Source organism: Coregonus lavaretus (genome assembly GCF_964263955.1).
Source record: "Coregonus lavaretus genome assembly, chromosome: 13".
NCBI classification, from domain to species: Eukaryota; Metazoa; Chordata; class Actinopteri; order Salmoniformes; family Salmonidae; genus Coregonus; species Coregonus lavaretus.
Genome location: NC_140000.1, coordinates 50,140,496 through 50,212,584, shown reverse-complemented (window position 1 = coordinate 50,212,584; position 72,089 = coordinate 50,140,496). Strand labels below are relative to the sequence as shown.

Below are 72,089 nucleotides of genomic sequence, written 5' to 3'. Positions count from 1 at the left end.
TCACTCAGTCAGTCTCAGCTGTAAGACCAGCAGTGCTGTATACAGTGACAGCAATGGACAGTGGTTGGCCTGGTATCAACAGAAACCTGGAGGAGCTCCTAAACTCCTAATATACTTGGCTAAAACTCTTCAGTCTGGGACTCCATCTAGATTCAGTGGCAGTGGATCTGGGAGTGACTTCACTCTGACCATCAGTGGAGTCCAGGCTGAAGATGCAGGAGATTACTACTGTCAGAGTTTCCACTATCCCAATAGTAAAGATGTGTTCACACAGTGATACAGAGCCATACAAAAACCTCCCTCAGTCAGACTGCACAGTGACTGTACTGCTACAGCTGGGACCTACTGCAGGTGCTGAGGGGGAAGAGACAGTGACATGGAACACTGGACCTGTGGGTGTTGTCAGTTCAGGAATGATTTAACACGAGGGTGGATAAGTTGACATTATAGTCAGCATCACTGATATATTAAGATCAGTTTATTTTAGTTCAGTCAGACCACATAAATATGCCTTCCCTGTTGCTATGGCAAACTAACCTTTTATTAACATGTCAGACAATAAGTTGAACGGACTCCATCTTTGTTAAATATTGTCTCACATGATTTCAGAATAAATATCCCAGTCTCTGCAATGTCCCCCAGTCAGGTAGTGAGTTTCAAGCAAAGATTCAACCATATTTACTAAGATCATTTAATATGATTATAACCCACTAAAACAACCTGAGGTTCTGTCATACACGAGACAGTGACATGGAACACTGGTTAGTGAAGTCAACTTTGAATATGTTTAGAAAGCATCATTCAGATTACATTTACATTTAAGTCATTTAGCAGACACTCTTATCCAGAGCGACTTACAGTTAGTGAGTGCATACATATATATATTTTTATATGTATATATATATATATGTATATATATATTTATTTATTTTCATACTGGCCCCCCATGGGAATCGAACCCACAACCCTGGGGTTAAAAACACCATGCTCTACCAACTGAGCTACATCCCTACCGGCCATTCCCTTTCCTTCCCTGGACGACGCTGGGCCAATTGTGCGCCGCCCCATGGGTCTCCCGGTCGCGGCCGGCAACGACAGACCTCTGTCACATGTTCCCCATCATCATCATTGTAGTGCACCTCCAAAAGTTATTTGAAGTTCTGAAATACCCACAATACCAGTCCAATATGCAAAAGAATATGTAGAGAAGTAAAGAAGAAGAAGGTGATGTTATATCAGCATCAGCCCCCCTAGATACAATTCCCATAATGCACCTCACAACCAAATATTGATGTGATCATCTAGCATCATATTAACTATTTTGGTGAGCAGGTTACTGACTGTTACATCTGTGAATGAGACATGATGATGGATCTGTGAATGTGACATGATGCTGGGCTCAAACATATGTCATGAATTACATGATGGCATATCTGTTATGTCTCCCTCCCTGAATCAACCATAGAGGTTAAAACCAGTTCACTCCCTCACATCTGGCCAAGTCCAGGGTATTTCAGGCAGTGAAACTGGTCAACTGCTAGACTGGGAGCTGTGTGAGTGAAACTAATATTTGCATAGACAGGGCTGGGTGGTTCTGCTTGTCCCAGAATAGAACAGTACTGTCACCAGATGTTCACTCTGTCCCCAGAGGGTTGGAGGTAGAGAAGACTATATGACTATCTTGAAGATGTGATACTTCTAATATTATGTGGACAACTTAAAAATAAATGTAGGTTAATGTAGGTGTGAGCACATTGGTAATCATCGAAGATATCGATGAAATGTTCAATAGCATCAGATTACTGTCTTTATAAGTCTATAAGCCAAGCAGTTCAAAAACTTCCAAGAAATATGAATAAAGAGTACCTACTACATGTGGCTAAACCTCTCCTGTTAATCTGTGTAAATAGTAGTAGATTGTGTTAGTATGAAATACTGGTTGATAACGATGTGGTTAGAACATAAATAACTAATCAATGAGGTTTAGGTCGGATAGTTTTCATAGAAACTGTGAATCAGGTTATATGCATATATTTCTATATCACTCAACAACATTTAAGATTAACGTCTATTTGGATTTATTGAAATAGACAATGAAAATATTTGTTCTTATGGGAAATCTTTATTTTCATCTATTAATCAAAGCATCAAAGCAAACATTCCTACAGTATCTAATAGTAATAAAACAGAACACATCACATCTAACACTGATACAACCTCAGTCTACAGAGAGGATTGACACATGAACTCAAGCAAAGCCTTCTGTTAGTCTACATGTCAGTGATCAATAAGACAGAGAACATCTGATCTCAGAACAGAGTCAAAGCAGAGGAACCAGCAGCCTCTCTCCACAGGGGTGTGTGACTGAGGGGTCCTACCCAGAACAGTCAGCCCTCCTCATGGTCTTGGTGACTGTACTCTGGGATTTCTGCTGGGCTTCACAGGTCACCTCTCCTGCCTTGGTCCACTCCTGGGCAGTGAGAGTCAGGGTGCTGCTCCAGCTGTACAGACCGTCCTTCTCCAGGACCCCGGGACTGGCCTCCTGCTTCTTGCTGGTCCCGTCCACTTTCCAGCTCATGGTCCAGTCTGAGGGGAAGCCCTTGTTGGCCAGACACGTCAGTGTGGCTGTTGTTGTACTGGACAGCTCCTCCCTAGAGGGGGGCAGGATGGTGAGGGTGGGGGCTCTGTTACCTGGAACAAACAGAACACATCAACTAAGTAACTACATCAAGTACAGCTACAGTAAGATATTATCTTCAGCAAAGGACACATCAAAATAAAGTGACCTCTAAATATGAATGTAGAAGTTAGATAGTTTAAAAGATGTGGAGAAAACACTAAAGTAATATGATACAAAGCAGATTTATGAACCAAACAAGTATAAAGTGGTTAAATAACTAGAGTTACTAGTCATACGGTGTCAGTTATACATGTCATACAGATATTGTTTAGGAATGGATCTGATCAGAATAGCCTACTCATATTCATAGTATTTTCATCACATATCAGCCTTGTTAGATCATGAAGTCTGTTACAAACATAACTGAGACCCTTTGTCTTCACACTAACAGTGAAATCTACCATGAACACAATTCAACAATGATGATACTATACTATTAAATAGTTGTTATATCAGAATTAGGAAATATACAAATCAGACATACAAATAATCCTACAATTTATCATTTTGATTCCATAAATATCTATTTGAAAGAAGGCTCATTCAAAAGCCCAATTTAACCAAAAATATTTGAGAGTTAAAGATCAACAATCGCACAAGAACTGTAATACACAAAGCAACAACTATATTCAATATTATTAAGTAGTTATCATTCTAGAATTATACTCTGCAATCTATCAAATCAGACATACATAAACACCTACATTTTAACATTTTGGTTAAACAAAATGTTATTTGAAAGAAGGCTTCGTAATTTTTTTTTGAAATAACTATATTTTTTAGAAAGTAAAATATGTAAGACAGAGTTTAAGAAAGTAAAATACCAAAAAAAATTAGCTGAAATTAATATCAAAAGAGCTTGTTACTTACTTCCAACATCTAGTCTGGTGCCGCTACCAAAAGTGTACCACAGTGATACAATCCCTATTGCTTATCGTACAAAAACCTCCTGACCATTTGGCAAGCTGAATTTCTTTAGACTGTGGTTCAAATAATTAACTCTACTATGGTATGAATACTGTTAAGAAAAGATTTCATCTACTCAATTTGAAATAAAGTGATTTTTATTTAGTTTTCCTTAACATTGAGCAAAACCTACTATTTCTTGTACATTTCCTACTAGGTGCAGTATGTTTATTCATACAACCAATCTAAAATGTAGGCTAATCACTCCCATCTTTCAAAAATGCAGGTCAAATGTGATTAGATGGCCTTATATATTATTCAAAAAATCTCCTAAAAAAGTAATTTAAAAAATCCTCAATATTGAGGCACAATTAATAGAGATATTGACTCACGACATCAAAAGGGGAATAAAACAGTTCATTTTCTGTTTACTTACTTCCAACATCAAGTCTGGTGCCGCTACCAAAAGTCCACCACAGTGATACAATCCCTATTACTGCTGGTACAAAAACCTCTCTGTGTTGTGATGCTGCAGCTGTTACAGTGAAGATCACTCATACAGAATCATCATCAACACAAATACACTTTAACATCTTCCAGGTAGAACAAACACTTCATATAAGCTGTTTCTAGATAATACAAATATGAATTGTATCTTAAATCCAGATATGAGTATTTTTTCCTTCTTCTGTGTATCAGGTGTTCTCCTAGTCTGTAGGTACAGTCCAGTATTAGATCCAGTGTTGCTAGTATTCCTCCATATTGTCCATATGAAAGACAACAGCAGCAGCAGTAGTGATAGTGATCCATGTTGTATATTCCTTTATTAAAGATGTTGATCTCAGATTTAACAGTGGTGGTAAAGTCACAGAGGACAGACAACACTACCAGAGGAATCCTACCAGCTTTAGTTTAGAGAAGTGTTCACTAACTGATTAGAGGAACTTACATGAGAGACCAAGCATGAGTGAACAGACAGTTCATTATATCTGATCATCATCAGAATAAAAATATAATAGTGGTGTGACATAAAAGTTACCATGCATCAGTTATCAGAGTAAACAGTTACGGTTTGATTTTATGTGCAAGATAAAACACATTCTAATTATGGGAGCCTATTTGGAAACTGAAATAGATTTGAAACATTCATTTGCATAATGCATCTGCCCAGCTGCTCTGGGAGTGTTTATAGCACTGTGAGTTTAACACTTCATGACTGAGAGCTGTCCTTCATGACAACAGAACCCACAACAACCATGACTTTTATCACCATCTTCATCTGGACACTTGCCCTCTGTCTCCAAGGTAATATATTTTACTGAAAATTAACCAAACCATTGCAATAGTAGGCTATATAACCTTATTACAGTTTAAGTTAATATGCTATATGGGCATATGAATGAACAATTTAATGCTAATGATACATGCCATCTCTGTTTCAGAGTCCAGAGGCCAGTACACTGTGACTCAGACTCCTGCAGTGGAAACTGTTTCAGTGGGTCACTCAGTCAGTCTCAGCTGTAAGACCAGCAGTGCTGTATACAGTGACAGCAATGGACAGTGGTTGGCCTGGTACCAACAGAAACCTGGAGGAGCTCCTAAACCCCTAATATACTGGGCTAAAACTCTTCAGTCTGGGACTCCATCTAGATTCAGTGGCAGTGGATCTGGGAGTGACTTTACTCTGACCATCAGTGGAGTCCAGGCTGAAGATGCAGGAGATTACTACTGTCAGAGTTTCCACTATCCCAATAGTAAACCTGTGTTCACACAGTGATACAGAGCCGTACAAAAACCTCCCTCAGTCAGACTGCACAGTGACTGTACTGCTACAGCTGGGACCTACTGCAGGTGCTGAGGGGAGGAGACACAGTGACATGGAACACTGGTCACTAGATGAGGTCAACTGTGACATGTGACAATATGGTTAGAAAGCAATCATTCAGATCAAATAACCATCATCATCATCTTCATGGTTATGACTAATTATATTTGTCATCATGGTCTGAAAGTGTATATAACAGTTATTTGAAGTTTTGAGACACAATACCTGTTCATATGCAAAGCAAGATCTACAGGAGTAAAACAAAAGTGTTATGACATCAACATTACTTCAACGTTACAATCACTTCAGCCCACAAAACAAGTCCTAATATGTACCTCACAACCAAATGTCTGATTTAAATGGATGTGATCTTCTAGCATTATATTAACTGTTTTGTTGAGCAGGTTACTGACTGTTTGTCACGCCCTGGCTCTGGGGACTCTTAAATGTTGAGCCAGGGTGTGGACTTGTTATATTTAGTTTTCTATGGGTTTTGTTCTAGATCATTTATTTCTATGTTGGCCAGGGTAGTTCCCAATCAGAGACAGCTGTAGCTCGTTGTCTTTGATTGGGGACCATACTTAGGCAGCCTTTTGGCATTTTAGTTTTGTGGGATCTTGTTCCGTATTGTTTTGTTGTATTACCTAGGACTTCACGTATCGTTTTGTTGTTTTTGTTCGTGTTGTGTACACTTAGTATGTACGCCTATCACGCTGCACCTTGGTCCGCTTCTCATAACGATCGTGACAGAAGATCCCACCATAAAAGGACCAAGCAGCGTGCCAAACAGGAGAAGTTGGCGATGTCCCAGGTGGGCGAATGGTGGTCTTGGGAGGACATATTCGCGGGCAGAGGGCCATGGGCAAAAATAAATGCCCAGGCAGGAGAGGAGAAACGGCGCCAACCGTGCCGACGACGGACACACGAGAGGAAACCCCAAGTAATTTTTTTGGGGGGGCACACGGCGTGGACGACGGGGCTGCTGGAGGCAGCTACAGGGCGCATCGGCGATCTAGGAGAGGAGGCCACCAGGTTTGGGGAGGTGGAAGGGTGGTTGGCGGAGCCTAGAGGTAGAGCAGAGCCAACTCCCCGTACTCAGGCTAGGCAGCGTGAGACTGGGCAGGCTCCGGGTTATGCGGAGCCACGTACTGTGCCGCGAGTGTTCCGGCACAGTCCTGTACGTCCTGTGCTAGCACCACGCACGTGTCGTGCTAAGGTGGGCATGCAGCCAGGACGGAGTGTGCCGGCTCAATGCTCATGGCCTCCAGTACCCCTCCTCGGTCCCGGATATCCTGCGCCAGTGCCACGTGCTGTAGCGCCAGTACGAGTGCACAGCCCTGTACGTCCTGTGCTGATGCCTCACACACAGGGTGTGGAGATAGGCATTCAGCCAGGACGGGTTGTGTCAGCTCTCCGCTCCAGACCTCCAGTCCGTCTCCACAGCCCGGTCCGGCCTGTTCCTGTCCCTCGCACCAAGCCTGTGGTGCGCGTCGTCAGCCCGGTCCGGCCCGTTCCTGCTCCCCGCACCAAGCCAGTGGTGCGCGTCGCCAGCCCGGTCCGGCCCGTTCCTGCTCCCTGCACCAAGCCAGTGGTGCGCGTCGTCAGTCCGGCACGGTCCGTGCCTGTTCCACCGGTGCCTGGTCCGGCAACGGTCAGCTGCTCCACTCCGGAGCCAGAGCAATCCGCTCCACCGGTGTCCAGTCCAGCTCCGGCCAGCGGGACCAGACCAGGGGCGCTACGGGGGGGGTAGAGGGAGAGTGGTGGTCACGCCCGGAGCCGGATCCGCCTCCGAGGCTGAATGCCCACCCGGCCCCTCCCCTGTTGTGTTTGGTTGGCTCGGTCGCAGTCCGCGCCTTTGGGGGGGGGGGGGGGGGGGTACTGTCACACCCTGGCTCTGGGGACTCTTAAGTATTGAGCCAGGGTGTGGACTTGTTATGTTTAGTTTTCTATGGGTTTTGTTCTAGATCGTTTATTTCTATGTTGGCCAGGGTGGTTCCCAATCAGAGACAGCTGCAGCTCGTTGTCTCTGATTGGGGACCATACTTAGGCAGCCTTTTGGCATTTTAGTTTTGTGGGATCTTGTTCCGTATGGTTTTGTTGTATTACCTAGGACTTCACGTATCGTTTTGTTGTTTTTGTTCGTGTTGTGTACACTTAATAAAAGTATGTACACCTATCACGCTGCGCCTTGGTCCGCTTCTCATAACGATCGTGACACTGTTATATCTGTGAATGAGACAAGATGCTGGGATCAAACATGAGACAAAATAAACTATCTACCAGGGTGCGGGTCAATTCCATTTCAATTCCAGTCAATTCATAAAGTACACTAAAACTAAAATTCCAATTCTCTTCAATACTTTTCAATTAGGATTTATTTTTATTTTAAATTGGAGTTTGGTTCACTTTTTGAGTTTAAATGGAATTGACACCAACCCTGCTTTCTACACTATCCACACAATATAAATTTACTATCTACACTATCTACATCAAATATCTACACTACAATATATGCACTACAATATCTACACTCCAATTTCTACACTACACTATGTATCTACACTACATACACTATCATAGTACATAAAGTATAATATCCATTGTATCCATCATTAATTACATGCTGGCATATCAATTGTGTCTCCCTCCCTGAATCCACCATAGAGGTTAAAATCAGTCCATTCCCTAACACTGACCCAGTCCATGGTATTTCAGGCAGTGAAACTGTTCAACTGCTAGACTGGTAGCTGTGGGAGTGAAACTGAGATTTCCATAGACAGGGCTGGGTGGTTCTGCTTGTCCCAGAATAGAGCAGCACTGTCACCAGATGTTCACTCTGTTCCCAGGGGGTTGGAGGTAGATAAGACTATATGACTATCTTGAAGCTGTGATACTGGTAATATTATGAGTAACTTTTTTATTTATTTGAGCTAAATGCGGGTGTGATCACAATGGTGAGAGTCAAGATATCGATCAAATGTTCAATAACATTAGCTTACTGTCTTTATAAATCTATAAGTCAAGCAGGTAAAAAACTGTTAATAGAAAGATAAATAAATAGCACCATCTACTACATCTACTCCTGTTAATCTATTAACAATGTAGTATCTAGACCTCTCCTGTTAATATGTTAACTTTGTAGTATCTAGACTTCTCCTTTTTATTTATTTATCATTTTTTGATTCTTTTTTTTTTATTGTTTTTTTTTATTTATTTTCTTTCATTTTTTTTTTTCATTTTTTTATTTTTTTGGGGGGGAAGGATCAGCTTAATATTGCAGATAGATTGTATCTTCTATCAATGTAATTGTCTGCATCACTTCCAATCCCCCATATTTTTTTTATTTTTTATATATATATATTCCCCTTTATTACTTTTCAACCCCACCATCCTTTCCCTACTTGGAGTAAATTAGTGAACAACAACGCCCAGGCCTCCACCTCCGGTCCATACTCACTATCTACACCTTACGGACAGAGTTAATTTTACAATAATTCTATATCTATATATATATATATATACATACATACACATACACACACATATACATATATATATATATATATATATATATATATATATATATATATATACATACATATACACATACACATCTATTTATTTTTTTTCTCCTGAACTTCTTCTACTCTCAACCTCTCCGATCATCTTCATGATGTCCATCCGGTTTGCCTCTAAATGCCATATCTTTCTAACTGTGCTCCTTCCCAAAAGCTCCCAACATACAACCTATATACTTATTATGGACACAGTATGCTTACATTATTAGCTATCTTTGTTATTATTTGTTGTTATTTGTTATTAGTCCCATCCTTCAACTCTATTCAATACCTCCCATCTATCTCTTAACACCATCCATATAGGATTTCTATTTGCCATATATATTTCAACCATACTGTGATGTTTTACAAAAGTTCTGAACCTTTCTATTCTCATTGCTTCTACAGATTGTGAATTAAAAATAAACATTTTTGCTAAAAGTATTATTATATTATTGATTGATTGACTATGACTTTTCAGATCACCCAGTAATGCTATCTGCAAGGTTAGTTCCATGTAAATATTGCAATCCTTTAGCCATTCCTGGACCTGTGTCCAAAAACAAGCTACAAATGGACAGAACCAAAACAAATGATCTAATGATTCTATCTCTTCACAGCAAAATCTGCAGAGCTGGGAAGATTGTATCCCCCATATAAATAACATTCTATTGGTAGCAAGAATTTTATATAATAATTTAAATTGAAAGATTCTAATTTTTGAATCCGGTGTCGTTTTGCGTGTCAGTTCATAAACACTATGCCATGGGATCGGTACGTCAAAGATCTCTTCCCAACTATTTTGCAATCTATATGGGACTGCTGTCAATCCTTTGGTCCTTAAGTGAAACTGATATACTTTTTTATTTATCACAGTTTTCCTTAACCAATTATGTTCTTTAATGCAAGGCCGACAGACAAGTTCCTTACTTTCTCCCCCTTCAACTTTCCTCTTCCACTTTTGCGGTATGGCTGCAATTATTTGGTTGTAATTTTGGGTAGAGCAGACATTTCCATATGTTTTTATTAGCTGCATGTGCGACATAACTCCACCAGTCCTACCGATGATATCATTTACGAAGATTATACCTTTTTTAAACATTCTGTCAATAAATATAGGTTTTTTGTCAATTAGTATATTTGAATTTAACCACAATATTTGTTGCATTATTTGTTCTGTCGTTTCTGGAGGATTAAATTGAAATTGTAACCAACTTTCTATGGCTTGTTTTAGAAATAGTGACATTTGGGAGATTATTTCCTTTTCAAATAACTGAAAGTGAGAGGTTGTAATCTGAATAAAGGGAAAAAGGCCTTTCTTGAACAGTGGGTGAGACAATCTTACTAATTTGCTTGAGAACCAGTTCGGATTTAAGTATAACTTTTGGATGACTGAAGATTTTAGTGATAGGTCTAATGCTTTAATATTTAATAATTTCTGTCCTCCGAATTCATATTCATTATATAAATATGCTCTTTTAATTTTGTCTGGCTTGCCGTTCCAAATAAAATTGAATATTTTTTTCTCATATAATTTAAAAAACTGTTTGCTAGGCGTAGGCAAGACCATAAGCAAATAGGTAAACTGGGATAATACTAAAGAGTTTATCAGGGTGATTTTTCCACAAATTGACAGGTATTTTCCTTTCCATGGTAGTAGGATCTTATCTATTTTTGCTAACTTTCTATTAAAATTTATTGAAGTGAGATCATTTATTTCCTTTGGGATATGTATTCCGAGTATATCCACATCACCATCAGACCATTTTATTGGTAAACTACATGGTAATGTAAAAATTGTATTTTTTAGTGATCCAATACGTAATATAGTACATTTGTCATAATTTGGTTTTAATCCAGAGAGGTTAGAAAATGTATCAAGATCCTCTATGAGGCTGTGGAGGGATTCTAGTTGTGGATCTAAAAGAAAACATGAATCATCTGCGTACAATGACACCTTTGTTTTTAAGCCCTGTATTTCTAATCCTCTGATATTATTATTGGATCTGATTTTAATAGCTAACATCTCGATGGCCACAATAAATAGATATGCCGATAGTGGACAACCTTGTTTCACTCCTCTTGACAGTTTGAAACTTTCTGAGAAATAGCCATTATTTACTATTTTACACCTAGGGTTACTATACATGATTTTGACCCATTTTATAAGAGATTCTCCAAAATTGAAATGCTCCAGGCATTTATATATGAATTCCAGTCGAACTTTATCAAATGCCTTTTCGAAGTCTGCTATGAATAGCAGGCCTGGTTTCCCATATTTTCCATAGTGTTCTATTGTTTCCAATACTTGCCTTATATTGTCTCCAATGTATCTTCCATGTAAAAAACCTGTCTGATTAGAATGAATAATATCCGACAATACCTTTTTAATTCTATGCGCTATACATTTTGCTAGGATTTTTGCATCACAACACTGAAGTGTAAGGGGCCTCCAATTTTGTAAATGGACTGGATCTTTATATTTTCCACTTGTATCCTGTTTCAGTAATAATGAGATCAGACCTTCTTCTTGAGTGTCAGATAATCTACCATTTACATAGGAGTGGTTAAAACATGCTAATAACGGTCCTCTTAGTATTTCAAAAAAGGTTTGGTATACCTCGATTGGTATGCCATCCAACCCTGGAGTTTTCCCGGACTTAAAGTCTTTAATTGCATCCAGAAGTTCCTCCTCTGTAATTTCACCTTCACATGAGTCTTTCTGTGTGGCTGTTAATTTGATATTATCAATAGGAAAAAAATCTCTACAATTAGCTTCAGTTAGAGGAGATGGAGGCGACTGAAAAGAAAACATATGCTTAAAATACTTTGTTTCTTCCTTCAAAATATCATTAGGTGAATTATGGGTGACTCCGTCAATTGTAACCAGTTTCATTAAGTTCTTTTTGGTAGCATTCCTATGTTGAAGATTAAAAAAGAATTTTGTGCATTTTTCCCCATATTCCATCCAGTTTGCTTTATTTTTATAATATATTACACTTGATCTTTCTTGAATAAGTTTTTCCATTTCTTTTTGTTTTTCCTCTAATTTATTCTGAGCCTCTATGTTACAGTTTTTATTGCCATCTATCTGTTCTGTTAGACTTTCTATTTCCTTTCTTAGTATAAACTCTTTTGACCTAAATTGCTTTTGTTTTCGAGATGAGTACTGAATTGCATGGCCTCTAAAGGCACATTTAAAGGTGTCCCATACAATAAGGGGATTCGCTGTACCTAAGTTATGTTGGAAAAAGTCAGTTATAAATTCCTTTGTTCTAATTATAAATAAATTATCATCTAATAGGCTTTGATTAAATTTCCAATATCCTCGCCCACGTGGAAATTCAGTCAGAGTAATGTATATGCCTATTATATGATGGTCCGACCGCATTCTGTCCCCTATCAACACTTTTTTTACTTTTGGTGCCAGCGAGAATGAGATAAGAAAGAAGTCAAGACGACTAGCTTGATTCAGTCTCCGCCATGTATATCTCACTAGATCAGCATATTTAAGCCTCCATATATCTACTAGTTCTAATGTATCCATGACATTCACAATTTCCTTAAGAGCATGTGGGTGATTGTTTGTGGTGTGATTTCCTTTTCGGTCCATTGAGCTATTTAAAACAGTATTATAATCCCCCACCATAATAATATTGTCTTGAGTTGCTTGCAGGCTTGATAATTTATTATATATATTGTCAAAGAATTGTGGATCATCATTATTTGGTCCGTAAAGGTTAATGAGCCATATCTGTTTATTGTCCAATACCATATTTAAAATAATCCATCTACCTTGCGTATCTATTTGGACAATTTGCACATTCGGATCGAAATTACTATTAATTAATATCATCACCCCTTTTGAATTTCTTTGCCCATGGGAGAAGTATATTTCCCCCCCCCATTCTTTTTTCCACGCTACTTCATCTCGAATTGTTGAATGAGTTTCCTGTATACAATAGATATTATATTCCTTCTCTTTGAGCCATGTAAATATTGTTCTTCTTTTGTTATTATCAGCTAAGCCATTACAATTATAACTGGCTATACTTATTTCACCATACACTATAATGAGATACAAGTTTCAAGTCTATTTATCATTATATATGTTTGTAAATTTACCAATAAAAAATAGCGTAATGATTGAGTGTCCATATAGCTGTACCGTGATATTTGCATTGCTACGGAGTAACCCTTCAATTGTTCTCCACTAATTCCCCCGCTAAAGCCCCTCCCCATCCCAAGTTGAGCCGTCATCCCAGTGATCAGCATCCCCCCCACGTCCCTCCGTATCCCTAAGGCCCTGAGAGGCCAGGACCCATCCATCGAAAACAGCACACAGTGCCACCCACAAAACAGAAGCAGGTTAACCGCCAAAAGCATTTCCAATGCTTTCACCTCTATATATATATATATATATATCTATATAACTATTATTTATTTATTTTATTATGCATATCCTATTTTCCATCATTATCAATTAATATGCGTAATAATGTCGGCAGTTCACGCATAGGATTCTAACATATAACCAGGATTGCCATTATATTACATTTAATTCATTGACAAGCAATTATTATCCTAGCAAATAATTCCCGCGGTCCATCCCATACCCCCCCCCCCCCCAACATCCCCACCCCCCCCACAACAGATGCCAGACCAGCACACACGCACATACTCACATACTCTAACACACTCAACCCCCCTCCTCCACAATCCACCATAAAATCCAATACTCAACGGCTGTTATATCCCAGAGCCCAACCCGAGAAATAACTTGATCTACGAGTGCACATACAGTTAAAGCTGATTGAGAAAGCATGCAAATTGAGCAGAAATTGACAACAATGTGAGATTTGATTATTCTACTTAATCTATGTCAAGTCCTAGGTGATGGAGATCAGATCCACCCTCTTCACCTGAGACACAAACACTCTGATCCCCTGTTGTAACCATTTTCCCAAGCATCTCCATGCGGTCAGACCTTTGATTATTTTGTGCCACCTGGGCCACAATGATAAACCCCCTCTCTGATTGTCCGAGTGTGACCCCCTCCCCATGGGTTACTGCAGCCAGTGTTGCCAGCACTGCCACTACCTGGGTGGGCGTACCCCACCGGAATCCCCACCGGCTAGGTAAAAGGTCGTCAAGGTTCTCATTAGCAGCTTTGAGAATTTCCTTGTATATTATGCTCTCCCATCAGGGGGCTCTGGCTTTGTAGGACCAACCCTGCCAGGCAGGCTCAGAATCTTGAGGGGGCGGTGCTGCTCAAGTAGGTCTCTGACCGCATTTATTTCTCTATTTAGGCTGCATATTCACAGCAGGTCCATAAAATAGATGGGAACTTCTCTTTGGTGTATGGGTCGCTCAGGTGGGTGTCCAGGTTATAGGGTTAGGGATCTTTCCATCATGATAGGACAATGAATAATTAGATTAGATGTTTACTATATTTAAAAATGTATATCCTTCATCTACACAAAATTGAAAGCTCTCTCTCTCACTACCCCTGTTCATAGACCCCCGGTCGGCTCTGGGATATGCAACCATTTCCCCTCTCACTCACTTAACGCCGTACCTTTTCAAACACAAAAATGCACACCAAATGGCTGACTGCGGAATAAATGGGCCGAGCGTGCAAACGCACCCGCATCCACATCTGCTGCAAGGGGGAAAGGACGCCAGAGAGAACACAGGACCAACCACAACAACCATCCGCCAAAACAACAACCTCCCGCCAAAAAATCCATGTTCTAATTATTTGTATATAAAGATGTATTATTCTGCTTGTTATATCGTTTTATCCATTTATAAAATACTATACTTACTATAAATATTATTTAATATTACAATCCCTATCATTGCTAGTATCAGGTGCTCCAATATTTGACTCCTCCATTACAACTTTTAGAATAGCCATGGAGTAGTCTTTGTGTCTCTGAACATTTGGTTGTCAATATATAATTTATCCACCACTAGTGCAACACGTTTCCCTTTTAATCTGTTTTCCTTGAAGATTGGATACAGAACTTTGCGCCTTTCTACAATCTCCTTCGGGAACTGATCATTCATGCCTATTTTCGTGCCAGCAAGTCTCCTTCCCAGGCCTTTCACCATAGCTTTGTCCTTAAAAAAAGCAAATTTGGCAACGATTGGGCGCTCATATTTCTGTCCTCTTTTTCCGAAACGATGTACACGTTCGAGTTGGATTTTATCGACAGCCTCGAGTGGGATTTGCAGCGCTGTATGCAGGAAGTCCTTCATAATATTCTCTGTTATTTCTCCCTCCTTTTCCTGAATACCCGTAAGTACTAGATTTTCCCTCATCGATCTAGTTTGGATGTCTAGTAAGGCTTCTCTCAGAAGGTTGTTCTCCTTTTTTAATTCCCTAACGTCCGTTTCCATTTTAGAGACTGTCACTTTTATTTATTTGGTTTCTTTCTCCATTACCAAAGCTTTTTCGTCACTCATTTGAAGACTCGCTTTCAACTCTTTTACGTCTTTACTGACCAGTTCTAGTATGCCCAATTTGTCATTTATCGACTTCAACAGGTCGCTTTCCACACTTACCATACCTAGTGGTGAAAAGCATATATCATCTGTATCTGTCGATGAGTCGCGTTTTCTTTTGGGGATCGGCTCTCCACGCTTGTCTTCAGTCATGTTTGGGTGTTGCTTGTTGTAGTAATATTTGTCGATATATTTCTCTAGCCTTATGATCTTATTTCTGTTATTATCCAGATTGAATTATATTAACTGCGAATATATGAAATGCTAATATTTAGTCTAACTTACTGATTTTGAATATTATGTTTTTATCTTGAGGTGTTTTATACCGATTTCTATTCAATACGCCATCTTGTTTACGCGCCTCTAGACTTCTCCTGTTAATCTGTTAACATTGTAGTATCTAGACCTCTCCTGTTAATCTGTTAACATTGTAGTATCTAGACCTCTCCTGTTAATCTGTTAACATTGTAGTATCTAGACCTCTCTTGTTAATCTGTTAACAATGTAGTATCTAGACCTCTCCTGTTAATCTGTTAACATTGTAGTATCTAGACCTCTCCTGTTAATCTGTTAACATTGTAGTATCTAGACTTCTCCTGTTAATCTTTTAACATTGTAGTATCTAAACCTCTCTTGTTAATCTTTTAACATTATAGTATCTTGTGTTAGTATGAACTACTGGTTGATGACAATGTGGTTTCAAGTGAGAACATAAATAACTAAGCAATGACATTTAGGTCTTAGTTTTTAAAGAAACTGTGAATCAACAACATTTGTTGTCATTGTCCAGTCTGAGGGGAAGCCCTTGTTGGCCAGACACATCAGTGTGACTGTTGTTGTCCTGGACAGCTCCTCACTAGAGGGGGGCAGGACGGTGAGGGTGGGGACACTGTTACCTGGAACAAACAGAACACACCAACTAAGTAACTACATCAAGTACAGCTACAGTAAGAGATTATCTTCAGCAAAGGACACATCAAAATAAAGTGAATTGGAAATGCCTTCTACATTTTTAATGTAAAAGTTAGATTGGTAAAAGATGTGGATAAAACACAAACTGCAATATGATCAAGCAGATTAATGAACCGAACAAGTATTAAATAAGTACAGTTACAAGTCATACAAGTCAGTTATACATGTGATACAGATATTATTTAGGAATGGATCTGATCAGAATAGACTTTTCATATTCATAGTATTTGCAGAATTTGAGCATAAATTAGTTTTAATCACATATCAACCACGTTAGTTCATGAAGTTGGTTACAAACATAACTGAGACCCTTTGTCTTCACACTAACAGTGAAGGCTACCATGAACTCAATGCAACAATAATGACTACTATATCCAATACTATTAAATAGTAATCATTCCAGAATTAAGAGTTATATTCTCCAATCATACAAATCAGACATACAAATAAACCTACAATTTAACATTTAGATTATTTATTTTTTATTTGAAAGGCTCAGTCAAAAGCAATTAAAACCTTTTGAAAATCTAAAATCGCAATATTTTCATAGAGACAGAGTGTAAGAATAACATACACTGCTCAAAAAAATTAAGGGAACACTTAAACAACACAATGTAACTCCAAGTCAATCACACTTCTGTGAAATCAAACTGTCCACTTAGGAAGCAACACTGATTGACAATACATTTCACATGCTGTTGTGCAAATGGAATAGACAACAGGTGAAAATTATTGGCAATTAGCAAGACACCCCAAATAAAGGACTGGTTTTGCAGGTGGTGACCACAGACCACTTCTCAGTTCCTATGCTTCCTGGCTGATGTTTTGGTCACTTTTGAATGCTGGCGGTATACAACCCACACAAGTGGCTCAGGTAGTGCAGCTCATCCAGGATGGCACATCAATGCGAGCTGTGGCAAGAAGGTTTGCTGTGTCTGTCAGCGTAGTGTCCAGAGCATGGAGGCGCTACCAGGAGACAAGCCAGTACATCAGGAGACGTGGAGGAGGCCGTAGGAGGGCAACAACCCAGCAGCAGGACTGCTACCTCCGCCTTTGTGCAAGGAGGAGCAGGAGGAGCACTGCCAGAGCCCTGCAAAATGACCTCCAGCAGGCCACAAATGTGCATGTGTCTGCTCAAACGGTCAGAAACAGACTCCATGAGGGTGGTATGAGGGCCCGACGTCCACAGGTGGGGGTTGTGCTTACAGCCCAACACCATGCAGGACGTTTGGCATTTGCCAGAGAACACCAAGATTGGCAAATTCGCCACTGGTGCCCTGTGCTCTTCACAGATTAAAGCAGGTTCACACTGAGCACGTGACAGACGTGACAGAGTCTGGAGACGTCATGGAGAACGTTCTGCTGCCTGCAACATCCTCCAGCATGACCGGTTTGGCGGTGGGTCAGTCATGGTGTCGGGTGGCATTTCTTTGGGGGGCCGCACAGCCCTCCATGTGCTCGCCAGAGGTAGCCTGACTGCCATTAGGTACCGAGATGAGATCCTCAGACCCCTTGTGAGACCATATGCTGGTGCGGTTGGCCCTGGGTGCTATGGACTGGCCCGCCCGTTCCCCACACCTGAATCCAATTGAGCACATCTGGGACATCATGTCTCGCTCCATCCACCAACGCCACATTGCACCACAGACCGTCCAGGAGTTGGCGGATGCTTTAGTCCAGGTCTGGGAGGAGATCCCTCAGGAGACCATCCGCCACCTCATCAGGAGCATGCCCAGGTGTTGTAGGGAGGTCATACAGGCACGTGGAGGCCACACACACTACTGAACCTCATTTTGACTTGTTTTAAGGACATTACATCAAAGTTGGATCAGCCTGTAGTGTGGTTTTCGACTTTAATTTTGAGTGTGACTCCAAATCCAGACCTCCATGGGTTGATACATTTGATTTCCATTGATAATTTTTGTGTGATTTTGTTGTCAGCACATTCAACTATGTAAAGAAAAAAGTATTTAATAAGATTATTTAAATTCATTCAGATCTAGGATGTGTTATTTTAGTGTTCCCTTAATTTTTTTGAGCAGTGTATGTATATTATATATTTATGTGTATATGTATGTATATATATATATATATATATATATATATATATATATATATATATATATATATATATATATATATATATATATACAGTGAGGGAAAAAAGTATTTGAACCCCTGCTGATTTTGTAAGTTTGCCCACTGACAAATAAATTATCAGTCTATAATTTTAATGGTAGGTTTATTTGAACAGTGAGAGACAGAATAACAACAAAAAATCCAGACAAACGCATGTCAAAAATGTTATAAATTGATTTGCATTTTAATGAGGAATATAAGTATTTGACCCCATCTCAATCAGAAAGGTTTCTGGCTCCCAGGTGTCTTTTATACAGGTAACGAGCTGAGATTAGGAGCACACTCTTAAAGGGAGTGCTCCTAATCTCAGCTTGTTACCTGTATAAAATAAACCGTCCACAGAAGCAATCAATCAATCAGATTCCAAACTCTCCACCATGGCCAAGACCAAAGAGCTCTCCAAGGATGTCAGGGACAAGATTGTACACACAAGCCTGGAATGGGCTACAAGACCATTGCCAAGCAGCTTGGTGAGAAGGTGACAACAGTTGGTGTGATTATTCGCAAATGGAAGAAACACAAAATAACTGTCAATCTCCCTCGGCCTGGGGCTTCATGCAAGATCTCACCTCGTGGAGTTGCAATGATCATGAGAATGGTGAGAAATCAGCCCAGAACTACACGGGAGGATTTTGCAATGATCTCAAGGCAGCTGGGACCATAGTCACCAAGAAAACAATTGGTAACACATTACGCTGTGAAGGACTGAAATCCTGCAGCGCCCACAAGGTTCCCCTGCTCAATAAAGCAGATATACAGGGCCGTCTGAAGTTTGCCAATGAACATCTGAATGATTCAGAGGAGAACTGGGTGAAAGTGTTGTGGTCAGATGAGACCAAAATCGAGCTCTTTGGCATCAACTCTACTCGCCATGTTTGGAGGAGGAGGAATGCTGCCTATGACCCCGAGAACACCATCCCCACCGTCAAACATGGAGGTGGAAACATTATGCTTTGGGGGTGTTTTTCTGCTAAGGGGACAGGACAACTTCACCACATCAAAGGGACGATGGACGGGGCCATGTTCCTTTCAAATCTTGTGTGAGAACCTCCTTCCCTCAGCCAGGGCATTGAAAATGGGTCGTGGATGAGTATTCCAGTATGACAATGACCCAAAACACACGGCCAAGGCAACAAAGGAGTGGCTCAAGAAGAAGCGCATTAAGGTCCTGGAGTGGCCTAGCCAGTCTCCAGACCTTAATCCCATATAAAATCTGTGGAGGGAGCTGAAGGTTTGAGTTGCCAAACGTCAGGCTCGAAACCTTAATGACTTGGAGAAGATCTGCAAAGAGGAGTGGAACAAAATCCCTCCTGAGATGTGTGCAAACCTGGTGGCCGACTACAAGAAACGTCTGACCTCTATGATAAACAACAAGGGTTTTGCCACCAAGTACTAAGTCATGTTTTGCAGAGGAGTCAAATACTTATTTCCCTCATTAAAATGCAAATCAATTTATAACATTTTTGACATGCGTTTTTCTGGATTTTTTTGTTGTTATTCTGTCTCTCACTGTTCAAATAAACCTACCATTAAAATTATAGACTGATCATGTCTTTGTCAGTGGGCAAACGTACAAAATCAGCAGGGGATCAAATACTTTTTTCCCTCACTGTATATATATATATATATATATAAACATGGGGGATTGGAAGTGATGCAGACAAGTACATTGATGGAAGTTACAATCTATCTGCAATATTAAGCTGATCTACCCCCTAAAAAAATATATATACAGTATATATATATATATATATATGCTCCATTTGTAGATGTCTATAATCAATATATAAGTCCCCTTTCAGCACTTGTATCAGAAACCATGTAAGTGATTACATAGCTATCTTTTTTCTACATCACATCACACAACATTTATTAATGAGTCTGATTGTCCAGGAAGACTATTTAGGTAATAAAGCCAGAGGATGTGCGGTATATGGTCAATATACCACGGCTAAGGGCTGTTCTTAAGCACGACGCAATATGGAGTGCCTGGACACAGCCCTTAGCCTGTTATATTGGCCATATATCACAAACCCCTGAGGTGCCTTATTTCTATTGTAAACTGGTTACCAACATAATTAGTGCAGTAAAAATAAATGTTACTTTCATACCCATGGTATACGGTCTCATATATCACGGCTGTCAGCCAATCAGCATTCATGGCTCGAACCACTCAGTTTATAATTACATATAAGACACTTTGCTTTGAGATAATATAACATGATTATAACCCACTTAAACGACCAAAGGTTCTGTCAAGGCATAACCTCTCTCCTGCCACACCCAACTAGAACCTTCCAGAAACTTCCCAGCCTTTGATTGAGCCCAGATGAGGCTCATTTACCAATCAAGGCCATGGTTGGCTGGACAATCAGCCTCACCCTTTAAAATGCTGCTGTTCACACAGATCCCTTCAACTACAGTTTCCCTTAGGATAAAAAAAAGTTAGCTGTAAGACCAGCAGTGCTGTGTACAGTGACAGAGGTTGGCCTGGTATCAACAGAAACCTGGAGGACCTCCTAAACTCCTAATATCAGTGGTAGTAGATCTGGGAGTGACTTCACTCTGACCATCAGTGGAGTCCAGGTTGAAGATGCAGGAGATTACTGCGTCAGAGTTACCACAATGGTTATGTGTTCTAACCGTAAAAGAGAGCAGTACAAAAACCTCACTCAGATTTCACAGTGACTGCACTAGTCGGCTTGACTGCAGTTGCTGAGGGGGAAGAGACAGTGACATGGAACACTAACTGAACTAAAATACACTGAGGTAAATATGTCAGTGATGCTGGCATTAAGTCAACTTATCCACCCTCATGTCAAAGCCTTCCTGAAGTGATAACACCCATAAGTCTCTAGACTGAATAAGTATTACTTCCGTTTTGCTATGGCAAACCTCTATTAATTAAAATGCATATGTTGCCGAATATGTCAAACAAGATTTTGAAAGGACACAATCTGTGGGCATTAATAAGGTTTCACATAATTTCAGAATGAAATCACCCAGTCACATAATTTCTGAATAAATACCCCAATCTCTGTAAGGTCCCTCTATCAAGAGCGAAATTCAAGCAAAGATTCAACCATATTTTTGAGATGGTATAACATGATTATAACCCCCTAAAAAGTCCTGTGGTTCTGTCAAGAGCAACACCTCTGTCCTGCCACTCCCGGCTAAAACCTTCCAGCACCTTACCAGCTTAAAAATATCATGTTTGCGTAGAGAGGACACTTTACATTGTCAGCACATGCTTCAGTGGCCTGGGAGTGTTTATATCTCAGTGAGTTTAACACTTCAAGACTGAGAGCTGTCCTTCATGACAACAGAACCCACAACAACCATGACTTTTAGCACCATCTTCATCTGGATATTTGCCCTCTATCTCCAAGGTAATATATTTTACAGAAAATTATCCAGACAATTGCAATATTAGGCTATATAACCTCATTACAGTTTAAGTTAATATGCTATATGGACAAATGAATGAACAATTTAATGTTAATGATACATGCCATCTCTGTTTCAGAGTCCAGAGGCCAGTACACTGTGACTCAGACTCCTGCAGTGAAAACTGTTTCAGTGGGTCACTCAGTCAGTTTCAGCTGAAGACCAGCAGTGCTGTGTACAGTGACGGCTATGGACAGAGGTTGGCCTGGTATCAACAGAAACCTGGAGGACCTTCTAAACTCCTAATATACTGGGCTAAAAGCTGTCAGTTTGGAACTCCGTCTAGATTCAGTGGCAGTGGATCTGGGAGTAACTTCACTCTGACCATCAGTGGAGTCCAGGCTGAAGATGCAGGAGATTACTACTGTCAGAGTGTACACACAAACTGGCTTGGTACACCATGGCTCACAGAGTGATTTAGCGCCGTACAAAAACCTCCCTCAGTCAGACTGCACAGTGACTGTACTGCTACAGCTGGGACCTACTGCAGGTGCTGAGGGGGAGGAGACAGTGACATGGAACACTGGTTAGTGAAGTCAACTTTGAATATGTTTAGAAAGCATCATTCAGATCACATGCTCCCCATAATCATCATCATGCTTGTGAATAATTATTGTCATGGTCGGAAAGTAAACTTATAAACGTTATATGAAGTTTTAAAACACACAACACCTGCCATATGCCGAGTCAGATTTACAGAAGTTAAAAGTTAATAATGGTGATTTTACATCATCATCAGCCCCCTAAATCAAATCCCCATTTGCACCTCACAACCAAATATTAATGTGATAATCTAGCATTATATTAACTATTTTGATGAGCAGGTTACTCACTGTTACATCTGTGAATGAGACATGATGATGGATCTGTGAATGAGACATGATGCTGGGCTCAAACATGAAACGTGTTAATAAAATATGTTTTATATGTCAATAATTACATGGGGACATATCTGTTTTGTCTCCTGCCCTGAATCACCAATGATGTTAAAACCAGTCCACTCCCTCACATCTGGCCCAGTCCCGGGTATTTCAGGCAGTGAAACTGTTCAACTGCTAAACTGGTAGCTGTGGGAGTGAAACTGAGATTTACATAGACAGGGCTGGGTGGTTCTGCTTGTCCCAGAATAGAGAAGTACTGTCACCAGATGTTCACTCTGTCCCCAAGGGGTTGGAGGTAGAGAAGACTTGGTGAAATATAATGGAAAAGTGTAGACTACACATTATTACAAATTATTACTAAAACATCTATTTAATAACATCATATTAGGAAATAAACATGACAAATATATATGTTATGGAAAGTAACTATTTAGAGGTGTGAGTTCTGAGAGCAGATCTTAGAGGTTTATTATCAAATATCACTAATTATTATCACTGTTATTGATGCTACAGTTTAACAGGATAATTCAGTTGTAGAAATGATTGCAGAGTGTTTGTTGGATCAGATGCCCTTTTAATTCTGTTTGAAAACTTGAGAGTAGCAATATGCTACAATGCTAAATTATGAAAGAAGCTGATTGACCTAAATTAGTACGAAATGTGCCTATTCATGAGATAGTGATCACTGGAATCATGATTAAATCAACTCTTGGGGTTATAGTTCAATCAAAACAAGCTTTATTTGAACTCAAAGGCAAGATGACATGTACAACTTAATCTTAAAATAGTTCATTTTGCACACAACTACTGATATTATTCACTATTATACCATAACATTCAGCTCTAAAACACTAATGTTTCCAGAACTAGCACCATGTGGGGACTCTCTAGCCTCCTACAATGGCTTCTAGACACTACAGTGACTTCTCCAGAAGGCGGCTGAATCACTGGTGTCGTCGTGGGTAACCCTGCAGGTGTACACCTCTCCCTCTTCCCAGAGTGCCTTGCTCAGGGTCAAGGTGCTGCTGCGACTGTAGTGGCCGCCCTACTCTTCCTCTGGTGTGGTCAGGACCCCCTCCGTCACCTCCTCCCCGTCCACCTCCTAGCTCACCATCGCCCCCTGGGGGGAGTAGCCGCTCAGCAGGCAGGCCAGTGTGGCCGAGCCCCCTGAGAGCTGCTCAGAGGACGGGGGGAGCAAAGACACTGTGGGCCTGACAGAGGACCCAGCTGGAAGAGTGGAGAGAGGAGGGTCAGCTACTACTACTCTATAATGGAATATATTAGGAGAGGAGAGGAGAGGAGAGGAGAGGAGAGGAGAGGAGAGGAGAGGAGAGGAGAGGAGAGGAGAGGAGAGGAGAGGAGAGGAGAGGAGAGGAGAGGAGAGGAGAGGAGAGGAGAGGAGAGGAGAGGAGAGGAGAGGAGAGGAGAGGGTCAGCTACTAATACTACTACTACTACTACTACTACTACTAACTACTACTAATACTACTACTACTACTAGTACTCTATAACATTAGGAGAGGAGATGGTAATTTACTCCTGCTACTCTATAATGGAATAGATTAGGAGGAGAGGGGACTGTGTAACACTGTGTTATTAGTTAACAAAACAATTTCAGATCGACATTATACACAGGTTAAACAACTAACTACAGTACAGAGGACAACGAAACACTTAATCTTTCAAGATCAATGCAATAAAACTACAGAGGTGGTTTCCCGGACATAAGCCTGGTCCTAGACTAAAAATATATTTTTATGTAGATTCTCCATTGAGCTTGCTTTTTAGTCCTGGACTAGGCTTGATCAGTGTCTGGGAAACCGCCCCTGAATCTAGAAAGACATGCAGTAAACAGATATCACATATAGTTTGTATACAGTATCATTTCATATTCACATTGTAAAATCAGACATGAAATCTCCATATCAATTTTGCGAAATCTACTCTGAGACAAAAGCCAAAATGACCTCAAAATACTATTCAAATCAAATCAAATCAAATCAAATTTTATTGGTCACATGCGCCGAATACAACAGGTGCAGACATTACAGTGAAATGCTTACTTACAGCCCTTAACCAACAGTGCATTTATTTAAAAAAAAAAAAGTAAGAATAAAACAACAACAAAAAAAGTGTTGAGAAAAAAAGAGCAGAAGTAAAATAAAGTGACAGTAGGGAGGCTATATATACAGGGGGGTACCGTTGCAGAGTCAATGTGCGGGGGCATCGGCTAGTTGAGGTAGTTGAGGTAATATGTACATGTGGGTAGAGTTAAAGTGACTATGCATAAATACTTAACAGAGTAGCAGCAGCGTAAAAAGGATGGGGTGGGGGGGCAGTGCAAATAGTCCAGGTAGCCATGATTAGCTGTTCAGGAGTCTTATGGCTTGGGGGTAGAAGCTGTTGAGAAGTATTTTGGACCTAGACTTGGCACTCCGGTACCGCTTGCCGTGCGGTAGCAGAGAGAACAGTCTATGACTAGGGTGGCTGGAGTCTTTGACAATTTTGAGGGCCTTCCTCTGACACCGCCTGGTATAGAGGTCCTGGATGGCAGGAAGCTTTGCCCCAGTGATGTACTGGGCCGTACGCACTACCCTCTGTAGTGCCTTGCGGTCAGAGGCCAAGCAGTTGCCATACCAGGCGGTGATGCAACCAGTCAGAATGCTCTCGATGGTGCAGCTGTAGAATTTTTTGAGGATCTGAGGACCCATGCCAAATCTTTTTAGTCTCCTGAGGGGGAATAGGCTTTGTCGTGCCCTCTTCATGACTGTCTTGGTGTGTTTGGACCATGATAGTTCGTTGGTGATGTGGACACCAAGGAACTTGAAGCTCTCAACCTGTTCCACTACAGCCCCGTCGATGAGAATGGGGGCGTGCTCAGTCCTCTTTGTTTTCCTGTAGTCCACAATCATCTCCTTTGTCTTGGTCACGTTGAGGGAGAGGTTGTTGTCCTGGCACCACACGGCCAGATCTCTGACCTCCTCCCTATAGGCTGTCTCATCGTTGTCGGTGATCAGGCCTACCACTGTTGTGTCGTCGGCAAACTTAATGATGGTGTTGGAGTCGTGCCTGGCCATGCAGTCATGGGTGAACAGAGAATACAGGAGGGGACTGAGCACGCACCCCTGAGGGGCCCCCGTGTTGAGGATCAGTGTGGCAGATGTGTTGTTACCTACCCTTACCACCTGGGGGCGGCCCGTCAGGAAGTCCAGGATCCAGTTGCAGAGGGAGGTGTTTAGTCCCAGGATCCTTAGCTTAGTGATGAGCTATTCAAAACTATAGATGAGGTTTCCTTTTAAACCATGTCAGTGTTAACATCTACAATGAATACAATACAAAGTGTTGCTTATATTATAAAAATAATAGTTGCTACATCTCGACAGAACAATGAGCTGACATGCAATACTGTATATCAAAATGTGCTCTTTTTAAATCACGTTAGAATACTTATGGTTTTATTACCAAATAAACATGGTGGTATGTGAACAATTCTCTCACTTCGTTGACTCTACCCTCTGCCAATCTACCAATCTGTCCACAGAAATCTTTAAATAGATATAGCCTAAAAGTCTTTCCTCTGGAGAAGATGATAACATCTCATAACGTTGTTCAATAGCATGATTACATTTAGTTTAATGAGAGAAATACAAAATATTACTTACTTTTCAGCACCAGTTTTGTGCCGCTTCCAAAAGTCCACCACAGTGATTCATTCTGGTGAAGTCGCCGTTCAAAAACCACCTTCACACAAGAGTGAGAACCTTCATGCACAGAGCACTCTCAGTACCACCCTGATAGTACTGAAGTACTAGTATAATACAATAGGGACTGATAGTCCTGAAGTACTAGTATAATAAAATAGGGACTGATAGTACTGAAGTAGTAGTATAATACAATAGGGACTGTTAGTACTGAAGTACAAGTATAATACAATAGGGACTGATAGTACTGAAGTACTAGTATAATACAATAGGGACTGATAGTACTGAAGTACTGGTATAATACAATAGGGACTGATAGTACTGAAGTACAAGTATAATACAATAGGGACTAATAGTACTGAAGTACTAGTATAATACAATAGGGACTGATAGTCCTGAAGTACTAGTATAATACAATAGGGACTGATAGTACTGAAGTAGTAGTATAATACAATAGGGGCTGATAGTACTGAAGTACTAGTATAATACAATAGGGACTGATAGTCCTGGGTTATGAGTAAACCCGTTGAAGAATACAGATAATTAAGTTTAATCTTGGATCACTGATTTACATTATAAGGTATTTAAAATTAATACACCCGTTTGCATAGATTGGGCACTTTGCATAGGCAGCACATGCTTCAGTGGTCTGGGAGTGTTTATATCCCTGTGAGTTTAACACTTCATGACTGAGAGCTGTCCTTCATGACAACAGAACCCACAACAACCATGACTTTTATCACCATCTTCATCTGGACACTTGTCTTCTACATACAAGGTATAAGAATGATTAATATCTAAGTAATGATAATTGAGTAAGTAATCATGCTTATCTCAGGATAATGTATTCATTACATATTTCAGATATTAAAAAGTGTTCTGTTTGTTTCACTCACCATTTAACATTCAGAATCCAGAGGACAGTACACTCTGACTCAAACACCTGCAGTGAAAGCTGTTCACACTGGAGAGATGGTCAACATTGGCTGTAAACTCAGCAGTGGTATATACGGGAGTTCCCTGCACTGGTACCTACAGAGACCTGGAGAAGCTCCTAAACTCCTCATTTATAATATTAACAGCAAGTTCACTGGGACTCCGTCTAGATTCAGTGGTAGTGGATCTGGGAGTGACTTCACTCTGACCATCAGTGGAGTCCAGGCTGAAGATGCAGGAGATTACTACTGTCAGAGTTTCCACTATCCCAATAGTAAATATGTGTTCACACAGTGATATAGAGCCGTACAAAAACCTCCCTCAGTCAGACTGCACAGTGACTGTACTGCTACAGCTGGGACCTACTGCAGGTGCTGAGGGAGAAGAGACAGTGACATGGAACACTGGTTAGTGAAGTCAACTTTGAACATGTTTAGAAAGCATCATCATGTTCCCCATCATCATCATCATCATCATCATCATCGTTATCATGGTTGTAATTCATTATATTTGTCATGACCTGAAAGTTCACTTAAAAAAGTTTGACATTTTGAAACCAAATATTCATGTATTTATTTTATCTTTATTTTACCTTTATTTTCCCAGGCTAGTCTCATTGAGATTAAACATCTATTTTATAAGAGAGGCCCGGACAAAATAGCAGCACACAAAGCTTTACACACAATTTACAACATAAAACACAAAGCACTACAGTTTAAAACCATACATTTACACATTGAGACGGCAATAATTATTTGGGGAAATGTGCTGCATCTAGGGGTCAAAACATTGACAGCCCCCCACTTCATTGTCCACCATAGTTTTTACTTTAGCTACAGTAGTCAGTCAAAGAGATGAGCTCCTGCAATTTCATGTCCCTTTGAAGCTCCTTCCAAGTGGAAGGGCCAGAGAACTGGAACACTTTTTTTACCCAGCTCTGTACAGGACTTAGACACAGTCAACAAGACACCGTCATGTGTAGACGATTGTTGTCATTTGTCTGCTGGACAATGAAGGTTCACAGGTCAAATGGGAGCTATTACCAGTCCACATGAGATGCCAAACAAAAGGTGTAATGACCTTTACATTACTTAAACGTTACAATCACTTCAGCCCCCCCAAAACAAGTTCCCAAATTGACCTCACAACCAAATGTCTGATTTTAATGGATGTATTCATATACAGCAAAATATTAACTTTTTTCCCCGAGTAGATTACTGACTGCTAGACCTGTGAATGAGACCTGATGCTGGACTCAACCATGAGACACATGTACACTATTTACATACACTATCTACACTACACTATCTACACTATTTACATACACTATCTACACTATTTACATACACTATCTACACTATATACACTATCTACATAAAGTATAATACTCATTTTATATGTCATTAATTACATTATGCCATATCTGTTATGTCTCCCATCCTGCATCCACCATAGAGGTTAAAACCAGTTACTCCCTCACATCTGGCACAGTCCAGGTTATGTCAGGCAGTTAAACTGTTCAACTGCTAGACTGATAGCTGTGGAAGTGAAACTGAGATTTACATAGACAGGGCTGGGTGGTTCTGCTTGTCCCAGAATAGAGCAGCACTGTCACCTGACGTTCACTCTGTCCCCAGGGGATTGATAGGTAGAGAAGATCTGGGGAAATATAATGGAGAAGTTTAGACTACACATTGTTGAAAACCATTGCTAAAACATTTATTTTAATAAAATCATATTAGGCATTAAACACCATAAATGTACATATTTTATGGAAAGTAACTATTTAGAGGTGTGAGTTCTGAGAGCAGATCTTATAGGTTTATTATCAAATATCACTAATTATAATCACTGTTATTGGTACTACAGTATAACAGGATAATTCAGTTGTAGAAAGGATTGCAGAGTATTTGTTGTATCAGATGCCCTTTTAATTATGTTTGAAAACATGAGAGTAGCTATCTGCTACAATGCTAAATTATGAAAGAAGCTGATTAATCTAAATTGGAATGAAATGTGCTACCTATTCATGAGATAGTGATCACTGGAATCATGATTAAATCAACTAAATGGCATATTATTATTATTATTATTATTATTATTATTATTATTATTATATTTAAATCAAAACAAGCTTTATTTGAACTCAGAGGCAAGATGACATGCACAGTGGGGAAAAAAAGTATTTAGTCAGCCACCAATTGTGCAAGTTCTCCCACTTAAAAAGATGAGAGAGGCCTGTAACTTTCATCATAGGTACACGTCAACTATGACAGACAAATTGAGGAAAAAAAATCCAGAAAATCACATTGTAGGATTTTTAATGGATTTATTTGCAAATTATGGTGGAAAATAAGTATTTGGTCGCCTACAAACAAGCAAGATTTCTGGCTCTCACAGACCTGTAACTTCTTCTTTAAGAGGCTCCTCTGTCCTCCACTCGTTACATGTATTAATGGCACCTGTTTGAACTTGTTATCAGTATAAAAGACACCTGTCCACAACCTCAAACAGTCACACTCCAAACTCCACTATGGCCAAGACCAAAGAGCGGTCAAAGGACACCAGAAACAAAATTGTAGACCTGCACCTGGCTGGGAAGACTGAATCTGCAATAGGTAAGCAGCTTGGTTTGAAGAAATCAACTGTGGGAGCAATTATTAGGAAATGGAAGACATACAAGACCACTGATAATCTCCCTCGATCTGGGGCTCCACACAAGATCTCACCCCGTGGGGTCAAAATGATCACAAGAACGGTGAGCAAAAATCCCAGAACCACACAGGGGAACCTAGTGAATGACCTGCAGAGAGCTTGGACCAAAGTAACAAAGCCTACCATCAGTAACACACTACGCCGCCAGGGTCTCAAATCCTGCAGTGCCAGACGTGTCCCCCTGCTTAAGCAAGTACATGTCCAGGCCCATCTGAAATTTGCTAGAGTGCATTTGGATGATCCAGAAGAGGATTGGGAGATTTTTTTTTTGATTTTCTGGATTTTTTTTCTCAATTTGTCTGTCATAGTTGACGTGTACCTATGATGAAAATTACAGGCCTCTCTCATCTTTTAAGTGGGAGAACTTCCACAATTGGTGGCTGACTAAATACTTTTTTTTCCCCACTGTACATGTGATACAGATATTATTTAGGAATGGATCTGATCAGAATAGCCTTTTCATATTCATAGTATTTGTAGAATTTGAGCATAAATTAGTTTTAATCACATATAAACCACGTTAGTTCATGAAGTTGGTTACAAACATAACTGAGACCCTTTGTCTTCACACTAACAGTGAAGGCTACCATGAACTCAATGCAACAATAATGACTACTATATCCAGTACTATTAAATAGTCATCATTCCAGAATTAAGAGTTATATTCTGCAATCATACAAATCAGACATACAAATTAACCTACAATTTAAATTTTAGATTTTATTTATTTTTATTGAAAGGCTCAGTCAAAAGCAATTAAAACCTTTTCAAAATCTAAAATCGCAATATTTTCATAGAGACAGAGTGTAAGAATAAGATTTGAAATAAATAAATAAATAAAGTATTTTTTTGTTTTGTTTTGTTTTTCCCTCAAAATTGCAAAACCTGTTTATTGAACATTTCCTACAAGGTGCAGTATATTTTATTCATACACCTAATAAAATGTAGGCTAATCACTCTCATCGTTTAAAGGCAGGTCAAATTTAATTAGATGTAATGACGTACTTATTAAAATTGGCCATATTATGTGTAGGCTTTGTATATTTTTTCCCAAATTCATGTAAAAGAAAGTAAGTAAAACAATTCTCTATATCGAGGCTAACTTCGTATAGTTTAATTAATTTTTTTGTTTCCTTACTTCCAACATCAAGTCTGGTGCCGCTACCAAAAGTCCACCACAGTGATACAATCCCTATTACTGCTGGTACAAAAACCTCTCTGTGTTGTGATGCTGCAGCTGTTACAGTGAATATCTGTCACGAATACAGCTGAGGCTGCCCCTCCTCCTTGCTCGGGCAGGCTTCGGCGTTTGTCGTCACCGGAGTACTAGCTACCACCGATCGATGTTTCTGTGTTACACTAGTCTTGTCTTTATTATTCACACCTGTTACCCATTATGCTTATTTGTTTCCCTATAATTATCTCTGTTTTCCCTCCTGGGTTTGTGCGTGATTGTCGTTGTTTTACGTCATTTGGTGAACTGTTGTTCTGGTTTACTTTTGTTTTAGTAAATCCATTCATTTCTCAGTTCTGTGTCCTGCGCCTGATTCCGTTTCACCACTTCACCCAGACATTGACAGAATCACGCACCATCTATGGAGTCAGAGGGCACGTCCTATCCCAGCGCCTCGGTAGAGGAACGCATCCAGCAGCACTCAACCATGCTGCAGACTCTAGGTTTGGCTATGGATCGAGTGGTGAACACCATGGATCGATGGGAGAGAGGTGGGTTTCCTACACTTCCTCCTCCTCCGATTTCTCCCCCATCAAGACCATCAAACCCTGGATCCAGTGGAATTCGGCTCTGGCTCCCGAGGGAATATGATGGGACAGCTGCCGGGTGTAAGGGTTTCCTGCTCCATGTGTGGCTCTACCTGGCAACCATCCACCCGGCTCCCTCGGGATACGAGAGAGTGTCCGCCCTCATCTCCTGTCTGTCTGGCAGAGCGCTGGAATGGGCCAACGCGGAGTGGGGTGGAAAAGACGTTGAGTCCGTACGTTACGAGGATTTTACCCACTGTTTCCGGGCAGTATTCGATCATCCGCCGGAGGGGAGAGTGGCGGGGGTGCGTTTGTTTCACCTCAGACAGGGAAGGAGGAGCGCACAGGACTTCGCCCTGGATTTCAGGACACTGGCAGCCAGCGCGGGATGGAATGAGAGGGCCCTGATTGACCACTACCGATGCAGTCTACGGGAGGATGTTTGTAGGGAGCTGGCATGCAGGGACACGAATCTAAACCTGGACCAGCTGGTAGATTTATCGATCCGGCTGGATAACCTGTTGGCCACCTGCGGACGTCCGGATCAGGGTCCGTCCAGTCCATCCCCCAGCACTTCCGACTCCACTCCTATGGAGCTTGGAGGTGCTGATGTGGAGAGACCCGGCAAGGGGGTGGTCTCCTGCACCAACTGTGGCCGCAGAGGACACACTGCGGGCCGGTGCAGGAGAGGACCCTCATGGAATCGAGGCAGCAGGCAGGGCCCTGGTGGACCATCCCATGTGAGTAGGCACCCAACTCACCCAGAGCTCCCTGTTGCTCACATGATGATCAATGTAAATTTCCCTGGGTTTTTCCCACATTCCCAGCATAAGGCGCTCATAAATTCCAGCGCAGCTGGGAATTTTATGGATAGGCTGGTTGCGCATAAATTAAGAATTCCTATATTGCCTGTAGATGTGCCCTTCCCCATACGTGCCCTAGATAGTTGCCCTTTAGGGTTGGGTATGGTTAGGGAGGTCACAGTTCCACTCCGGATGGAGACGCAGGGGGGGTCATGAGGAGAGAATTAGTCTCTTCCTTATCGATTCTCCTGCGTTTCCCGTGGTGCTGGGGCTTCCCTGGCTAGCCACCCATGACCCCAGGATTTCGTGGCAACAGAGGGCTCTTAAGGGATGGTCACCTCAGTGCTCGGGAAGGTGTGTAGGTGTTTCCGTAGTTGCAACTACGGTGGAGAGTCCAAAACATGTCTCCACAATGCACATTCCCTTAGAATATGCCGATTTGGCTTTCACCTTCTGTAAAAAGAAGGAGAGTCAATTACCACCCCATCGACGAGGGGATTGTGCGATAGTTCTCCGGGAGGGCGCTGCACTTCCCAGGAGTCACGTGTATCCTCTGTCACAGGAGGAGACGTTGGCTATGGAGACATTTGTCACCGAATCTCTGTGACAGGGATACATTCGGCCCTCCACTTCCCCTGCCTCCTCAAGTTTCTTTTTTTGTGAAGAAGAAGGCTGGAGGTTTACGCCCGTCCATTGACTATCGAGGTCTGAATCAGATAACTGTAAAATACAGCTATCCTCTACCTCTCATAGCTAGTATGACGAAGTCATTGCACGGGGCGCGCTTCTTCACAAAATTGGACCTCAGGAGCGTGTACAATCTGGTCCGTATCCGGCAAGGGGACGAGTGGAAGACAGCATTTAGTAGTACCTCGCCATGCCGTACGGGTTGATGAATGCTCCCTCAGTCTTTCAATCCTTTGTTGATGAGATTTTCAGGGATCTGCACGGACAGGGTGTAGTGGTGTATATAGATGATATTCTCATCTACTCCGCTACACGCAATGAGCATGTGTCCCTGGTGCGCAAGGTGCTTGGTAGACGGTTGGAGCATGACCTGTACGTTAAGGCTGAGAAATGTCTGTTCTTCAAACAGTCTGTCTCTTTCTTAGGATACTGCCTGTCAGAGTCAGGGGTCGAGATGGAGTGTGACCGCATTTCAGCCGTGCGTAATTGGCCGACTCCTACCACGGTAAAGGAGGTGCTGCGATTTTTGGAGTTTGCCAACTACTACCGGAGATTTATCCGGGCTTTGGCCAGGTAGCAGCTCCCATAACCTCTTTGCTGAAGGGCGGACCGGTGCGCCTGCAGTGGTCAGCTGAGGCGGACAGGGCTTTTGGTAAGCTGAAGGCGCTGTTCACCTCGGCTCCCGTGCTGCCTCATCCGGATCCTTCCTTGCAATTCACAGTCGAGGTGGACGCGTCAGAGGCTGGGATAGGAGGTGTACTGTCTCAGCACTCGGGTATGCCTCCCAAACTCCGCCCCTGTGCTTTCTTTTCGAAGAAGCTTTGCCCGGCGGAGCAAAATTATGATGTGGGGGATCGGGAGCTGTTAGCTGTTGTGAAAGCTCTTAAGGTGTGGAGACATTGGCTTGAGGGGGTAAAAAAACTATTTTCTCATTTTGAATGACCACCGCAATCTGGAGTACATAGGGGCAGCGAGGAGACTGAACCCTCGTCAGGCAAGGTGGGCCACGTTTTTCACGCGTTTTGTGTTCACCCTATCGTACAGACCAGGTTCCCAGAATGCTAAGGCAGACGCTCTGTCCCGGCTGTATGACTCAGAGAAGCGGACCAGGGAGCCCAATCTCATACTTCCGGCTTTTTGTCTGGTGGCACCGGTGGTATGGGAGGTTGACGCGGACATCGAGCGAGCATTACGCACGGAGCCCACTCCCCCCCAGTGTCCAGTGGGTCGTGTGTACGTTCCGTCTGAGGTTCGCAATCGTTTGATCTATTGGGCTCACACGTCACCCTCTTCTGGCCATCCTGGCATCGGTCGGACAGTGCGCTGTCTTAGTGGGAAGTACTGGTGGCCTACTTTAGCTCAGGACGTGAGGGTTTATGTTTCTTCCTGTTCGGTGTGCGCCCAGTGCAAGGCACCTAGACACCTGCCCAGAGGGAAATTACAACCTCTCCCCGTTCCACAACGGCCGTGGTCACACCTATCGGTGGACTTTGTTACAGATCTTCCTCCGTCACAAGGTAACACCACGATACTGGTCGTTGTGGATCGATTTTCTAAGTCCTGTCATCTCATTCCTTTGCCCGGTTTCCCTACTGCCCTACAGACCGCGGAGGCCCTGTTTACATACGTCTTCCGGCACTACGGGGTACCTGAGGATATAGTGTCTGATCGGGGTCCCAGGTTTACATCAAGGGTCTGGAAGGCGTTCATGGACCATCTGGGGGTCTCGGTCAGCCTGACCTCAGGTTTTCACCCCGAGAGTAATGGGCAGGTGGAGAGAGTAAACCAGGATGTGGGAGGTCATATTGCCAGGACCGGCAGTGGGATTGGTCAGTTTACATCCCCTGGGCAGAGATGGCACAAACTTCCCTCCGCCACTCCCCCAGTGACCTGTCTCCCTTTCAGTGTGTACTAGGTTATCAGCCTGTCCTGGCGCCATGGCATCAGAGCCAGATCGAGGCACCTGCGGTGGATGAATGGTTTCGGCGCTCGGAGGAGACATGGAACGCTGCCCATGTACGCCTGCAAAGGGCTATCAAGAGACAGAAGGCGAGTGCCGACTGCCACCGCAGTGTATGCACCGGAGGACCGGGTCTGGCTCTCGACCCGAAACCTGCCCCTTCGCCTACCCTGCTGGAAGCTTGGTAAGCGGTTTGTGGGGCCCTTTAACGTCCTGAGGAGGTTGAACGAGGTTTGTTATAGGTTACAAGTCCCCCCTGATTACCGTATTAACCCCTCGTTCCATGTGTCTCTCCTCAGGCCGGTGGTAGCTGGTCCGCTCCAGGAGTCTGAGGTGCGGGAGGTTCCTCCGCCCTCATTTGACATCGAGGGTGCACCGGCGTACTCGGTCTGTTCCATTCTGGATTCGAGGGGTTGGGTTGGAGGCCTGCAGTATCTCGTGGAGTGAGAGATGTACGGTCCGGAGGAACGGAGCTGGGTTCCCAGGAGGGACATCCTCGACCCCTCCTTGTTAAGGGAGTTACATCGTCGCCATTCGACTCGCCCTGCTCCGCGTCCTCCTGGCCGTACCCGAGGCCGGTGTCGACGCACGGCTGGAGCCAAAAGGGCCTACCGTTGGCCTAGCAACCAAAAGGTTGCGAGTTCAAATCCCCAGGACGACACGGTGAAACATCTGTCGATGTGCCCTTTAGCAAGGCACTTAACCCTAATTGCTCCCTGGTGGCCGTTTATAATGGCAGATGCTGGCCATGACCCCACTCTCCTAGGATGTCTCAGGGGGAGTTGGGATATCCCCCCCCCAAAAAAATCATTTCCAATTCCTGTATAATACACGTGTGAATAGGACAAATATAAGCACCCACCTAATTACTATTATTAGAAAAGCAAACTCATGCAGGACAAATATATTCTAATGATGGGAACCTAGATTTGAAACACTGATTTGCATAATGCATCTGCCCCACTGCTCTGGGAGTGTTTATATCCCTGTGAGTTGAACACTTCATGACTGAGAGCTGTCCTTCATGACAACAGAACCCACAACAACCATGACTTTTATCACCATCTTCATCTGGATTTTTGCCCTCTGTCTCCAAGGTAATATATTTTACAGAAAAGGACCTGGATCATAGCAATAAATATATAACCTCATTACAGTTTTAGTGAATATGCTAAATGGACAAATGAATGAACAATTTAATGCTAATGATACATGCCATCTCTGTTTCAGAGTCCAGAGGCCAGTACACTGTGACTCAGACTCCTGCAGTGAAAACTGTTTCAGTGGGTCACTCAGTCAGTCTCAGCTGTAAGACCAGCAGTGCTGTATACAGTAACAGCAATGGACAGTGGTTGGCCTGGTACCAACAGAAACCTGGAGGAGCTCCTAAACTCCTAATATACTGGGCTAAAACTCTTCAGTCTGGGACTCCATCTAGATTCAGTGGCAGTGGATCTGGGAGTGACTTCACTCTGACCATCAGTCCAGGCTGAAGATGCAGGAGATTACTACTGTCAGAGTTTACACTACCCCAACAGTGTCTGGGTGTTCACACAGTGATACAGAGCCGTACAAAAACCTCCCTCAGTCAGACTGCACAGTGACTGTACTGCTACAGCTGGGACCTACTGCAGGTGCTGAGGGGGAAGAGACAGTGACATGGAACACTGGTCACTAGATGAGATCACCTGTGACGTGACGATGCGGTTAGAAAGGAATCATTCAGATCACATTACCATCATCATCATTAACATCATCATTGTTATGACTGATAGTATTTGTCATGGGCTCAAAGTGTATATAAAAGTGATTTGATCAGTGACGAAACTTTGAGTAAAGTTAGAAACCATCGGTCAGATCATATGTTCTCCATCATCATCATCAACAGTATCATCATCATCATCATCATATAATCATCATCACCACCATCATCATCATCATCATCATCATCATCATCATCATCATCATCATCATCATCATCATCACCATCATCATCATCATCATCATAACCATCATCATCACCATCATCATCACCATCATCATCATCATCACCATCATCATCATCATCATCATCATCATCACCATCATCATCATCATGTCAAGGTTGTGACTCATTACATTTGTCATAGCCTGAAAGTGCACCTATAAATGTTATTTGGTGCTATGAAACATACACAATACCAGTCCATATTCAAGTGAGGTGATGTTACAGTACATAAGCCCCCCTAGATAAAATCCCCATATTTAACTCTCAACCAAATATTGATGTGATCATCTAACATTATATTTTGATGAGCAGGTTACTGACTGTTAGATCTGTGAATGACACATGAAGCTGGGCTTGAATATGAGCCATATTTATGCACATATCCAATTTAAGTATGATATCCATTTATTACTGATTACTTATTTATCTGTTATGTCTCCCTCCCTGAATCCACTATAGAGGTAAAACCAGTCCACTCCCTAACATCTGGCCCAGTCCAGGGTATTTCAGACAGTGAAACTGTTCATCTGCTAGACTGGAAACTATGGGAGTGAAACTGAGATTTACATGGACAGGGCTGGGTGGTTCTGCTTGTCCCAAAATAGAACAGTACTGTCACCAGATGTTCACTCTGTCCCCAGGGGGTTGGAGGTAGATAACTAAGCAATGAGGTTTAGGTCAGATAGTTTTCAAAGAAACTGTGAATCAGGTTATATGCATATATTTCTATATCACTCAACAACATTTAAGATTAACATCTATTTGGATTTATTGAAATAGACAATGAAAATATTTGTTCTTAAGGGAAATCTTTATTTTCCTCCATTAATCAAAGCATCAAAGCAAACATTCCTACAGTATCTAATAGTAATAAAACAGAACATATCACATCTAACACTGATACAACCTCAGTCTACAGAGAGGATTGGAACATGAACTCAAGCAAAGCCCTCTGTTAGTCTACATGTCAGTGATCAATAAGACAGATAACATCTGATCTCAGAACAGAGTGAAAGCAGAGGAACCAGCAGCCTCTCCCCACAGGGGTGTGTGACTGAGGGGTCCTACCCAGAACAGTCAGCCCTCCTCAGGGTCTTGGTGACTGTACTCTGGGATTTCTGCTGGGCTTCACAGGTCACCTCTCCTGCCTTGGTCCACTCCTGGGCAGTGAGAGTCAGTGTGCTGCTCCAGCTGTACAGGCCGTCCTTCTCCTGGACCCCGGGACTGGTCTCCTGCTTCTTGCTGGTCCCGTCCACTTTCCAGCTCATGGTCCAGTCTGAGGGGAAGCCCTTGTTGGCCAGACACGTCAGTGTGGCTGTTGTTGTACTGGACAGCTCCTCACTAGAGGGGGGCAGGACGGTGAGGGTGGGGGCACTGTTACCTGGAACAAACAGAACACATCAACTATGTAACTTCATCAAGTACAGCTACAGTAAGAAAGTATCTACAGCAAAGGACACATCAAAATAAAGTGAATTGGAAATGCCTTTTAAATATGAATGTAGAAGTTAGATTGTTTAAAAGATGTGGAGAAAACACTAAAGTAATATGATACAAAACAGATTTATGAACCAAACAAGTATAAAGTGGTTAAATAACTAGAGTTACTAGTCATATGGTATCAGTTACACGTCATACAGATATTGTTTAGGAATGGATCTGATCAGAATAGCCAACTCATATTCATAGTATATTCATCACATATCAACCATGTTAGATCATGAAGTCGGTTACAAACATAACTCAGACCCTTTGTCTTCACACAAACAGTGAAGGCTACCATGAACACAATGCAACAACGATGAATACTATATCAAATACTATAAAATAGTTATCATACCAGAATTTAGAGTTATAGTCTGCAATTTTACAAATCAGACAGACAAATAAACCTACAATTTATCGTTTTGATTCAATAACATTTTATTTGACAGAAGGCGCAGTCAAAAGCAATTTAAAAAACATTATAAATATCTAGAATCGCAATGTTTTAATAGAGACACAATTTAAGAAAGTAAATACCAAAACATTTAATCAGAAACAAATATCAAGAGAGCTTGTTACTTACTTCCAACATCAAGTCTGGTGCCGCTACCAAAAGTGTACCACAGTGATACAATCCCCTTTACTGCTCGTACAAAAACCTCCTGCACAGTGGGCAAGCTGAATTTCTTTAGACTTTCGTTCAAATAATTGACTCTACTATGGTATGAATACTTGCCAAGGATGATTGTATCTTGTTCATTTGAACTAGTTTATTATTTTATTTTATTTTTTAGATTTTGCAAAACCTGCTGTTTATTGTACATTTCCTACAAGGTGCAATATGTTGATTCATACAGCTAATCTAAAATGTAGACTAATCACTCTCATCGTTTAAAGGCAGGTCAAGTTGATTAGATGTAATAACATTCGTATTCTAATTGGACATATTATGTGTAAGCATTGTATATTTTTTTCCCCAAAATCATGGTTAAAAAATTATGTTAAAAAATCCTCAATATCGAGCCTAAATTGATAGAGAAATTGAAACAAGACATCAAAAGGTGAATAAAACAGTTAATTTTCTGTTTACTTACTTCCAACATCAAGTCTGGTGCCGCTACCAAAAGTCAACCACAGTGATACAATCCCTATTACTGCTGGTACAAAAACCTCTCTGTGTTGTGATGCTGCAGCTGTTACAGTGAAGATCACTCATACTGAATCATCATCAACACAAATACACTTTAACATCTTCCAGGTAGAACAAACACTTCATATAAGCTGTTTCTAGATAATACAAATATGAATTGTGTCATAAATCCAGATATGAGTATTTTTTCCTTCTGTGTATCAGGTGTTCTCCTAGTCTGGAGGTGCAGTCCAGCATTAGATCCAGTGTTGCTAGTATTCCTCCATATTGTCCATATGAAAGACAACAGCAGCAGCAGTACTGATAGTGATCCATGTTGTATATTCCTTTATTAAAGATGTTGATCTCACATTTAACAGTGGTGGTAAAGTCACAGAGGACAGACAACACTACCAGAGGAATCCTACCAGCTTTAGTTTAGAGAAGTGTTCACTAACTGATTAGAGGAACTTACATGAGAGACCAAGCAAACAGTTCATTATATCTGATCATCATCAGAATAAAAATACAATGGTGGTGTGACATAAAAGTTGCCATGCATTAGTTATCTGAGTAAACAGTTGCTGTTTGATGTTAATAAAGGGGCAGCAGGTAGCTAGTGGTTAGAGCGTTGGACCAGTAACTGAAAGGTCGCTAATTTGAATATCCGGGCCAACATCCAGGTGAAACATATGATGATGTGCCCTTGAGTAAGGCACCCTAATTGATCCAAGGTCGCCGTTGACAATGGCAGACCGTGGCCTTGACCCTAGTCTCCGAGGATGTTTCAGGGGGAGTTGGGATATGCAAAAAAATACATTTCCAATTTACACGTGTATAATACACGTGTGAAATAGGGCAAATATAAGCACCCACCTAATTATTATAAAACCAATCTCACGCAGGACAAAATATATACTAATGATGGAAGCCTACTTGGAAACTGAACTAGATTTGAAACATTCATTTGCATAATATATCTGCTCCGCTGCTCTGAGAGCATTTATATCCCTGTGAGTTTAACACTTCATGACTGAGAGCTGTCCTTCATGACAACAGAACCCACAACAACCATGACTTTTACTACCATCTTCATCTGGACACTTGCTTTTTACATCAAGGGTAAAAAAAAGGAGTTATGTGTTTGTATAATGAAAAGTAAACAATTTGAGTGGACTGAAAATTTTTTAAGAATGTTTTTTAATTCCTGGTATGTACAATTACTGTTTTTTCTTTCAGAATCCAAAGGACAGATCACTGTTACTCAGACTCCTGCAGTGAAAGCTGTTCTCCCAGAACAGACAGTCTCTCTGAACTGTAAAACCAGCAGTAATGTGCATAGTAATTGTTACAATGGTCAGTCATGGGGCCATCAGTGTCTATCCTGGTACCAACAGAAACCTGGAGAAAAACCCAAACTCATGATGCTCCCAGGGAACACACTCCATTCTGGGACTCCTTCTAGATTCAGTGGTAGTGGATCTGGGAGTGACTTCACTCTGACCATCAGTGGAGTCCAGGCTGAAGATGCAGGATATTACTACTGTCAGAGTTTCCACAGTGGTAATGTGTTCACACAGTGATACAGAGCCGTACAAAAACCTCCCTCAGTCAGACTGCACAGTGACTGTACTGCTACAGCTGGGACCTACTGCAGGTGCTGAGGGGGAAGAGACAGTGACATGGAACACTGGTCATTAGAGAAGGTCAAATTTGAAAATGGTTAGAAAGTATCATTCAGATCACATATTCTCCAACATCATCATCCTCATCATCATCATCATCATCATCATCATCATCATCATCATCATCATCATACAACATTATGGTTGTAACTTGTTATATTTGTCATGAACTGAAAGTGTGTATAAAAGTTATTTGAAGTTTTGAAACACATTACCAGTCCATATGCAGAGTAGGATCTACTGAAGTAAAAGAAAAGTGATGTTAAATCAGCATCAGATCAGATCATCATCACCCCAAACCAAATCCCTACATGCACTTCACAACTAATGATTTATATGATCATCTAGCATGTATTAACACTTTTCTTGAGCTGTTAGATCTGTGAATGAGACATGATGCTGGGCTCAAACATGAGACACATTTATGTAGAGACATACACTACACACTATCATCATAAAGTATAATATCCCTTTTATCTGTCATGAATTACATGGTGGCTTATCTGTTATGTGTCCCTCCCTGAATCCACCATAGAGGTTAAAACCAGTCACTCCCTCACATCTGGCCCAGTCCAGGGTATTTCAGGCAGTGAAACTCTTCAACTGCTAGACTGGTAGCTGTGGGAGTGAATCTGATATTTACATAGACAGGGCTGGGTGGTTCTGCTTGTCCCAGAATAGAGCAGCACTGTCACCAGATGTTCATTCTGTTCCCAGGGGGTTGGAGGTAGATAATATAATGCAGGTGTAAACTACACATTGTTGAAAACCATTGCAAAAACATATAATTTTATAAAATCATATTAGAAATTAAACATTATTAATATATATGTTATGGAAAGTAACAGTTAAGCAGTGCGAGTTCTGAGAGCAGACCTTAGAGGTTTATTACCAAATATCACTAATTATCATCACTGGTATTGATGCTACAGTATAACAAGATCATTCAGTTGTAGAAATGAATGCAGAGTATTTGTTGGATCAGAGAGTAGCTATATGCTACAATGCTGAAATAATGAAAGAAGCTGATTGTTATTAATTAGTATGAAATGTTCTGACTATTCATGAGATTGTTAGCGCTGGAATCTTGATTAAATCAACTCTTGGGATTATTTTTCAATCAAAACAAGCTTTATATGAACTATAAAACACTAATGTTTCCAGATCTAGAAGCCATTGTAGCCTGTTTTCCAGATCTAGAAGCCATTGTAGCCTGTTTTCAACAATGTGTAGTCTACACCTGCATTATATTATCTACCTCCAACACCCTAGAAAAATAATGAACATCTGGTGGCAGTGCTACTCTATTCTGGGACAAGCAGAACTTCCCAGCCCTTCTAGACACCCCCCGTCCTCTGAGCAGCTCTCCGGGGGCGGGGGGTGACTACAGTGACTTCTCTGGAAAGCCCCTGAATCCCTGGTGTCGTCGTGGGCGACCCTGCAGGTGCACACCTCTCCCTCTTCCCAGAGTGCCTTTCTCAGGGTTAGGGTGCTACTGCTGCTATAACGGCCGCCCTTCTCTTCTTCTGTGGTGCTCAGGACCTCCTCTGTTAACTCCGCCCCATCCACCTCCCAGCTCACCATCGCCCCCTGGGGGGAGTAGCCGCTCAGCAGGCAGGTCAGTGTGTCCGAGCCCCCGGAGAGCTGCTCAGAGGACGGGGGGAGCAGAGACACTGTGGGCCTGACAGAGGAACCAGCTGGAAGAGAGGAGAGAGAGGAGGGTCAGCTACTACTACTCTATAATGGAATAAATTAGGAGAGGAGAGGAGAGGAGAGGAGAGGAGAGGAGAGGAGAGGAGAGGAGAGGAGAGGAGAGGAGAGGAGAGGAGAGGAGAGGAGAGGAGAGGAGAGGAGAGGAGAGGAGAGGAGAGGGTCAGCTACTACTGCTACTACTAATACTACTACTCTATAACATTAGGAGAGGAGAGGGGAGAAAATACTCTGTGTTATCAGTGAACAAAACAATTTTAGATCAACAACACACACAGGATAAACGACAGTACAGAGAACAACCGAGATCAACGAAACACTGAATCTATAAAGATAAAGGCAGACAAAACAATCCATCAGATAAATGTACGTTACATTCCTGCTCTACAGTTTAGCACAGCAAGAGGAACAAAACACTAGGAGGGGGTTTCCTGGACACAGATGAAGCCTAGTCCTAGACTAAAAATCACTTTCAAATAGTCTGGATACAGTATCATTTAATATTCACAATTTTAAATCAGACATGAAATCTCCATATTAATTTATGTCAAAGCTAATCTGAGATACAAGCCCAAAATGATCTCAAAATACTATTCAAAACTATAGATGAAGTGCACCTTGAAACTGTCAGTGTTAACATCTACTTTGAATACAATACTAAGTGTTGCTTATATTATAGAAATAGTAGTTGCTACATCTTGACAGAACAATGAGCTGACATGTAATACTGCATATCAAAATGTGCTGTTTTTAAACTTGGTGGTATGTGAACAATTCTCTCACTTCATTAACTCTGCCTTCTACCAATTTACCAATCTGTCCACAGAAATCTCTAAAACGATATAGCCTAAAAGTCTTTCCTCTGGAGAAGATGATAACGTCTCATAACATTGTTCAATAGCATGATTACATTTAGTTTAATGAGAGAAAGTCCAAAAAGGACTTACTTTTCAGCACCAGTTTTGTTCCGCTTCCAAAAGTCCACCACAGTGATTCATTCTGGTGAAGTCTCCATACAAAAACCTCCTTCACACTAGAGTGAGCACCTTCATGCACAGAACACTCTCAGTACCACCCTGATAGTACTGAAATACTTGTATAATATAATAGGGACTGATAGTACTGAAGTACTCGTATAATACAATCAAATGAAGCTTTATTTATACAGCACATTTCAGACATGAAATGCAACACAATGTGCTTTACAGGGCAAAAAACTAATAAAAAACAATGAAAATAAAAGCTGAAATATCTAATATACAACAAACATAAGACAAAAAACAAAAGAATGACAAACTGAACAACTAAAAAGCACCTTAAGGAAAAACAAAGCTAAATATATCTCTTTTAAAATATCTATTTTATGTCCACAGTTTTGCCCCCCCTCACGTTCTCTGGCAGGCTATTCCAGAGGCTGGGGGCATAATAACTAAAGGCTGCCTCTCCATAACTCTTCGCCCTAGGCTTTGGGGTAGTTAAAAGGCCAGTACCAGAGGACCTATTGGGAACATACCTTAAAAGCATGTCTGACATGTATTGAGTGCACAATCGTCGATTGATTTAAAAACCAATCTTAAAATTAATCCTAAAACTCACAGGCAGCCAGTGCAAAGACCTTAAAACCGGTGTAATTTGTGCCGTCCGTCTGGTCTTGGTCGGTACCCGTGCTGCAGCATTCTGTATGTTTTGCAGTTAACCAATGGCTTTCTTGGGTAGACCAGACATGAGAGCATTACAGTAGTCAAGCCTGCTTGTAATAAAAGCATGGATAAGTCTATCTGTATCAGTCTGAGAGAGAAACGGCAGCACCTTGGCAATGATCCTCAGGTGGTAAAAAGCTATTTTGGTCACGTTCCTAATGTGTGATTCGAAATTTAGTTCAGAATCTAAAATAACACCTATGTTTTTTTACCTGGTGTTTTATTTTTATTGCATTAAATAATTTTTCTGTGCTTTGGCTCCAACAATAAGTATCTCGGTCTTGTCTTGATTTAGATGGAGGAAGTTATGAGCCATCCAAGTATTTAAATCACTAATACAGTCTAATAATTTAGCCATGGAGCTAAAACCCTCTGGTGTCACAGAAATGTAAAGTTGTGTATCGTCTGCGTAGCATTGAAAATCAATGCTGTGCTTTCTGATAACGCTGCCAAGGGGTAACATATATAAACTGAACAGTACCGGACCCAAAATTAAACCTTGTGGAACTCCACATGTGATATGTACCAAAACTCTTGACCGGTTAAATAGGTCGTAAACCAATTTAGAACTGGACCGGGATGCCAACCCACCTCTCCAGTCTGTCCAGAAGGACATCATGGTCAACAATGCAATAGGGACTGATAGTAATGAAGTACTAGTATAATACAATAGGGACTGATTGTACTGAAGTATTAGTATAATACAATAGGGACTGATAGTACTGAAATTTACATTTTAGTCATTTAGCAGATGCTCTTATCCAGAGCGCCTTACAGTTAGTGAATACATATTTATTTTTTTATACTGGCCCCCCGTGGGAATCAAACCCACAACCCTGACGTTGCAAACGCCATGCTCTATCAACTGAGCTACATCCCTGCTGGCCATTCCCTCTTCTACCCTGGACGACACTGGGCCAATTGTGCGCTGCCCATGAGTCTCCCGGTCGCAGCCGGCGGCGACAGAGCCTGGATTCGAACCAGGATCTCTAGTGGCACAGTTAGCACTGCGATGCAGTGCCTTAGACCACTGCGCCACTCAGGAGTGTAGACAATCAGTGAAGTATTAGTATAATACAATAGGGACTGATAGTACTGAAGTACTAGTTGTCCCAACTTGACTATCATTATTGTGATGACTATAATTTATAGAATAATTACCTAATATGTTTAATTGTTACTAGATTAAATTAATCACATAACAATTAATTCATTAGGTATTTGGGGCACCACGGGAAAAGTTGTTTAACGAGTTACCGTTTCCCGAATTAACTCTAAAGACATCTAGATATCTCTTATCATTTAACAGTAATTTCTTAATCATTTACCTCATACCAGTCTCATTCTGAAAGTCGTAGACTCTTTAAGTCTGCAAGAATCCGAGTCTTACTGATCATTCTGTACCACACAAATTGATGTAATTATTCATTTACTAACTAATTAAAATGATAACACAAGATACAAACACATACACGTATAGGTTAGGGATTAGAACTTAATACAATGAAAACAGGTCCCTGGCGGACTAACACAATATGACACTTGTTACAACAGATGTTGAGTTAAAGAGAGAGTGAGAGAGAGAGAGAAAGCACTTGGATACACATGGAACTATGCTCACAGTACTCCTAATACCCTGCCCCGAACTGCCGCCCGTTTGGTAAGAAGTAATGCATGTATTTACGTGTTGGAGGTCTTCGTTGTGTATCTCTGTTGGACCCAGGCCTTCGTGGAAAGTGGTCGATTGGGCCTTCTCTTTCAGATTGGCCTTAGATGTAAGGCTCTGATTGTCTACAAAAGGTCACAATGTCCTTCTTCTTAGTTGTCTGTTTACTTTCACTCGTTCTGGAAGTGGTCTTCTGAGGGCGGCTAATCAGCTGTGTCGATGATCCCCTGTGGGGTGATGAGAGCAGTGTAGTAGATGATGGTTTGAAGAGAGTAACAGGATGGTCCCACTTAAATTCAACTTCTTCGATACAGTACTTAGAACAGCTACTCAGCTTCAACATTAATTGTTTTGGAGGCAACTTTGTCATCTTCACCTCGTGTTGATTTTCAGGGTCAGGACCAAAATGGACCTTGCTGCAGCTTGAGGTCCGTCTTCCTGGTCTGTAGCGTTTAAACCATTTTGCAATATTCAGCTCGCGCTGCATGTCGGCTGGTCTGGTTTGATAATTCTTAACTCAATATTTTATGCACTCTGGTAAAGAGGGCGATTACGTCATGCGGACACTCTTTCTGAGCTCCCGTGGGCATGGCTAGTTACTGGGGCAAAGTATTCTGAACACTATGATTTTGTTTAAAGAACCAAAATCATCTTCCTATCTTAATAATATTATTCTCTTTCTCCTGGATATTTCCTACACATTATAATGGATGCAAACTTGAAATGCACAGTATGAAGCTCCTCAAGTTACAATGTGTTCATTATAACTTTTTTTATAAAAGTTTTAATGACATCACAAAATAGACATAAATTCTTTCATCACTCCCAACATTTGGATGTTAAAATATACTGTTCCTGTGTCCACCTTTGGTTGTTTAGAGTTTTGGGCGGCAATCTGTCCCTGTAACACAGAGACATTCAGATCGCCAATACTAGCAAACCATGTAGGATTGGCGCGAGGGGTCATAACCCCCCCTGTCAATCCCTCCTTTGTTCTGTGGGAGAGAGAGGGAGATCTGTAGACTGTTGCTTCTCTGTATTCCGATCTTGGTCTTCTGTCGTGAAACCATCACATGAGAGTCATGGCATAGTATAATACAATAGGGACTGATAGTACTGAAGTACTAGTATAATACAATAGGGACTGATAGTACTGAAGTACTAGTATAATAAAAGAGGGACTGATAGCACTGAAGTATTAGTATAATACAATAGGGACTGGTAGTTCTGAAGTACTAGTATAATACAATAGGCACTTATAGTACTGAAGTACCAGTATACTACAATAGGGACTGATAGTACTGAAGTACTAGTATAATACAATTGGGACTGATAGTCCTGGGTTATGAGTATAATCCACTGAAGATCTCAGATCATTAAATGTTCATCTTGAATCAGTGATTTACAGTAGAAGTTATTTAAAACATGATAAAATAATCTGTATAATCTGAATCATAGTTAACAGTTGAATGTGGGTCCTTACCAGGAAGAATATTTACATAGGAAACTTTGCATAGGCAGCACATGCTTCAGTGCTCTGGGAGTGTTTATATCCCTGTGAGTTTAACACTTCATGACTGAGAGCTGTCCTTCATGACAACAGAACTTCAACAATGACTTTTATCATGAGATTTGTGTGGATATTGATGTATTTAATTCAAGGTATGATTTACAATCTGTTGGTCTAAAATCAGTTTCTTATTTAAATGTTTCATCTTAATTTTGTCTCAAATATAGAAAATGAGACTTCAGAGATTTTGACAACATGACCAAATCACATAAATAATGATGACTTCTAAAATGTATCTGTTCCAGAATCCAGAGGACAGATCACTGTGACTCTGAAGCTGTTATACCAACACAGACAGTCTCTCTGAACTGTAAAACCAGCAGTGATGTGTATCAAGCAGGGACCTCTTCTCCCCGTCTAGCCTGGTACCACCAGAAACTTGGAGGAGCTCCTAAACTCCTTATATACTATGCCAAAACACTTCAGTCTGGGACTCCATCTAGATTCAGTGGCAGTGGATCTCATAGTGACTTCACTCTGACCATCAGAGGAGTCCAGGCTGAAGATGCAGGAGATTACTACTGTCAGAGTTTCCACTATCCCAATAGTAAACATGTGTTCACACAGTGATACAGAGCCGTACAAAAACCTCCCTCAGTCAGACTGCACAGTGACTGTACTGCTACAGCTGGGACCTACTGCAGGGCTGAGGGGAGGAGACAGTGACATGGAACACTGGTCACTAGATGAGATCACCTGTGACGTGACGATGTGGTTAGAAAGGAATCATTCAGATCACATGACCATCATCATCTTCATGGTTGTGACCATAGAATGACATATTAGAACTCTTTAATATAATAGGAATTTAGTAGGATCTCTGTGGTTGTGCGTGGTTATATTTGTTAAGACCGGAAAATGTATAGAAAAGTTATTTGAAGTTTTGACAAACAATTCCAGTCATAACTCCACAATAACTGACCATAAGAAGTACAAAAAGGGTGATATTATGTAAACAATTCTTAGTTTTAGCCCTGTATAACGAGTTCCCATATGCACCTCAAAAACAAATATTGATGTGATCGTCTATCATTATATTAACTATTTTGATGAGAAGGTTTCTGACTGTTAGATCTGTTAATGAGACATGATGCTGGACTCAAACATGAGACACATGTACTCTACATACACGATCTACATAATAATAAATAATAATATGCCATTTAGCAGACGCTTTTATCCAAAGCGACTTACAGTCATGCGTGCATACATTTTTGTGTATGGGTGGTCCCGGGGTTCGAACCCACTACCTTGGCGTTACAAGCACCGTGCTCTACCAGCTGAGCTGAAGTATAACACCCTTTTAATCTGTCATTAATTACATAATGGCATATGTGTTGTCTCCCTCCCTGAATTCACCATAGAGATTCAAACCAGTCCACTCCGTAACATCTGGCCCAGTCCAGGGTTTTTCAGACAGTGAAACTGTTCAACTGTTAGACTGGGAGTGAAACTGACATTTACTTAGACAGGGCTGGGTTGTTCTGCTTGTCCCAGAATAGAGCAGCACTGTCACAAGATGATCACTCTGTTCCCAGGGGGTTGGCGGTAGATAAGACTGACTATCTTGAAGCTGTGATTCTTGTAATATTATGAGGGTAACTTTTCAAACTAATTTAGCTTAATGCAGGCGTGATCACATTGGTGAAAGTCCAAGATATTGATAAAATGTTCAATAGCATTAGAGATGTAGCATCTTAATTTGAGCCAGTTTGCTACAGCAGGAAAATAATCCTGAAGCAACAGGAAATTTGAATTATTATGTGGATTATAATTGTACTGAACAAAAATATAAACACATCATGTAAAGTGTTGGTCCCATGTTTCTTGAGCTGAAATAAAAGATCCCAGACATTTTCCATACGCACAAAATGCTTTTTTCTCTCAAATGTTGTGCACATATTAGTTTACATCCCTGTTAGTGAGCAGTTCCCCTTTGTCAAGATAGTCCATCCACCTGAAATGTGTGGCATATCAAGAAGTTGATTAAACAGCATGATGAATACACAGGTGCACCTTGTGCTGGGGACAATAAAAGGCCACTCTAAAATGTGCAGTTTTGTTACACATCACAATGCCACAGATGTCTCAAGTTTTAAGGGAGCGTGCAATTGGCATGGTGACTGCAGGAATGTCCACCAGAGCTGTTGGCAGAGAATTGAATGTACATATCTCTACCATAAGCCGCCTCCAACGTCGTTTTAGAGAATATGGCAGTACGTCCAACCGGCCTCACAATGGCAGACCACGTGTAGTCTTGTGTTAGTATGAATTACAGGTTGATGACGTTGTTGTTTCAAGTGAGAACATAAATAACTAAGCAATGACATTTAGGTCTTATAATTTTCAAACTGTGAATCAGGCTTTATAAATATATGTCTATATCATTCAACAATATTTAGGACTTTTATAATTATTGAAAGAGACAACTAAAACCTTTGTTTCAAAGGTAAATCTTTATTTGTTAAAGAGGTTTTAATCATTGAAGCATCAAAGCAAACATGCCTACAGTATAAATATTCCTTCCCTTTTGCTACTGTATGGCAAACAAACTTTTTTGTAACATGTCACATAATAAGTTGAATGGACTCCATCTATGTGCAATAGTAATGTCTCACATAATTTCTGAATAAATAACCCAGCCTCTGTAAGGTCCCTCAAACAGGTAGTGAATTTCAAATAAAGATTCAACCATATTTATTGACATGATATAACATGATTATAACCCCCTAAAGTGTCCTGTGGTTCTGTCAAGGCAAAATGTCTCTCCTGCCACACCCAGCTAGAACCCTTCAGCACCTTCCCAGCCTATAATTGAGCCCAGCTGAGGCTTGTTTAAAAATTAAGACCATGATTGGCTGGACAATCAGCCCTTTTTAAATGCTGCTGCTCACACAAATCTGTTCAATGAACAAAGATTGTGAGAAGGTGAAGGAAGCATGGAGAGGTCAGAGAAAGCTAGACTTGTAAAATGGGCTAAGGAACAGCAGTTGGGTGGGTGAGAAGTGAGTTGGGTGCAGTTGAATCAGTGTAGGTAACCTGTAGTGGACTTGTGATATTTGTTTGTGTTTCTTCTGACCAGAGGGAGTGGGCGCTCAGTGTCAAGATCTGTTTATTGCTTTGCTCTTAGGAACAGGGCACCATTGAAAGGGGTGATTTCTGGGGTAGCATTAAGTGTGGAGGTGGAGCAATTGAAGTTGAAGATTCCTGTTGTTTGTGACGCCCGCCGTTTGGTGCGACGTAGGTCCGGTGGGGAGAGTGGTGAAACAGAGGAGTCATTGTCAGCCCTTTTGAGTTTTGAGCCAGACAAAGTCATGTTAGGATATATTAGTTATCCTGTTAGAGCATTTGTGCAGAATCCACTGCTCTGTTTCAGGTGCAATGTTTATGGTCATGTTGCAGCAGTGTGTAGGAGGGAGATTCTAAGATGTGGGAAGTGTGCAGGAGGGCATGGGACAGATGATTGTATAGTTTCGGTGGATAAAGTTGTGTGTGTGTGTCAACTGTAGGGACGCACATGTTGCTGGAGATAGGAAGTGTCCAGTGCGAGAGAGGCAGGTTGAAGTGGCCAGAGTCTGAGTAGTGCATAGGGTGTCGTATGCTGAGGCCGTGAAGGAAGTGGAGGAGGATGGGTCAAGGGTGAGGGATCCTGATAGGATCCCAGTGAGTAGTAGATTTGTGCCAGCACAGAGAAATAGGGCAACGAGTGAGTTATGCTTCAGTAAGGTTGGCTTCTTAAAATTCAGAGCAATGGTTATCAACTGTACCGCAGAAATGGAACATAAATCACAGAGAATAGATTTTGTGGTGGCAGCTGCAGAGAAGTATTTGGTTATACGAGATATGACAACAACCATTACTTTTATCACCATCTTCATCTGGACACCTGTTTTCTGCTTTCAAGGTTACAATATATATTTACACAAAGGAATAATGTTAACATTTAATATAACTTTTTTTTCTATGTTTCAGAATCCAGAGGACAATACACTGTGACTCAGACTTCTGAAATGAAAGCTTTCCACCATGGAGACAGAGTCAGTTTAGGATGAAGATTTCACAAGCCTCCTGCTTGTAGTCCCCCTCCTGCTTGTAGCCTGGTGTAAACAGAAACCTGGAGGAGCTCCTAAACTCCTCATTTGCTATTCCAAAACACTTCAGTCTGGGACTCCATCTAGATTCAGTGGCAGTGGATCTGGGACTAAATTCACTCTGACCATCAGTGGAGTCCAGGCTGAAGATGCAGGAGATTACTACTGTCAGAGTTTCCACTATCCCAATAGCAAAGATGTGTTCACACAGTAATACAGAGCTGTACAAAAACCTCCCTCAGTCAGACTGCACACCTAATGCAGGTGCTGAGGGGGAAGAGACAGTGACATGGAACACTGGACCTATGGGTGTTGTCAGTTCAGGAATGATTTAACATGATAAGTTGACAATAAGTTGACATTATAGTCAGCATCACTGATATATTAAGATCAGTTTATCTTAGTTCAGTCAGACCACATAAATATGCCTTCCCTGTTGCTATGGCAAACTAACCTTTTATTAACATGTCAGACAATAAGTTGAATGGACTCCATCTTTGTGAAATATTGTCTCACATGATTTCAGAATAAATATCCCAGTCTCTGCAAGGTCCCCAGTCAGGGAGTGAGTTTCAAGCAAAGATTCAACCATATTTACTAAGATCATTTAAAATGATTATAACCCACTAAAACAACCTGAGGTTCTGTCATACAAGAGACAGAGACATGGAACACTGGTAAGTGAAGTCAACTTTGAATATGTTTAGAAAGCATCATTCAGATTACATTTAAGTCATTTAGCAGACGCTCTTATCCAGAGCGACTTACAGTTAGTGAGTGCATACATATATATATTATATATATATATATATATATATATATTTATTTATTTTCATACTGGCCCCCCATGGGAATCGAACCCACAACCCTGGCGTTGCAAACGCCATGCTCTACCAACTGAGCTACATCCCTGCCGGCCATTCCCTCCCCTACCCTGGATGACGCTGGGCCAATTGTGCGCTACGACAGAGCGACAGGGAGGGCTCTGTCACATGTTCCCCATCATCATTGTAGTTCACCTCCAAAAGTTATTTGAAGTTCTGAAATACCCACAATACCAGTCCAATATGCAAAATAAGATGTAGAGAAGTAAAGAAGAAGAAGGTGACGTTATATCAGCATCAGCCCCCCTAGATACAATTCCCATAATGCACCTCACAACCAAATATTGATGTGACCATCTAGCATTATATTAATTATTTTGGTGAGCAGGTTACTGACTCTTACATCTGTGAATGAGACATGATGCTGGATCTGTGAATGTGACATGATGCTGGGCTCAAACAAACATATTATATGTCATGAATTACATGATGGCATATATGTTATGTCTCTCTCCCTGAATCAACCATAGAGGTTAAAACCAGTTCACTCCCTCACATCTGGCCCAGTCCAGGGTATTTCAGGCAGTGAAACGGGTCAACTGCTAGACTGGGAGCTGTGTGAGTGAAACTAAGATTTGCATAGACAGGGCTGGGTGGTTCTGCTTGTCCCAGAATAGAACAGTACTGTCACCAGATGTTCACTCTGTCCCCAGAGGGTTGGAGGTAGAGAAGACTATATGACTATCTTGAAGATGTGATACTTCTAATATTATGTGGACAACTTTAAAATGAATGTAGCTTAATGCAGGTGTGACCACATTGGTGATCATCGAAGATATCGATGAAATGTTCAATAGCATCAGATTACTGTCTTTATAAGTCTATAAGCCAAGCAGGTCAAAAACTTCCAAGAAATATGAATAAAGAGTACCTACTACATGTGGCTAAACCTCTCCTGTTAATCTGTGTAAATAGCAGTATCTTGTTTTAGTATGAACTACTGGTTGATGATTCTGTGGTTATAACATAAATAACTAATCAATGAGGTTTAGGTCAAGTAGTTTTCATAGAAACTGTGAATCCGGCTTTATGAATGTATTTCAATATCATTCAACATTTAAGACTAAAGTCTAATAATTGAAAGAGACAACAATAATATTTGTTCTTTAGAGAAAACTTTATTTCAATCTATTCATCAAAGCATCAAAGCAAACATTCCTACAGTATCTGATAGTAATAAAGCAGAACACATCACATCTAACACTGATACAACCTCAGTCTATATAGAGGATTGACACATGAACTCAAGCAAAGCCCTCTGTTAGTCTACATGTCAGTGAACAATAAGACAGATAACATCTGATTTCAGAACAGAGTCAAAGCAGAGGAACAAGCAGCCTCTCTCCACAGGGCTGTGTGACTGAGGGGTCCTACCCAGAACAGTCAGCCCTCCTCAGAGTCTTGGTGACTGGAGTCTGGGATTTCTGCTGGGCTTCACAGGTCACCTCTCCTGCCTTGGACCACTCCTGGGCAGTGAGAGTCAGGGTGCTGCTCCAGCTGTACAGGCCGTCCTTCTCCAGGACCCCGGGACTGGTCTCCTGCTTCTTGCTGGTCCCATCCACTTTCCAGCTCATGGTCCAGTCTGAGGGGAAGCCCTTGTTGGCCAGACACGTCAGTGTGGCTGTTGTTGTACTGGACAGCTCCTCACTAGAGGGGGCCAGGACGGTGAGGGTGGGGGCACTGTTACCTGGAACAAACAGAACACATCAACTAAGTAACTACATCAAGTACAGCTACAGTAAGAGATTATCTTCAGCAAAGGACACATCAAAATAAAGTGAATTGGAAATGCCTTCTAAATATGAAAATAAAAGTTACATTGTTTAAAAGATGTGGAGAAAACACTAAAGTAACATGATACAAAGAAAATGTATGAACCTAACAAGTATAAAGTGGTTAAATAACTAGATTTACTAGTCATATGGTGTCAGTTATACATGTCATACAGATATTGTTTAGGAATGGATCTGATCAGAATAGCCTACTCATATTCATAGTATTTGCAGAATTTGAGCATAAATTAATTTTAAATACGTATCAAACATGTTAGATCATGAAGTCGGTTCCAAACTGAGACCGTTTGTCTTCACAGTAACAGTGAAGGCTACCATGAACACAATGCAACAATGATGCTGACTATATCCAATACTATTCAAATGTAATTTGAAAAACATCTAAAATATCTAATATCGAAAATTTTAATAGGGACAGAGTTTAAGAAAGTAAATACCAAAACATTTTATCAGAAATAAATATAAAGAGAGCTTGTTACTTACTTCCAACATCAAGTCTGGTGCCGCTACCAAAAGTGGCCCACAGTGATACAATCCCTATTACTGCTGGTACAAAAACCTCCTGCACATTTGGCAAGCTGAATTTCTTTAGACTTTGTTTTAAATTATTGAATCTACTATGGTATGAATACTTGTCAAAGATGATTTTATCTTGTTCATTTGAAATAAAGTATGTTCTGTTTTGTTTTCCCCAAAATTTTGCAAAACCAACTGTTTATTGTACATTTCTTAAAAGGTGCAGTACGTTTATTCATACAACTCATCTAAAATGTAGACTAATCACTCTCATCGTTTAAAGGCAGGTCAAATTTGATTCGATGTAATAACATTCATATTCTAACTGGCCATTGTATATTTCCCCCCAAAATCATGTAAAAAAAAAAGGTATGTTAAAAAATCCTCAATATCGAGGCTAAATTGATAGAGAAATTGAAACACTACATCAAAATGTAAATCAAATGGTTAATTTTGTGTTTACTTACTTCCAACATCAAGTTTGGTGCCGCTACCAAAAGTCCACCACAGTGATACAATCCCTATTACTGCTGGTACAAAAACCTCTCTGTGTTGTGATGCTACGGCTGTTACAGTGAAGATCACTCATACAGAATCACATTCAACACAAATACACTTTAACATCTTCCAGGTAGAACAAACACTTCATATCATCTGTTTCTAGATAATACAAATATGAATTGTATCTTAAATCCAGATATGAGTATTTTTCCCTTCTTCTGTGTATCAGGTGTTCTCCTAGTCTGTAGGTACAGTCCAGCATTAGATCCAGTGTTGCTAGTATTCCTCCATATTGTCCATATGAAAGACAACAGCAGCAGCAGTAGTGATAGTGATCCATGTTGTATATTCCTTTAATAAAGATGTTGATCTCAGTTTTAACAGTGGTGGTAAAATCACAGAGGACAGACAACACTACCAGAGGAATCCTACCAGCTTTAGTTTAGAGAAGTGTTCACTAACTGATTAGAGGAACTTACATGAGAGACCAAGCAAACAGTTCATTATATCTGATCATCATCAGAATAAAAATACAATGGTGGTGTGACATAAAAGTTGCCATGCATTAGTTATCTGAGTAAACAGTTGCTGTTTGATGTTATTAAAGGGGCAGCAGGTAGCTAGTGGTTAGAGCGTTGGACCAGTAACTGGAAGGTCGCTACTTCGAATATCCGGGCCGACATCCAGGTGAAACATATGATGATGTGCCCTTGAGTAAAGCACCCTAATTGATCCAAGGTCGCCGTTGACAATGGCAGACCCTGGCCTTGACCCTAGTCTCCGAGGATGTCTCAGGGGGAGTTGGGATATGCAAAAAAATACATTTACAATTTACACGTGTATAATAGGGCAAATATAAGCACCCACCTAATTATTATAAAACCAATCTCACGCAGGACAAAATATATACTAATGATGGAAGCCTACTTGGAAACTGAACTAGATTTGAAACATTTATTTGCATAATATATCTGCTCCGCTGCTCTGAGAGCATTTATATCCCTGTGAGTTTAACACTTCATGACTGAGAGCTGTCCTTCATGACAACAGAACCCACAACAACCATGACTTTTACTACCATCTTCATCTGGACACTTGCTTTTTACATCAAGGGTAAAAAAAAGGAGTTATGTGTTTGTATAGTGAAAAGTAAACAATTTGAGTGGACTGAAAAATTGTTAAGAATGTGTTTTTAATTCCTGGTGATGAACAATTACATGTTTTTTCTTTCAGAATCCATAGGACAGTACACTGTGACTCAGACTCCTGCAGTGAAAGCTGTTCTCCCAGAACAGACAGTCTCTCTGAACTGTAAAACCAGCAGTAATGTGCATAGTAATTGTTACAATGGTCAGTCACTGGGCCATCAGTGTCTATCCTGGTACCAACAGAAACCTGGAGAAAAACCCAAACTCATGATGCTCCCAGGGAACACACTCCATTCTGGGACTCCTTCTAGATTCAGTGGTAGTGGATCTGGGAGTGACTTCACTCTGACCATCAGTGGAGTCCAGGCTGAAGATGCAGGAGATTACTACTGTCAGAGTTTCCACAGTGGTAATGTGTTCACACAGTGATACAGAGCCGTACAAAAACCTCCCTCAGTCAGACTGCACAGTGACTGTACTGCTACAGCTGGGACCTACTGCAGGTGCTGAGGGGAGGAGACAGTGACATGGAACACTGATCACTAGATGAGGTGAACTTTGAATATGTTTAGAAAGTATCATTCAGATCACATGTTCCCCATCATCATCATCATCATCATCATCATTATCATCATCATCATCATTATCAAGGTTGTGACTAGTTATATCATGACCTGAAAGTTCACTTATAAAGTTTGATGTTTTGAAACACATGATTTATTTATTTTATAAATTAATTTTACCTTTATTTTCCCAGTTTAGTCTCATTGAGATTAAACATCTATTTTACAAAATAGCAGCACACAAAGCTTTACACACAATTACAACATAAAACACAAAGCACTACAGTTTAAAAACAGAAATGTACACATTGAGAAGGCAAGAATTCATCACGGAGGTGTAGTGCATCTGGGGGTCAAAACATTGACAGCCCCGCACTTCATTGTCCACCATAGATTTTACCCTAGCTACTCATTCAAAGAGAGGACCTCCTGGAAAGGCCAGAGAACTGGAACAATTGTTTTTTTAACACAGCTCTTTAAGGGCCTTAGGTACAGTCAACAAGATAGAGTCATGTGAGCGTGGACGATATTTGTCATTTGTCTGGTTGACAATGGCGGTACACAGGTCAAATGGGAGCTATTACCAGTCAAATGTCCACATGCAAAGTTTGAAGCACAGCAATAATGCATGAGGCCATGTGTTATTAAATTTTTTATCATGGCTATGATATCGTCACAGCCACGAGTCGAAGAACATAGCTTGTGACATAACACATGGCCTCGAGTATATTATTGCTTTTATACAACGTGTTACCAGCATTAAAAATCAAGATTATTTCCCAAACCATACATTTCTCTACAAAACGTGATGCTCCATACACAAAAAAAAAAAAAAATGATGCACGCATGACTGTAAGTCGCTTTGGATAAAAGCGTCTGCTAAATGGCATATTATATTATTATTATATATTATTATAACACTGGTTGTCAAGTGACGTTTTAGGCGTTCTCTGGTCGTTACATTTGCATTTACATTTACGACATTTAGCAGACGCTCTTATCCAGAGCGACTTACAAATTGGTGTATTCACCTTATGATAGCCAGTGGGATAACCACTTAACAATATATTTTTTTTTTTTTTATTTTTTTTTTGGGGGGTTGGGCAAGTGGGGGTAGAAGGTTTACTTTATCCTATCCCAGGTATTCCTTAAAGAGGTGGGGTTTCAAGTGTCTCCGGAAGGTGGTGAGTGACTCCGCTGTCCTGGCATCGTGAGGGAGCTTGTTCCACCATTGGGGTGCCAGAGCAGCGAACAGTTTGACTGGGCTGAGCGGGAACTGTGCTTTCGCAGAGGTAGGGGTGCCAGCAGGCCAGAGGTGGATGAACGCAATGCCCTCGTTTGGGTGTAGGGACTGATCAGAGCCTGAAGGTACAGAGGTGCCGTTCCCCTCACAGCTCCGTAGGCAAGCACCATGGTCTTGTAGCAGATGCGAGCTTCAACTGGAAGCCAGTGGAGTGTGCGGAGGAGCGGGGTGACGTGAGAGAACTTGGGAAGGTTGAACACTAGACGGGCTGCGGCATTCTGGATGAGTTGTAGGGGTTTAATGGCACAGGCAGGGAGGCCAGCCAACAGCGACTTGCAGTAATCTAGACGGGAGATGACAAGTGCCTGGATTAGGATCTGTGCCGCTTCCTGTGTAAGGCAGGGTCGTACTCTCCGAATGTTGTAGAGCATGAACCTACAGGATCAGGTCACCGCCTTGATGTTAGTGGAGAACGACAGGGTGTTGTCCAGGGTCACGCCAAGGCTCTTCGCACTCTGGGAGGAGGACACAACGGAGTTGTCAACCGTGATGGCGAGATCATGGAACGGGCAATCCTTCCCCGGGAGGAAGAGCAGCTCCGTCTTGCCGAGGTTCAGCTTGAGATGGTGATCCGTCATCCACACTGATATGTCTGCCAGACATGTAGAGATTCGATTCGCCACCTGGTTATCAGAAGGGGGAAAGGAGAAGATTAGTTGTGTGTCGTCTGTGTAGCAATGATAGGAGAGGCCATGTGAGGATATGACAGAGCCAAGTGACTTGGTGTATAGCGAGAATAGGAGAGGGCCTAGAACTGAGCCCTGGGGGACACCAGTGGTGAGAGCACGTGGTGCGGAGACAGATTCTCGCCACGCCACTTGGTAGGAGCGACCGGGTAGGACGCAATCCAAGAGTGAGCCGCACCGGAGATGCCCAACTCGGAGAGGGTGGAGAGGAGAATCTGATGGTTCACAGTATCAAAGGCAGCAGACAGGTCTAGAAGGACAAGAGCAGAGGAGAGAGAGTTAGCTTTAGCAGTGCGGAGAGCCTCCGTGACACAGAGAAGAGCAGTCTCAGTTGAATGACCGTTAGTTCTATTCGAATTGACTGCCATGTAAAAAGCAAAACTACCCAAGCTCTGGTTGACAGTTCCAGATCCTTGGTTTTAGAGACGCTGTCCCATGGTTCTGAAAACAGCACATGTCTGGTCTATGCACAGGAAAATCAAAATGTTGTACAGGGGCGCTGTCCATGGATTTGAAAACAGCGCTGAAACCAGGCCCAGCGCCACGAGGGTGCAAAAGGGGGCAATGCCCAATTAGTTGGAATATTGTGCCCCCTCAGTTTTGTCTCCTTATTGTGTCTCACAATCTGCCCCGTCCGTCATGCCCATTTGTTGTGTATGCTTCATTCATGCAACTCCCTTGCACGCATCATACCTACGTAATACACATTTTACTGGTTGAAAAAAAATTATTGATTGGCATTCACAGTATAAGGGCGGGGTCAATTTGACCGTTTTGGTTTACTTTCAAAGTTACGTACTACGAAAAAAATGAAAAGGTTTCACCACGCAGCTGGATGGAATTTAGCTAATGTTAACAGTTAGGTAGTTAGCTGATAGTATGATGGATATTAGAAAGTGGCTTCACCAGGGCACAACGGCAGCATCGGATCAAAGCGGCGGGGAGGAGGAGAAGCGTGCCACAGAGGCCAAAGGCAAGGCCGCTGGGCCGACCCTAATTACAGAGGCCAAGGCCGTCGAGCCCAGCAGCAAAGGCACCTGCGCAACCGTCTTGTAGACTGGTGACATAGGAGGTAAACAACCTGAGGAGGGGCCTGCAGCCGCCAAGACCAAATCTAGCAGCAACACCGCCAGTACATTACAAGCACCGACGCCTCCGTTTGTGCCTGACAACCTAGGTGATGAGGAGCCAGCTCAGGTTTGTCATTTTGTAGCGCGTGGTTCAAAAGCAGAGAGTGACTGGAATATTCCTGAAAGGCAGATGCAGTTTGATGAGTTATGGCAGAAATACAAGCACAATTGGACACCCCCGCTCCAAGCAAACAACAAAGAGTAGTGAGTAGTAATCTGAAAGAATATGTGGGCCAGCTAGAAGAGGATAATGAGAGGGAGTGCAAAATACTGTTTTTCAGCACTCTGGATGCTGTACTGGGAGAAATGTCAGCAAGATTTAACCAATGAAACAGCCAACTTGTTGAGGCCCTTTGTGCCTTGCACCCAGAGAATGAAACCTTTATGGATGTGGAAAAGGTGAAACCACTGCTGGACTTAATCTCAGGAGATTTTGTGGAAACTGAGTTTACTGTCGAACGCCAGTTTCTACAGACTGAAATCGCCCGATCTGGAGAAGAAAAATGGACAACGCAGGGCATTTTGGATAGATACTCCGGGCCTCTAACAGCAATGCCTACTGTGATGATGGCATTGAAGCTGGGATTAACATTTGGAGCATCCACGGCAACTTGCGAGAACTCTTTTTCAACATTGAAAAACATATTCAGTGAGCACAGACGGAGCATGTTGCACAGGAGGAAAGAGCAGCTGATTCAACTGGCATTTGAGAAGGATCCTACAAGCAAATTCTGTGGGGAGTGGAACGAGAGACTGCTGATGAGGTTCAAAACAGCATCAAGGCGTGATTTTCTTTATTGGGGTTGCTGCCAAGTCTACTGCTTGATTTCTGTGATGTGATTGGATTGGAAATGTTTGGGTTATAATATAATCAGATTGTTTTTTATGTTGTTTTAAATGGTAGAAGAGGTGCTTTGTATTACATTGATGAGGGTGGGCAGACCTTGACCAATGGTTGAGTAACGATGTAGCTATAGTGTTGCCATAAACAACTTGTTTCTATGGAATACTAAGTTCACTGCTATCATACGCAGCATAGTACAGCACTCTTGTGGGAAAACAGCTTGGTAGCTGCGTCCAAGCTGCATTATACCGATAAGTCGTGGTAGTGCACTTTACATTATTGTTTGCTTTCCGCGATTGGAAATGCATTGTATTGGCATGAGGATGTGTTATTACGGTAATTAGCAATGTTTTGCATTGGATTGATGGGTATTGTGCATGTAGCTGTGTAGCGTTGTCATAACTTGCAATTTCTCGAGCCGGTTATGAATTGTCCATGTTTGTAAAGTGGTGCAGTAGCCTGTATTCTTGTGGCAAGACAGCCGTGTGTGGCTGCAAATCCATTGTGTGTAATTGTGTAATTGCCATGGACTCTCACTCCATTGCTCCAAAGTCCAGCCTCTCTCCTCCTCCCGCGGCTTGACCCAGTCGAGGTTGATATCCTTTAGATTCACCTCTGGCGTTGGCTCCTGGACACGCTGCTTGGTCCAGATATGGTGGTTTCTTCTGTCACGCTCGTCGGGAAGAGAGGACCAATGCGCAGCGTGGAATGTGAACATACTTATTTATTGAACGAACAAAACAACAAACGATATGAAACATGAAGTCCTTGGTTACAATACACACCATACGGAACAAGAAACGACACCAAACGAATGCCTAACGGCTACCTAAGTATGGCTCCCAATCAGAGACAACGAGCTACAGCCGTCTCTGATTGGGAGCCACCCTGGCCAACATAGAAATGCAAAAACTAGACCCACAACCTACAACACAAAACATGGCTCCCAGGTGTCTTTTATACAGGTAACGAGCTGAGATTAGGAGCACACTCTTAAAGGGAGTGCTCCTAATCTCTATTTGTTACCTGTATAAAAGACACCTGTCCACAGAAGCAATCAATCAATCAGATTCCAAACTCTCCACCATGACCAAGACCAAAGAGCTTTCCAAGGATGTCAGGGACAAGATTGTAGACCTACACAAGGCTGGAATGGGCTACAAGACCATTGCCAAGCAGCTTGATGAGAAGGTGACAACCGTTGGTGTGATTATTCGCAAATGGAACACTAAATAACTGTCAATCTCCCTCGGCCTGGTGCTCCATGCAAGATCTCACCTCGTGGAGTTGCAATGATCATGAGAACGGTGAGGAATCAGCCCAGAACTACACGGGAGGATATTGTCAATGATCTCAAGGCAGCTGGGACCATAGTCACCAAGAAAACAATTGGTAACACTCTAAGCCGTGAAGGACTGAAATCCTGCAGCGCCCGCAAGGTCCCCCTGCTCAAGAAAGCACATACACATGCCCGTCTGAAGTTTGCCAATGAACATCTGAATGATTCAGAGGAGAACTGGGTGAAAGTGTTGTGTTCCGATGAGACCAAAATCGAGCTCTTTGGCATCAACTCAACTCGCCGTGTTTGGAGGAGGAGGAATGCTGCCTATGACCCCAAGAACACCATCCCCACCGTCAAACATGGAGGTGGAAACATTATGCTTTGGGGGTGTTTTTCTGCTAAGGGGACAGGTCAACTTCACCGCATCAAAGGGACGATGGACGGGGCCATGTACCGTCAAATCTTGGGTGAGAACCTCCTTCCCTCAGCCAGGGCATTGAAAATGGGTCATGGATGGGTATTCCAGCATGACAATGATCCAAAACACACGGCCAAGGCAACAAAGGAGTGGCTCAAGAAGAAGCACATTAAGGTCCTGGAGTGGCCTAGCCAGTATCCAGACCTTAATCCCATAGAAAATCTGTGGATGGAGCTGAAGGTACGAGTTGCCAAACATCAGCCTCAAAACCTTAATGACTTGGAGAAGATCTGCAAAGAGGAGTGGGACAAAATCCCTCCTGAGATGTGTGCAAAACTGGTGGCCAACTACAAGAAACGTCTGACCTCTGTGATTGCCAACAAGGGTTTTGCCACCAAGTACTAAGTCATGTTTTGCTGAGGGGTCAAATACTTATTTCCCTCATTAAAATGCAAATCAATTCATAACATTTTTGACATGCGTTTTTCTGGATTTTTTGTTTTGTTATTCTGTCTCTCACTGTTCAAATAAACCTACCATTAAAATTATAGACTGATCATTTCTTTGTCAATGGGCAAACGTACAAAATCAGCAGGGGATCAAATACTTCTTTCCCTCACTGTATGTTTACAAAAATGCCCACTTTAAATCTTAGCTTCTTAACAAGCTCATTCATATGTTTTGTAAACGTTAAATCATTGTCAATCCAAATTCCAAAAGGTATTTGTAGGCAGGGACTCGTTCGATTATAGAACCATCCGATGAGTGAAGATGTAATCAATCTGAGACAATCTTACGAGAACTTGAAAACAACATGTATTTAGTTTTGCCTGCATTAAGTATGAGTTTTAAATTAGTAAGGGCTTCCTGCACAGCTGCAAATTCGGTTTGTAGCCTTGTCACAGCCAGGTCAGCAGTCAGGGCAATTGCATACAAAATTGTATCATCCGCATATATAACTTTACAAATTGACCAATAATATTTATATAAATGGTGAAAAGAGCAGGTCCTAGTTTCGACCCCAACGGAACACCTTTATGTATTTCAAAAAATTCGAACTTAACCCCATCAATCACGATGGCCTGAGTTCTGTCACTAAGATAATCATGAAACCATCAGCAGCCGTCAAAGCCCAGGACAATTGAAGACAACTTTTTCAATAAAATAACATGATCAACAGTATCAAACACTTTAGACAGACCCACAAACAAGGCAGCACAATTCATTTTTGTGTCTAAATCATTGACAATATCATTAACAACTAATGTGGATGCTGTGATAGTGCCTGACCTAAACCCAGACTGATTTATATTCAAAATACCATGCTCAGATTAAAAAGAGCAAAGTTGCTTATTTACCAAAGATTTGAGAATCTTAGATAAACATGGAAGCCTGGAAATGGGACGATATTTATCAGGATCACCACTATACTATTATGGATTGGCAGCACAAAAGCTGTTTTCCATACTTTTGGATTATTTCCTGATAACAATGTTAGATTTAAGATATGGGTTACTGAACCAGCAATCAGGGGGTCAGCACACTTGAGCAGACCCGGTTCCAATTGGTCAGCCCCTGTGGATTCCTTGGTATCTATAGCAAGTAAGGCATAAAGGACTTATTTTTCTGTGAATTGCCGAAATACAAAACTTCATTACCATTTTCCAAGTCAATCTTCAAAATTCCCGAATCAGCATTTGTGATGATTAAATGCATCAATGATGGCATTTGTGTTCGTAATGGGGCCAGAATCTAAATTGAGATTTGACAGTTTTCCCAAATTTAACTAGATTCCCCTTACAATCAGAAAGAGTGGTTACATAATAATCAGATATAGCCTTTCTTATTAGTCTTCCACATTGATTCCTCAGTTGCCTAAAATATTGCCAATCCGGGCCTAAGCCTGTGTTCCTGGACTTGACCCAGGCAACATTTCGTATTACAAATGACTTTGGATAATTCAGGAGTGAACCAGGAATTCGATGTACCTTTAACTCTCAGTTTGGAAGGGGGCATAATTATCTACATATTGAGGACATTTACAAAAAAGCTTAAAGCTAAATCAGGTTCAGAGATAGCTGAGATAAAATCAAAGTCACTACAATAAAGATCATGTAAAAAAGCTTGTTCACTGAAGTTTTTAAAGTTCCTCTTAGTGAGACACGAGGCTGAGATTGATGTATTTTCACATCTCTGACTCAGACAACTGAGCAATGCTCACTAAAATCCAGTGGGAACACTCCGCTAGCAAACATTTTTGGGGGAGTATTCGTCAAGATTAGATCAATCAGGGTAGATTTTGATTGATCTTTAGGATTGGGCCGTGTAGGGTCAGTTATCAGCTGAGACAGGTTTAGCTCAGAGCAAATATCTGACACTGATATCCTCCAATTAATATTAAAATCACCTAAAATTAATAGTTCAGATTTACCATACCTAGACAGCAATTCAGATAAATTGTTGATGGCATATATGTTATGTGTCCCTTCTTGAATCCACCAAAGAGGTCAAAACCGGTCCACTCCCTCACACTGGCCCAGTCCAGGGTATTTCAGGCAGTGAAACTGTTCAACTACTAGACTGGTATCTGTGGGAGTGAAACTGAGATTTGCATAGACAGGGCTGGGTGGTTCTGCTTGTCCCAGAATAGAGCAGCACTGTCACCAGATGTTCACTCTGTTCCCAGGGGGTTGGAGGTAGAGAAGACTCTATGACTATCTTGAAGATGTGATACTTCTAATATTGTGTGGACAACTAAGTCTATAAATCAAGCAGGTCAAAAACCTTTTCAACAAAGACCTCTAATGTTAATCTGTTAACATTGTAGTGTCTAGACCTCTCCTGTTAATCTGTTAACATTGTTGTATCTAGACCTCTCCTGTTAATCTGTTAACATTGTAGTATCTAGACCTCTCCTGTTAATCTGTTAACATTGTAGTATCTAGACCTCTCCTGTTAATCTGTTAACATTGTTGTAACTAGACCTCTCCTGTTAATCTGTTAACATTGTAGTATCTAGACCTCTCCTGTTAATCTGTTAACATTGTAGTACCTAGACCTCTCCTGTTAATCTGTTAACATTGTAGTATCTAGACATCTCCTGTTAATCTGTTAACATTGTAGTATCTAGACCTCTCCTGTTAATCTGTTAACATTGTAGTATCTAGACCTCTCCTGTTAATCTGTTAACATTGTAGTATCTAGACCTCTCCTGTTAATCTGTTAACATTGTAATATCTAGACCTCTCCTGTTAATCTGTTAACATTGTAGTATCTAGACCTCTCCTGTTAATCTGTTAACATTGTAGTATCTAGACATCTCCTGTTAATCTGTTAACATTGTAGTATCTAGACCTCTCCTGTTAATCTGTTAACATTGTAGTATCTAGACCTCTCCTGTTAATCTGTTAACATTGTAGTATCTAGACCTCTCCTGTTAATCTTGTGTTATTATGACCTACAGTTTGATGACAATGTTTTTTCAAGTGAATAACTAAGCTATGACATTTAGGTCTGATCATTTTCAAAGAAACTGTGAATCAGGCTTTACAAATATATTTCTGACTAAAGTCTAATTATTGAAAGAGACAACTAAAATATTTGTTCCAAAGGAAAATGTTTATTTTCATCTATTAATCAAAGCATCAAAGCAAACATTCCTACAGTATCTAATTATTTAAAAAACAGAACACATCAAATCTAACACTGATAAAACCTCAGTCTACAGAGAGGATTGACACGTGAACTCAAGCAAAGCCTCCTGTTAGTCTACATGTCAGTGATCAATAAGACAGAGAACATCTGATCTTAGAACAGAGTAAAAAAAGAGGAACCAGCAGCCTCTCTCCACAGGGGTGTGTGACTGAGGGGTCCTACCCAGAACAGTCAGCCCTCCTCAGGGTCTTGGTGACTGTAGTCTGGGATTTCTGCTGGGCTTCACAGGTCACCTCTCCTGCCTTGGTCCACTCCTGGGCAGTGAGAGTCAGGGTGCTGCTCCAGCTGTACAGGCCGTCCTTCTCCAGGACCCCGGGACTGGCCTCCTGCTTCTTGTTGGTCCCATCCACTTTCCAGCTCATGGTCCAGTCTGAGGGGAAGCCCTTGTTGGCCAGACACATCAGTGTGGCTGTTGTTGTACTGGACAGCTCCTCACTAGAGGGGGGCAGGACGGTGAGGGTGGGGGCTCTGTTACCTGGAACAAACAGAACACATCAACTAAGTAACTACATCAAGTACAGCTACAGTAAGATATTATCTTCAGCAAAGTACGCATCAAAATAAAGTGACCTCTAAATATGAATGTAGAAGTTAGATAGTTTAAAAGATGTGGAGAAAACACTAAAGTAATATGATACAAAGCAGATTTATGAACCTAACAAGTATAAAGTGGTTAAATAACTAGAGTTACTAGTCATATGGTGTCAGTTATACATGTCATACAGATATTGTTTAGGAATGGATCTGATCAGAATAGCCTACTCATATTCATAGTATTTTCATCACATATCAACCTTGTTAGATCATGAAGTCTGTTACAAACATAACTGAGACCCTTTGTCTTCACACTAACAGTGAAGTCTACCATGAACACAATTCAACAATGATGAATACTGTATACTATACTATTAAATAGTTGTTATATCAGAATTAGGAAATATACAAATCAGACATACAAATAATCCTACAATTTATCATTTTGATTCCATAAATATCTATTTGAAAGAAGGCTCATTCAAAAGCCCAATTTAACCAAAAAGATTTGAGAGTTAAAGATCAACAATCGCACAAGAACTGTAATACACAATGCAACAACTATATTCAATATTATTAAGTAGTTATCATTCTAGAATTATACTCTGCAATCCATCAAACCAGACATATACATAAACACCTACATTTTAACATTTTGGTTAAACAAAATGTTATTTGAAAGAAGGCTTCGTCAAAAGTAATAGAAATAACTATATTTTTTAGAAAGTAAAATATGTTTTTAAAAAAATAGCTGAAATAAATATCAAAAGAGCTTGTTACTTACTTCCAACATCAAGTCTGGTGCCGCTACCAAAAGTGTACCACAGTGATACAAACCCTATTACTGCTCGTACAAAAACCTTCCACACATGTGGCAAGCTGAATTTCTTTAGACTGTGGTTCAAATAATTAACTCTACTATGGTATGAATACTGTTAAGAAAAGATTTCATCTACTCAATTTGAAATAAAGTGATTTTTATTTAGTTTTCCTTAACATTGAGCAGAAACCTACTATTTCTTGTACATTTCCTACTAGGTGCAGTATGTTTATTCATAGAACCAATCTAAAATGTAGGCTAATCACTTCCATCTTTCAAAAATGCAGGTCAAATTTGATTAGATGTAATAACATTCATATTCAAATTGGCCATAGTATGTGTAAGCCTTGGGTATTATTCAAAAAATCTAAAAAAAAAAAGTAATTTCAAAAATCCTCAATATTGAGGCCAATTAATAGAGATATTGACTCACGACATCAAAAGGGGAATAAAACAGTTAATTTTCTGTTTACTTACTTCCAACATCAAGTCTGGTGCCGCTACCAAAAGTCAACCACAGTGATACAATCCCTGTTACTGCTGGTACAAAAACATCTCTGTGTTGTGATGCTGCAGCTGTTACAGTGAAGATCACTCATACAGAATCATAATCAACACAAATACACTTTAACATCTTCCAGGTAGAACAAACACTTCATATAAGCTGTTTCTAGATAATACAAATATGAATTGTAACTTAAATCCAGATATGAGTATTTTTTCCTTCTTCTGTGTATCAGATGTTCTCCTAGTCTGTAGGTACAGTCCAGCATTAGATCCAGTGTTGCTAGTATTCTTCCATATTGTCCATATGAAAGACAACAGCAGCAGCAGTACTGATAGTGATCCATGTTGTATATTCCTTTATTAAAGATGTTGATCTCACATTTAACAGTGGTGGTAAAGTCACAGAGGACAGACAACACTACCAGAGGAATCCTACCAGCTTTAGTTTAGAGAAGTGTTCACTAACTGATTAGAGGAACTTACATGAGAGACCAAGCATGAGTGATCAGACAGTTCATTATATCTGATCATCATCAGAATAAAAATACAATGGTGGTGTGACATAAAAGTTGCCATGCATCAGTTATCTGAGTAAACAGTTGCTGTTTGATGTTATTAAAGGGGCAGCAGGTAGCTAGCGGTTAGAGCATTGGACCAGTAACTGAAAGGTCGCTACTTCGAATATCCGGGCCGACATCCGGGTGAAACATATGATGATGTGCCCTTGAGTAAGGCACCCTAATTGATCCATGGTCGCCGTTGACAATGGCAGACCCTGGCCTTGACCCTAGTCTCCGAGGATGTCTCAGGGGGAGTTGGGATATGCAAAAAAATACATTTACAATTTACACGTGTATAATACACGTGTGAAATAGGGCAAATATAAGCACCCACCTAATTATTATAAAACCAATCTCACGCAGGACAAAATATTTTCTAATGATGGAAGCCTACTTGGAAACTGAACTAGATTTGAAACATTCATTTGCATAATATATCTGCTCCGCTGCTCTGAGAGCATTTATATCCCTGTGAGTTTAACACTTCATGACTGAGAGCTGTCCTTCATGACAACAGAACCCACAACAACCATGACTTTTATCATCATCTTCATCTGGACACTTGCTTTTTACATCAAGGGTAAAAAAAAAAAAAGGAGTTATGTTTTTGTATAATGAAAAGTAAACAATTTGAGTGGACTGAAAAATTGTTAAGAATGTGGTTTTAATTACTGGTAATGTACAATTACTTGTTTTTTCTTTCAGAATCCAAAGGACAGATCACTGTTACTCAGACTCCTGCAGTGAAAGCTGTTCTCCCAGAACAGACAGTCTCTCTGAACTGTAAAACCAGCAGTAATGTGAATAGTGGTTGTTACAATGGTCAGTCATGGGGCCATCAGTGTCTATCCTGGTACCAACAGAAACCTGGAGAAAAACCCAAACTCATGATGCTCCCAGGGAACACACGCCATTCTGGGACTCCTTCTAGATTCAGTGGTAGTGGATCTGGGAGTGACTTCACACTGACCATCAGTGGAGTCCAGGCTGAAGATGCAGGAGATTACTACTGTCAGAGTTTCCACCATCCCAATAGTAAATATGTGTTCACACAGTGATACAGAGTCGTACAAAAACCTCCCTCAGTCAGACTGCACAGTGACTGTACTGCTACAGCTGGGACCTACTGCAGGTGCTGAGGGGGAAGAGACAGTGACATGGAACGCTGGTGACGTGACGATGTGGTTAGAAAGGAATCATTCAGATCACATTACCACCTTCATCATTAACATCATCATGGTCATGACTGATAGTATTTGTCATGGGCTCAAAGTGTATATAACAGTTCTTTGAAGTTTTGAAACACAATACCTGTCCATATGCAAAGCAAGATCTACAGAAGTTAAACAAAAGGTGTTATGACATCAACATTACTTCAAAGTTACAATCACTTCAGCACCTAAAACAAGTTCTCATTTGGACCTTAACCAAATGTCTGATTTAAATGGATGTGATCTTCTAGCATTATATTAACTATTTTGATGAGCAGGTTACTGACTGTTAGATCTGTGAACGAGACATCATGCTGGGCTCAAACATGAGACACATGTACACTACTGGTGGGAGGAGCTATAGGACGGACTGGCTAATTGTAATGCCTGAAATTGAATAAATGTTGTGTTTGATACCGTTCCATTCATTCCATTCCAGCCATTACAATGATCCCGTCCTCCTATAGCTCCTCCCACCAGCCTCCTTTGTACTATATACACTATACACATAAAGTATAATACTCATATTATCTGTCATTAAGTATATGATGGAATATCTGTTATGTCTCCCTCCCTGAATCCACCGTAGAGGTTCAAACCAGTCCTCTCCCTCACATCTGGCCCAGTTCAGGGTGTTTCAGGCAGTGAAACTGGTCAACTGCTAGACTGGTAGCTGTGGGAGTGAAACTGAGATTTACATAGACAGGGCTGGGTGGTTCTGCTTGTCCCAGAATAGAGCAGTACTGTCACCAGATGTTCACTCTGTCCCCAGGGGGTTGGAGGTAGAGAAGACTCTATGGGGCGGCAGGTAGCTTAGTGGTTAAGAGCGTTGTGTCAGTAATCGAAAAGTCGCTGGTTCTAGGTGAAAAATCTCCTGTTAATCTGTTAACATTGTAGAATCTAGACCTCTCCTGTTAATCTGTTAACATTGTAGTATCTAGACCTCTCCTGTTAATCTGTTAACATTGTAATATCTAGACCTCTCCTGTTAATCTGTTAACATTGTAGTAACTCACCAGCATTTCGACCAGAAATACGACTTTCCTGAATTTGATCCCCCCAATGCAATTTCACTTATCCCAGCGTCTGCTCCAAGATGCCACCGGCGGAGAAGTGGTATTCGGAGTGGACTTTTAGTCCGACTCAGGAGGCATGCATACCATCCACTGGTTC

The 72,089-nt window shown here is 41.1% G+C and overlaps 2 gene segments (V, D, J or C); both read right to left on the bottom strand.

Moving 5' to 3' along the window:
• Positions 1-38,530: 38,530 nt before the first annotated feature.
• LOC311140091 (immunoglobulin heavy constant gamma 2-like) lies at positions 38,531-60,537 on the bottom strand. The segment is given in 4 exons: positions 60,519-60,537; positions 54,761-55,073; positions 43,154-43,446; positions 38,531-38,847 (listed from the first exon to the last, which is right to left on the bottom strand).
• Positions 60,538-67,175: 6,638 nt separating this feature from the next.
• LOC311140090 (Ig kappa-b4 chain C region-like) overlaps positions 67,176-72,089 on the bottom strand; it is an 8,657-nt gene continuing 3,743 nt past the window's right edge. Inside the window, exons 2-3 of the C gene segment in view lie at positions 68,603-68,662; positions 67,176-67,759 (exon numbers count right to left, since the gene is read on the bottom strand).